The sequence below is a fragment of the Akebia trifoliata genome, chromosome 15 (genome assembly GCF_017979445.1).
Source record: "Akebia trifoliata isolate Shusen 1 chromosome 15, ASM1797944v1, whole genome shotgun sequence".
Lineage (NCBI taxonomy): Eukaryota > Viridiplantae > Streptophyta > Magnoliopsida > Ranunculales > Lardizabalaceae > Akebia > Akebia trifoliata.
This window is the reverse complement of record NC_141389.1, coordinates 21,720,887-21,792,975: the sequence shown is the minus strand read 5'-3', so window position 1 is coordinate 21,792,975 and position 72,089 is coordinate 21,720,887. Positions and strand designations below refer to the sequence as shown.

General features: G+C 33.2%; 4 protein-coding genes across 4 annotated transcripts; all 4 read left to right on the top strand.

Annotated features, from left to right (window-relative positions):
• Positions 1-10,427: 10,427 nt before the first annotated feature.
• Positions 10,428-17,840, top strand: LOC147384599 (uncharacterized). Its single transcript, XM_086426515.1, has 4 exons — positions 10,428-10,759; positions 11,234-11,337; positions 17,070-17,199; positions 17,530-17,840. Exons 1-4 carry the CDS (start codon positions 10,649-10,651, stop codon positions 17,566-17,568), a joined length of 384 nt encoding a protein of 127 aa, XP_086282641.1. The 5' UTR covers positions 10,428-10,648; the 3' UTR covers positions 17,569-17,840.
• A 5,169-nt stretch (positions 17,841-23,009) lies between these two features.
• LOC147384598 (RHOMBOID-like protein 1) lies at positions 23,010-31,566 on the top strand. The gene is made up of 6 exons (XM_086425778.1): positions 23,010-23,573; positions 28,293-28,456; positions 29,577-29,740; positions 29,857-30,116; positions 30,261-30,387; positions 31,174-31,566. The coding sequence occupies exons 1-6, from the start codon at positions 23,254-23,256 to the stop codon at positions 31,294-31,296; spliced, it is 1,158 nt and encodes a 385-aa protein (XP_086281904.1). The 5' UTR covers positions 23,010-23,253; the 3' UTR covers positions 31,297-31,566.
• Positions 31,567-39,179: 7,613 nt separating this feature from the next.
• LOC147384597 (uncharacterized) lies at positions 39,180-50,544 on the top strand. The gene is made up of 4 exons (XM_086425263.1): positions 39,180-39,336; positions 40,266-40,836; positions 46,619-46,735; positions 47,795-50,544. The coding sequence occupies exons 2-4, from the start codon at positions 40,273-40,275 to the stop codon at positions 48,431-48,433; spliced, it is 1,320 nt and encodes a 439-aa protein (XP_086281389.1). The 5' UTR covers positions 39,180-39,336; positions 40,266-40,272; the 3' UTR covers positions 48,434-50,544.
• Positions 50,545-64,321: 13,777 nt separating this feature from the next.
• On the top strand, positions 64,322-67,149 carry EXPA4 (expansin A4). The gene is made up of 3 exons (XM_086425769.1): positions 64,322-64,544; positions 65,199-65,517; positions 66,479-67,149. The coding sequence occupies exons 1-3, from the start codon at positions 64,397-64,399 to the stop codon at positions 66,786-66,788; spliced, it is 777 nt and encodes a 258-aa protein (XP_086281895.1). The 5' UTR covers positions 64,322-64,396; the 3' UTR covers positions 66,789-67,149.
• Positions 67,150-72,089: the final 4,940 nt, after the last annotated feature.

Below are 72,089 nucleotides of genomic sequence, written 5' to 3'. Positions count from 1 at the left end.
ATGAAAAAATTGCCACGGAGCGCAACTGCTTGCTGTAGAGATTTATTACTTGGAATTGGAAACTGATCATCAAATGGATTTGAAAAATACTTTTTATGTTCCTACCATATCTAGGAATTTAGTTTCTTTATATAGATTGGATAGTTTGTGTTATTTGATTTCTTTTAAATGTAGACAATTAAAGTTCTTTTTCCGTTCAATTTTAGTTAGATTTGGGATTTTTATTGATGGTTTATATAAAATAAATTTAAATTATGATTATACTCAATCTTTAATTTTCTTTCATTCAAATAATGATTTGAAACGTGACTTGATTAATGAAAATTCCTCAATCTTGTGGTATAAACGTTTGGGACACATCTTTAGAACTAAGATAAAGAAATTAGTGAAGGATAAATTTTTAGATAATTTGGACTTCACGGATTTCTCGGTATGCGTGAATTACATTAAAGGAAAGCAAACCAAACATACTAAGAAAAGAGTCATAAGAAGTAAAGAACTTCTTAAAATCATACACACTGATATTTGTGGACCTTTTCCCACTACATGTTTGAGTACAAAAATATATTTCATCACCTTTATAAACGACTTCTTTAGGTTTGATTATATTTATCTAAATCATAAAAAATCTTAGTGCATGGATATCCTGCAAATATTTATAACTGAAGTAGAAAGGCAACTATACATGAAGGTTAAAATAGTTAGGTTAAATAGAAGAGGTAAATACTATAGTAGATTTAATGAATCAGGTTAGAACCCTGGCCTTTTTGCTAAACTCTTAGAAAAGCTTGATATTTGTGCACAGTATACAATGTTTGGAAATGCTCAACAAAATGGTGTAATTGAAATGTGTAATCGTACACTTATGGACATGGTTAAGAGTATGTTAAGTCATTCAATAATTTCAAAATTCTTATGGAAAGAAGTATTAAAAATCGCAATGTACGTCTTAAACAAAGTTCCCAGTAAAGTAATTCCTAAAATTCCATTCAAGTTATGGACTGGTAGGAAATCCAGTTTAAGACAATTACATGTTTGGGATTGCCCAATGAAAGCAAGGATTTACAACCCACAAGAAAAAAAATTTGATCTCAAAATCATATCGGAATATTTCATTGGTTATCTAGAAAAATCTAAAGGATACAAGTTTTATTACCTTAACCACAATACGAAAATAGTTGAAATCAGAAACACCAAATTCCTAAAAAAATGTGAGATTAGTGGGAATGTTGAACCACGTAAATAAACTCTCGAAGAAATACAAGTGGTTATCCTACTACCTCTTAATCTTCATGAAATTGCTAATTTTGAAGAAGTTCAACAACTTGAGGAGAATGGACAATAATTAGAACAAGTAGGTTCACCACTCCATCAAGACTTAACCATTATAATTGAAGATTCACCACCAGTAATTCTAAGTAGATCTCTTTAGAATAAGAAAGCCTGCCATTTTATATAATTATATAGTGTATCTACAAGAATCTGACTTTGATATTAGGATACATAAAAATCCGACTATGTTTTCACAAGCAAAGAAAAGTCTAACGATTTTATCAAGTAGATGAATGCTATGAAAAAAGAGTTAAAACCTATGGACCAGAACTGTGTTTGGGATTTCTTCGAATTGCCTCCTAAATGTAAGAAAGTCGACTATAAATGGGTCTTCAAAACCAAGCACGATGCAAAAGGCAATGTCGAACAATTTAAAGTCGGACTTGTGATCAAAAATTTTACTCAAAAGGAAGGCATTGATTATATTGAGACTTTCTCTCCAGTTTCAAAAACAAAATGTATTATAATAATACATGTTCTCTTTTAAAATAAAAACAATCTCTAAGACTTTGTTTGCCAACTTTGTACAAATTCTCCCAACAAAAGAATTTATTTTCATAAGAAGCCTTTCATCTTGCAATGATTGAGTATAATTATTAAAGAATAGTTATAACCTACATGTTGGTCACTAAAATATTAGGGTAAATTACTATTTCGTTAGCTGAAAATGATTTTTACAATTTCGACTCACTATTCATTTTAATTACCAAAACGTGAACAAACACATTTTCATTAAAAAAATTCAGAACGAAATGATTATTTCACAGGTTTAAAGTGAAATTGTCACTTTAAACCTTCGAAATAGTCACTTTAAAAACCTCTAAATTTATTATCGTTCACGTTTTGGTAATTAAAATGAACAATGAGTTGGAATCGTAAATTCGTCAAAAATTGATCACTTTTTTGTAAATATCTCAAAATATTATTTATTTCAGGAAAAATTACTTAAAGGACCTTGGCAAAGGGACATTTTCTAAATAGTCCTTAAGTATTGGGTAGTCTTTTAACAGTCTATTTAGTAGATTTTTCTTTTCTTGAGAGTCCCTGGACCTCGTTTCCCACATATCTCATGATTGAATGCCCTATCCAGTCAAACTCATTGTTTTCATCCAAAAAATTGGATTTTTAGTATCTATATCGAGTTTCGGAGACTCTATTCCATTAGAAAGAATTTAAGAAGGAAGAAGAAGCCATTTTCAAGGGTTTTTCAAACATTTTGAAGATGTATGAAAAAAACTAGGGTTTTTCACATTTTTTATTAGTTGTTTGATGAAAATCAATCAAGAATGATTCTTCTGGGTTGAAATCATTTAAACAAGTCATTATCTCAAGTTTTTAGTCAATCTTTCCATGTATTTTAGTCGAAAACGAAATTTGAAAAAGGGTGGATTGTACCAATGTCTAATTCAACTATAAATAAAAAGTGGTGAACTTGATAGTAAATAGTGGTGAGTTCAACAGTAAAAATTGTGAACTCGACACTAAATAAAAAAGCGTCAAGTTCGGCAATAAATAAAAAGTGGTGAACTAGACAGTAAATAAAAAATAGTGAGTTCGCCAACAATGAGGGGCCATTAAGAAATAAAAAGTTTACCAAATGTGCCATCAAGCTATCGTGAAAACTTAGGGACTATTTAGAAATAAATCCTTCTATCAGGGTTTAAGTAATTTTCCCTTTATTTTAAAAGATTAAATTAGCCTTATAATTGATCTGAGAAAATACTTCGGTCTATTTTAAGGAAAATTACTTAATAGACTCTGGCACTAACTTTTCTTTCAGTTTAGTCCTTCACTTTTGCGAGTTATCAAAATAGTCCATTTAGTAAATCTCTCTTTTCAAAAGTCCCCGAACCCCACTCAAGACATTTTATTAGAACATTAGATGGATTGTATTAAGGTGCATGAGATACACTGGATCATTGTCAGTGTATCTCATCCCAAATTGAAGGTTGTGATGAAGATTGATATATTTAGAATATATCAATTCGTATTATCTATCTTAGGAATTATGGGTTAGTAATATATTTAAATTTAAATATTAGTAATGATCTATGTTAATTAGGATTTTAGATTAGGCTTACCATCTTGGTTGATGTAATTAATCCCTATAAATGTCTTATCAAGTTTCACGTAATTATCATATAAGAATTTTCAATAAAATCATATTTCTTCATGGTATTAAAGCTCATACTCCATTGAGCACATCGATCCTGGTGAGTCATTCTTCAGTGATGGCATCATCGCCATCGTTAGACCTAAATCTTTTCTTTTTTTTCCTTTACAATTTTTCTAGTTTTCTTAAAAAAAGTCACACCTCCTTACATATCACTACAAATCTCCCAAGTTCACATATTCATGTCTCACAATCTCTTTTTTTTTTATCTAAAATCTTTCCAACGAGAGTAATTTCATTTAAATAGTAAAATCCTGCGTTGTATGCTCTTGGGAGAGATATGACAAACCTAGTCTCATAAGTCACTAGCTTCGACAAACTTAAAAAATAAAGAGCAGGATGCGACAGTGATGGACTTTATAGATAGACAGTGACCACCAAAAAACACAAATGGATTTTATAGACTATCGAATAACATATAACTTGAAGAGATCAAGAGCAATTATCCAAATAAATCAATTGCATATTCCTTTTTCAAAGGTCATGCAATTACGGGAGGGTATTAGAGCATTGGATGGATTGTATTAAGGTGCATGAGATACACTTGATCATTGTTAATGTATCTCATCACAAATGGAAGGTTGTGATGAAGATTGGATATATTTAGAATATATCAATTAGTATTTTCTATCTTAGGAATGATTGATAAGCAATATATTTAAATTTAAATATTAGTAATAATTTATGTTAATTAGGATTTTAGATTAGGCTTACCATCTTGGTTGATGTAATTAATCTCTATAATAACCTATCAGGATTCATGTAATTATCATCCAATAATTCTCAATAAAATCATATTTTCACACATTTCTCTCAATTGAAATGTCGAAATTGCCCTAACCATTCAAGCTTGCCATTTTCATCCAAGAAAGTTTGATTTCAACATCTTGGTCGGGTTTTGGAGACTCCATTCCGATGAAAATGATTTGAGAAAGAAGAAAAAATCATTTTCAAGCTTTTTGAATATGTATGTAAAAAAACTAAGGTTTTTCAATTGTTTGCTTCATTTTTGCATGAAGAAAATCTATCAAGGATGGCTCTTTTGGTTTGAAATCATCTACACAAGTCGTTATGTCAAGTTTTAAATCGATCTTTCCATGTATTTTAGGAAAAACTCGAAAAAAAAAAAATCGGGTGGGTTTTACAATGTCGAGGTCATCAATTTCTTTTTTAATTATTGTCTACCTCACCAATTTTTTTATTGTCGAGGTTGACAATTTTTAAAAAAACTTATTAGTTATGTCAACGATAATTAAAAAATTGGTGACCTCACATTATAACACCCCATTCAATTTCATTTTTTTTAGCTTTGCCAACTAAAATACATGGAAAGATCAACTTAGAACTTAACATAATGACTTGTGTAGATAATTACATACCAAAAGAGCCATCCTTGATCGATTTCATCCAAAAAGGAAGCAAAACAATTGAAAAAACCCTAATTTTTTACATACATCTTCAAAATGCTTGATAAAAAAATCCTTTGAAAATGACTTCTTATTCCTCCTCAAATCCTTTTCATTGAAATGGAGTCTCCAAAACTCAACTGGGATGCCGAAAATCAAATTTTTTGGACAAAAATGGCTAGTTTGAATAGTTAGGGCAATTTCAACATTTCAATCACGAGAAATGTCTAGAATGTGTTTCTAAATATAAGTTACATACTTCCTATACACAAAACTAACGTGAATGTGTTATATAATCTTTAACACGATGTTCAAGTGTATAAGAAAATCAAATTTTACATACCTTTCTTACTCAGCATTTTCAAGTGATTAGTAGAGTACCCATTTACGTGCTTGTTGGTATTGAACATTTTCAATAATGCAAACCTTCCCTTTTTTATCAATAGGATAGGGGAATCGAGAAGACTCTTGCTGGCTTGGCAAAATCATTGTCAAATTGACATGAACTTGTAAGAAAACTCTGTTCATACATTGGTACCCCCTCAAAACAGAGAAGATTTGTTAGAGTTGGCGTCAGTTATGCTAGGAGTTCTTAGAGGAAAGGAATTGCTGAGTCATTGAAAGTGAGGACAACATATAGGCCATCGTGATAAATATTAAGGTTTTGTTGTATTCATGGTCATCTCTCATTGTTGGTTATGGGAGCATTGGTTTTTATAACTTTCTCTTCTGATGGATGACATGGTCAGAAGGATTCTTAGTGATGATTCTATTGTATTATAGTTTTCTATGAGTAGCATAGAAAAAAAATATATTTATCTTCATACTCTCGAGGTGTATTCTGAAATCCTAGGAGAAATTTTAATTATGAAGAATGTCATTGTGGAAGATGATATTTGTCGTTACATGCAAAGCTTACCTCCAAATTAGACTCCAGTTCACTATGGAGTTTAGTTAAAAAGCCAACAATCGACAGAAACTTTCATTGCTACAGAAAGTTGTTAGTATCAATTGATTTGACAACAAGAATTGATATATTTAAGATGATATTTTTGCTCCTATAATGCAAGTTTGCAGGAAAATTCGACTTCAAGATACAATGTGGTTAGAAAGCGCATTGTACAATCTATTGCCACATTACTTGTATGTAAGATGAACCAAAATGGATGCACAAATTTGCTCAAACAATGTTTCAAAATTTAAGATTTTTAAGTGTATAGTGAATCCTCTCAAAACTAAGGACTAAGATATACTTAGAACTATTTCAATAAGACATAGTATCAATCTTTATCCAAACCGTAAGTTATCTGATCAAATTGTATCTTACACGGAAAAACCTCTCATCAAATCATATGCCCTGATTGAGCTTTATAATTTGTTCATTATAGCTACAGTTTTGGCTGACAACCGACCCCTTTCTGAAGTTAATGTGGCAACTACTTGCTTTCGAGTTATTAAGCCATTTTTTTTTTCTTTTATAAGTAGTTATTAAGCAATTCCATTCTCTGTATGTTGGGTAGTCTATATTTTCTTTTCTTACCATCTATTTATGTTGTAGGATTCATATGAACATCAGGCTAGACAATCCAACCATAAAAAGGGTCATATTAACTTAAATGGTCATTACTGTCAAAATCTCTCCCAACATTGCTAAGTCTCCATTAGCAAATGAAATGATTTTTATTTTAAGATAGTCTTCATTACTTGGATTTACTTCTGAAAGGTAGAGTATTTATATAACCAATTCATACATATGATTCCTCTTGGCTTGTTGCTGTAAGAGTTGAGCCTGTGTGCTTAAACTTTCGTTTGATGCTCTAACAACTGGATGAAGTATCATGACATTGACTTTCCTAGCAGCATTATCCCCTAAAATAATGTTACAAAAAGTGTACATGATATAGCTAACATGATTTAGTACAATATCTCTATTGTAGTAAGATAGCCTATAGTCCATAGGCTCGTGAATGATACCACTAGTATAGAGCCCCATGTGTAATTGATACCACTAGTATTAACTTCACCTAATATGAAAATAAGAAACACCCATTGCTGTCTCTACCAATGAAGCCAAAGGTATGCCACTATAGATAACAAACCGTCTATGTTTATTTTAATAAAGTGATCAGAAATTAGAGTAAATAAACACCTTAGTGCACTCCAATTGATCCAAAATGGAATTGGAAACTTTACTTTGTATCTCGATTCCACCAAACACTAATTCATTAAATAGTAGATTTCCCATTTTTACAAATAATTTAGCGATATTTCTCACTTGATTAAATGAGAAACAACAAGCTTAACAAGAGTAGATTTTCCAATTTCTTTTATAAGTAATTTAGCAATATCTCTCACTTGATTAGATGTGAAACAACAATCTTAACAAGAGTAAATTTTCCAATTTCAACAAATAATTTGGCAATGTGGACATACTAGATTAAACAAATAATTTCAACTAGAGTAAATCATCTACCTACTGCTTAAATTGGATACGTCCCTAGCTAGTCTCATTTTACAAGTTTTCCAAAACATTCCCCCAGAAATGAACACATTAGAATTACTCAATTCTTCCAAATATTAGTTTTCATATAAACTTCTAATTGTTTAGTCACAATAGTGTTAAAAAACTCAATCGTGGCTAGGGATTTGTTGGTAGATCTTAGTCGATTCTATGAACATGATATGAATTATTACAATTGGAAATCAGGAAGAGGCGATTCAAATAAGGGTATTTTCTAACATAATATCAATTAAAAACCTTTAATGCCTTTAAACATAAGAAATAATTTGACATGGGCGAATCCGTACCTCCTTCTTCTTCAAATATTAATTTTAGATTAACTTCTAGATCAATGATTTTAAAATCTGATTGCGTCTGGAAATCCTAGTTATCTTTCTTCAAAATCCGAGATTCTGTGAGTAAGAGATCGAGCGAAGACTTAATGTTCAAAATTCAATCAAATCAAACGAAATCTAGTGTGAGTGAAAGAGAAAGAATCGATCGAACAAAAACCAGTATGAGTGAAAGAGGGAGAGAGTAAATCGAACGAAAACCAATGAATGAAAGAGAGAGATTTGATCGAACAAAACCGGTAAGTTAAAGAGAAAGAGATTCGATCGAAAAAAAACCAATGTGAGTCAAAGAGAGAGACTAAGAGAGTCGATTGAATAAAATCGAATGTATGAGTCGAGTCTGAGGCAATAATAATAATACAAGTCGAGCCGAATGAAAAAGAGTCTGAGTCAAGTCGAGTTTGAGGAAAAACAATTTTTTGTTTATTAGCGACTGTTGGAATCTGTCGCTTAAAACAATGGCTCAAAGCTGTCGTTTTTTTCGCAAAAGCCACATCGCTTCTTGCCTATTATGACATAGTGGGTTTTACAGTGTCAAGATCAACAATTTTTATTTTTTATTTCAATATTTTTGTTGTTGAGGTCAACATTTTTTTCTAAAATTATTGTTGACCTCACCAATAATTTTGAAAAACAATTGTCGACCTTGACAATAAAAAAAAATTGGTTAGGTTGACAATAATTTAAAAATTTGGTGACCTTGACTATAAAAATAGTGAACTCAAAAATAAAAATTGTCAACCTTGGCATTGTAAAATCTGTCTGATTTCATTTTTTTCAAGTTTTTCCACCTAAAATACATGAAAAGATCGACTTTAAACTTGACATAGCAACTTGTGTAGATGATTTCAAATCGAAAGAACCATATTTGATCAATTTTCATCCAAAAATGAAGTAAACCAATTGAAAAAGCCCCTTGAAAATCAATAATCGGGCTTGGAAAAGAGAATGAGAATCTCGTCTAACAAGAGGCAAGATTTTTGGTAATTGGTTAAGAGGTCATTCTCAATACGATTTATCTCAAACAATGGTGAAATAAAGTCAATCAAAGTTATATGGTTCAAAATAAAGACACAAATTTTTTGGATTCATATGATAAAAACTGATTAATTCTATGAACCTGAACTCTCTTACCTTTGATTTCTGATTTCCCATTGGTTCATCCGGTTCTTTTGTTTCTTAAAGAACGAGGCCAAACAACCGTTCCATTGTTAAATAGAGAAATGCGGAGTACTTCACCTTAAAGACCAAGCCCTCCAAAGAAGGTTTTGTTGACCCGCTTGATTGAGTACCTTCCTTCCTTCCTTCTCAAGTCCTCTTCATCAGAATGGAGTCTCCAAAACTTGATCTAGATTTCGAAAATTCAATTTTGTTTACAAAAAGGTGAGTTTGAATGGATATGGCAATTTTGACATTTCAATCATAAGAAATGTCCATAATGGGGTTCAGAGATTGTTTTGGAAAGAGGGATTTATGAAATGGACTATTTTGATAACCCGCAAAAGTCAAGGATTAAATTGAAAGAAGAGTTAGTATTAGGGACTATTAAATAATTTTTCTTAATATTTATCCTCAAGAAATATCCTTCTACTACTTAGAATATCATCATAAATATGGGTCACGATCCTTGTACACATATATCTACAACGTGTTTTGTCCTATGTAGGCTAAAAGTTTTGGTGAGGATGATCTCTATGATGAGGAGATCATCCTCACCAAAAATCAGCTAATTCTAAAACTTCTAATCCCGTATTTATGAGTTGAAGAATTGTGGACCGTCCATTTTTTTGTAAACCACTTTTGACAAGGTTAAAAGTTTTGGATTGAGCCCGATTTCTGGTGAGGATGATCTCTATGATGTAGAGATCATCCTCACCAAAAATCAGTTCAATCTGAAACTTTTAAGTCACATAGGACAAAACACGTTGTAGATATCTGAATAGATATACAGTACACGGATCCTAATCCCATAAATATTGTACAAACATTTAGATTTGACCATAGGTAAAATTAGTCCTAAGCCTATGGTACAACCCACGGGCAAGGCATACTAGTCTATAAAACATATTCTAAAAATCAGCTTTTGTCCAAAATCCAAACTCAGAATTAGACGTGTCAATGGGCAGGTTCGGATTGGGCTTGGTTGAGCCCTAACCTGATCCTAAAGAGGCGGGTTCTACTTAGACTGGCCCTATACTAGTATTGGACCTAAATTGACTCGGTCCAATAGAATGACTAAAATTCAATATTTTTAATGAAAAAATTATGTTTTTGAAATAATTTATTTTATACATATTTGCAATCTATATCCAATCCAAGTTGAAATTAATGTCGTATTAACTTATAAAGGTTATGTATAAGAGTTAAATTGTAATTAGATAACATATTTTAATTTTGTTTGAAAAATATTTTTTTAATTAAAAATATTATAAATATTTCTGTAAGATTAAGTGGCGGGTCAGGTCGGGTTGGGCATTATAAGGTCCTAGCCCAACCCGGATTGAACGGGTTAAAAATTATTAAGTCCGGCCCTACCTTTTCGGGTTCAATACGAAGGTTCTATCCTTTGTTTTATCGGCCGGGCCGGACCGGGCCTAGTCGAGCCGGATTAGCGGGCCGACTGGCTCAATTGATACCCCTACTCAGAATCAGAATCTAACAATCCGAACCAGATAATCTTACTGCGAAATCACTTCATATTATTTTGTATTTCTGATCTCTCTGCAACTCCTGAAAACCCCAAATGTTGGTTCTTCACCATTTTTGTTTTTAATGGAGAAAAGGAAGAACGATTGAGCTGGTTCGGTTCAACAATTTCATAAATATAAATTTTTTTATTAAAGTTGAGGGAGACTTCTCGCGAGGTATTTCTAGGGCTCCAGAAATGAAAGAAAGAAAATCAGTTAAATTCAATCTTCAGCAACAGCAGCAGAATGATCACATTTCTCCTTTTAAATTCGCTAAATTGTTAGATCCCGAGGCTTCTTGGGACAAGGTATGGACTTTCTTAATTACATTTCTCTCTAATGTCTCTGGTCGATTTGTGTTTCTTTTGTTCTATATCTCTCTTTGGCTTTCAATTTAGGTTTTTCAATTTGATCTGATAATGATGATCTCAATAGAAGTTACTGGTGGATTTTAGGGTTGAAGTCGTGAAATTCGAGTCAAAAATGTTATTTTCCCCAGCTATTTACTGTTAAATACAGTAAATTTGTTGTGATAGAGAGAACCTTCTAATATTAGTAGAAATATTAGTTTTTGAGATTAGGATTACAATTAGTAATTTAATTTAAATTTGAGTTATTTTTGTTTAGAATTTGATAATAATGAAAAAAAATTGACCATCTCGAATCGATCTAGGGGTTAGATCTGCAATCAAATCATTCTCTCATCTTATTCATTTTTAGCAATCTATTCATCAATTTATGAATCAGGGTCGGTCATTACATTTGAATGTTAATGATTGCAGGATCAATTGGGAGATGTTTTGCATTGGATAAGACAAGTGGTAGCTCTCATATGTGGGTTGCTATGGGGTGCTGTTCCTTTCGTCGGAGCTATATGGATTGTTGTGTAAGTTCAAATGTGCATGCCTTCTTTACCAGGAACATCTGTTGAATAGGCCTAATTTTGATTACCCATTCACATCATTTTCATTACAAGCATCGCCTTTTTTAATTTTATTTTATGGGTAAGCTGGACTTGAACCCACGATCTCAAAGTTGTTTTGCAATGTGTCAAACCAACTGAACTATGGGTCTAAGCCATACAAGCAACACTTTTTTGGATACACATGACATATAAAACTTCATTAGGCAAGCTTTAATTTGTATGGAATGTATTAACATCACTATGCTTTACGTTTTGATTTCTGTTTATTATCATTAGTACTATGATCCTGTTATAGGGCTCTGACCTCATCAAAGTTTTCTCTACCCGAAAGAGAGATTTTCCCACCTCCAATGACATTCACACATTTTTTCCTGAGATTAAAATCAGGATTTTAACTGTGTTATTAGGTGCTTCAAAGCAAGCTAGGGTCTGAAGGCTTATTTAGGGAACAGTTTGGTTTTTGATATTGGAATATGGACTGATAGCTTTTCAGATGTCAGGAATTATATGGTTTAAAATAATTATCATCTCATCTTTTGTTTAAGGCTATGGTTGGGAATTGGGAATCTTTTAGTACTCTCTTAGGGATCTGGTAATTGAGAAATTTTAGGAAAATTCCAAAATAAAAATAAAAAATGTAAGTGTTATCCTGTTGGGTATGAATCGCACTTATCAAATCTATTATTCTAGTTTGCCATGCATGCTTATATGGAATGCTGGCAGTATTTGGGGTAAGCTTATAGCAAGCATGACAAGACTTCTTGTTAGAAAGAGGGAATAGGGCATAAGTTAATTGATAAATTAGAAGGAAGTTTGCAAGCCTAGAGAGAACAGAGAATTGGCATGGGTTAGCTAAGGGAAATGTCCTTTACAAGAAGATGGATTTGTAGATGTGACTATGTTGGCTTAATGGACATTAAGTGTCATGCTCCGAACTCTGGATCCATAATGCTACTCATGATTTATGATTAAACTTGTGACCCAGGACTCAGGGGTGATCTAAAAAATATAATTATTAATTAATGGATAATTAATCATCATTATTATTATTATTATTTTTATAAGAGAACTTAATTAATTATTACTTCATTAGATTTACAAATCAAAAAAAGAAAAGAAAAGAAAAGAAGAACCAGTTAAACCTATTAACATAAGTCAAATTAAAACCTTAGGCCCGCTTGCCCCTTAACATCAATTAATAGAGCTAAATGATCATCTAGCAAATAAATCATATAGGTGAGAAAGAATCATCAAATCGTTTCCTCTCGATCTCGTGCATTGTCATCACTCCTTTCAACTAAAATCTGAAATTTTGGTAATAGAAAACATAAGCCACAAATTTCGGGTAGGAACTCATCTCCACCTTTTTCTAAGAATTAATATAGGATAATCGAATAGAATATGAAAAATTCACAAGAGAAAAATATATTAATGATCAATAACAATAGTAAAACCTTAATGACAATAATAATCTAAAAAATATTATAAAATACTGTCACCTTTGTCATTATACTCCAAACATAGAATTTCATAACAAATCTAACTACATCACACTTTCAAGTATGGAACTCTCACATTCTATCATAGATATCTTATTTTAGTTGAGAGAGAAAGTAAAAGATGAACCTACCTTTTTGCTACAATGAGTCTATGATTCAAGTATGTTTATTCACCCGATTCTACGAATGATTATTTCTTCTTTAATAATAGCAAGCAATCAAGGCTTGATTGAGATTACAAATATATTTTTTTAAGAAAAAGAAGAAGATGAAGATCTCCCTCTCTCACCCTCTATCCTATCTGTTTTTTAGGATGAGATTAAGCTTTAGAATAAAATAAAAGTGTACTCCCAAAAAATTCCAGGAATAATGTCACAAGCAAGGTATTAAATTTCTATTTCGATGTCTATTTCAGTTAGTCTGGAAATGAAAATATTTCGTGGAAATATTTCAATGAATGTGGAAATTAGTACATTTTTTGGAAATGGTGGAAATGATAGAAATATTAATGAAATTTTCATTAACCCTATAGGAAATGATAAAATAGGCATTAAAACACACTCATTAAGTCATCAAAATACAATAAACTATCATATGGAGTGAGAAATTGAGTAACAACATTTTGCTACACATACACACATGTATTGAGAGGCTGCCGGTGGAAATAAGAATAATAATGTTGTATTAACTACATAAAACTTAATATGCAAGACATTAAAATGAAGAAACTATTAAGTATTGCATTCATTTGTAATTATATTTCTTTATTTTTTGAATAAGTACGAATAAATTGCTAATGTATCCAACTAATTGAAACATGGTTGTTGTATGCGTGCTTATATAAACATACTAATATGCTTAGAATAGATTAATACAAGATGATATATATAACTAACTAATCATAATTCATTTATACTAATGGATGAATGTTCTATGCAGTTTTTATTAGTAAATACTATATGTAATTTACAAGTTCTTCTTAAAAGCAATTATAAGTTTTTGCAAAAAAGAAAATATTTTGGTCAAAATTTACTATTCATAAAATATTGCATTTTTATACCTAAAAAATGATGATTTCGGCCGAAATTCACTATTCATCGAAATATTTCTCGAAATGAATAGTGATTTCCACCGAAATATATACAAAAAGAAATTGTCATTTAAATTTCGTGTCGGAACTTGTGGAAATGGAAATATGTTGAAATTTAATACTATGGTCACAAAACATTATCTCATTTATTTGCACCAAATATTAATTCCCTGCCAATCTAGGTTACTCACTAATTAAGGAAAGCCTTGACTATCATAAACTTTTTCCTTACTTTAACATGAATATAAAAAATATCGATTTGAATTTTGAAAAGAATTTCCTACATGGATAATCTCTATCTAAGAAATGATTTTAAATTTTGAATGACTTTCCGAATTGATTCTCATATCATCATACTCTTAGATGATCTAAGGGTTGAAATTAAAGTTACACTTTTTTTTTCCTATATTACCATTCAATTGAAAAGGAACCAAAACACTTATTAAGGACGTCCACAATATGTAAGCTTTCTATAAATTTTATTTTTATTCTATTCAGAGATTGAATAATACCAAAATGAGACTTAATATATTCCCAAAATAACTCCACCAATTTTGGCTTGATTAGTGGGTCTTTGAATATTTCTTTTAAAACCTAAGATAAGATCAATTTTTCATACAAGCCCTTAATTTTAAATTAAATAAAAATCCTTCCTATGCGTTATTAGTATTTGTTTTTGATAGATAAAAGAAACAACAAATACAAGCGGCAAATTGAGATAACCTACCAAAGGAAAGGGAAACAAAAGACAAGAAAGCAAGAAAAAGAAATAAAGGACAAGCACAAAGCTATGGCTCCGACAGATTACAAACACAATCCCAATGGACAAGGAAATTCTCAAAGAAGATCCCTTTGAATTTCTTACTAATTACATTACAAAACCACTATCCACTAATCATTTTCATAGACTCATTTATCCTTTTTTAACAAATACTACCCACACTACATGTACTTCTATGATTTGAGTTACTAATATATCTACTAGATTTATTTATTGGGTCCATACATTTTAATTAATGGCTCAATTATATATATAAAGCCAAAAAATCTATTATAGTAGCAAATTTTTTTATTTCATAAAATTATTAAATTTTGACAAATAATTTTCTAACATAATAAATTATGAAATGTTAATTATGAAACTATCATTATTTCAAAACAACAAACAATAATGATTATAATCTATCTCCATTATAGGGATTTCAGAAGTATCATTGATTATATAATTCATAGGTTTTTGGATCAGAGGTATTACATTAAGTCGTGATGAATATAGTTGCAAAAAGATAGAGTTGGAGTAAGGATATTAAGATGGAAAGGGTTGGGTCTTTTTTCTTGCAATTGGGTTCACAATTTCTCTCTCTCTCTCTCTCTCTCTCTCTCTCTCTCTCTCTCTATATATATATATATATATATATATATATATATATATATACATGAGGTCTATAGCTACTCCCTATATTTACATTCACCACCAACCCTCTATTTAGACAAATAAATGGTTTGGATTAGTGCTGATGTGGCCTATAAAAACTACTTTTAACATGGCTCGGCTCGAGCCAAGCCAACCCTTCTTTTATTAAAAAATATTGGAAATTTAGACATAACCTTTCACACCCTGTAAATATTTGACACTTCCCTTCTTCCTAGACCAATGACATGCCACTCCTTGACTCCAGTCCTCTTCTATAGACTATTAGAAAATGACTTCAATACCATTATCTTTTTTAAATTAAAAATTATGACTTTTCTTTTTACAAGATAAAGATGAGGGCATTTAAATCATTTTACATAGGGTTGATGGGTATCTCTAAATAATCCCAAACTAATTTGATCGAAAGAAGGAATTTCTTCTTTTTCTCTTAAAATATTCTCTCTTTTTTCAATCGTTTCTTCTCTTTGTTTTTTCCCGTTTCTCTTGCATAAACAAAAGAGTAGACAGGGATTTGATTGGATTCAGAGTTCTATTAAAACAAGCATCAATGAATAATATATCTTTGGAGGTGGGAACACATAACGTTTGGTATTGTCTCTTTCAATAAATCAATTAACAGTTTCCACTTTTAATCCATCAATGGTAGTTTTATACCAAGGAAATGGAAAAAGAATTCATCAGAAAAAGGATCGCTCTCCTTTTTCATTTCGAAAAATGATTCTGGCTGTTTCCATTTACCAATTCTAAATTCCCAGATTTATACCTGTTCATAGGTCTTCATTTTCAGCTAACAAATAACAAAGAAATTGATTGATTGGCTCTCCTTCTTAGAGTTCTCTTTGCCAAACAACTCTTTTTAAGTCAGAAGTTAAAAGTAGCATTTTTTTTGGTAACTTAGAGCCCGTTTGCATACACACAAAAAATAATTATTTGACTTTTGAAAGTTATAAAGTTTGTTTGGATTCATTTTAGAAAATTACTTTTAAAAAGTAAAAATTCTTACTTTTTAAAAAGCAAAAGGAAAATACTTTCTACTTTTTAAAAATTACTTTCTTCCAAAGTTACTTTCTTCGTAGCTACTTTCTACTTTCTATCTAAACGGGCTCTTAATACCCACCAAGGTTGTTACACCAATAATGAGAGTGGATATATTCCTATCTTCCATTTCATTTCTTTTCCTCTCTTTCCAGGCTTATTGGTATACTTGCCTTCTATTAATCTGAGCGAACTTTCTCCAAAGAATCCAGTTTTTGTTCCATTAACCAAGATAAAGCAATTACATTTTATGGGAGACTTCAGAAACGTGACTAGTTGGGTGATGGGATCCAAAAGTTACCTATGGAGTACATGGTATCGAAGAAATAAAAGGACTATATGCTTTTTTCTTCTTTTGTTTCCACTGCATGGTCAAGAGGCAAATTAGGAATAAAAATTACGGGTCTGTACAACGTTACTTAGCCCATCAGTTAACTTTGAGAGTTCTTTTTCCTTGGTTGTTAGGCCAAGGTTGGGGTATTGGAATGTGGCTTGCTAATAAAAATTACATGTAAAGCACGTGTCATTGCTTTATAAATTTTAACTAAAAGCTCAGAATAGTGTTTCACATAATTGTCCCTAATATATGCTTTTATCGGTAGATTGTTGAATAACCTTTTTTTTCGGTTTTCAGATTTCTGGTGCTGTCTTCTGCTATTGTTTATGGTTATTATGCAATGATCCTAAAGATTGATGAAGAAGAATTCGGTGGTCATGGAGCTCTCCTTCAAGAGGGACTATTTGCTTCTCTAACTGTCTTTCTGGTACTTATTCAGAAAAAAATCCTTTTCTAGAGCTCCTTTATTTAATTTTTTTTTTTTTTTTTTTAGAACAAATACATATACTATCAGAGTCGTGCTGGAGTGACCTTAAGCTGGAACCTCATATTGCACTTCTTGACATGAAAATGGATAGGAACCATACATGCTTTCTCACTTGTATCTCGATGAAAAGCGCCTATGGTTCCCATGCACTTTCACTCAAGAAGTGCGATATGAGGTTCCAGCCTGAGGTCACTTCAGCATTATTCATACCACCAAGGTCAATGTTAGTTTAATAACAAGAAACTTTCTACCCTTTTGTCGATTGTGCAGCTGGCATGGATTCTAGTATACAGCTTGGCACACTTCTGATTGACTAGTTTCCGCTGACTTGGCAACAACTTTATGAGCTAGATTTCTCTCTTTTTTGCCTTTTATCGAGCAACAACTGAATGAATTTACTGGATTATGTGAGCTCCCCCATTGCCTAATCGACGGCATTGTTAATTATTTTCGTCCGGATTCATTTTCTTCTTAGTTCTGTTTATACAAGCTGTAACATTCAAAGGTCCGACTTGGGCAGAACAAGAATGCTCACAAAAAACATTCAAAAATTTGTTGGGTAGATGGTTAGTTTGGTTTAATTTGGCTAAATCTGGGAAAGTTTACAGTTTTTTGGATTTCATCCCAAAAATCCATCTTCAACCTCCCGAAAAACTTTAACTTGTTCTTTAGATTTGAAGATTGAAAAATATAGAATCTTGAGGTTGAAGATAATGGATTTTAAGGAAGAATCAATGAAAGAATGTTTAATATGATATTTGAAGAAGAGAAAGGTAGAAGAAAGAAAAATCAAGGTTGCAAGACTAGGCTGTATGGAAAGAGGGAAAGTTTGGAGCTAGGGAGACTTTCAAGAGAAAAAAAAAAAAAAAAAAATTGCAGTTGCAGCCCTTATACAAGAAGATCACGATTAAACGATTTGGCAATTAATCAACAAAGAACCATGGTGATTAGTTGATTTGCAGATTTAATAGTTAGGTCCCTTATTTGATAAATTGTTTTGAAATTTTGGAAAATTTTACCGACTTTTAAGACAATGTATGTAAATATCCTCTATTTTTACCTCCCTCGATGAGAAAGACAAGGTCCTGAACTCCCTGGATTTACCCTTTTCCCCTCAATTTAGAGAAGTTTATGATGCATTTTCAGATGTTTTGATTCAATCCTAATTAAACATATCTGATTTTCTTGAAAAATGAAGGTTGAGATCATAGTCACCAAGTCGGAGTACGGGTTTCAATGGGCAAGAAAAAAAAAAAAAAAAAGAGGAAAGAAATGGGAACAAAACGGAAAAAAAAAAAAAAAAAAAAAAAACGATAAATTTATCAAATAAAAAATTATATATATACATATAGGGTCGGGTTCCTGCAACACACATTGCGACACACATATAGACAACGTGTTTGTCTTATATGGGCAAAAATGTTTGGAATGGGCTGATTTTTTGTGAGGATGATCTCTGTGATGAGGGGATCATCCTGGCAAAAAATCATCCCATTCCAAAACTTGTAACCCCATCAAAATTGATTTACAAAAATTGGACGGTCTATAATTTTTCAACAAAAATTGGACGGTCTAGAAGTTTCATAATGAGCTGATTTTTGGCAAGGATGATCTCCTCACCACAGAGATCATCCTCACAAAAAATCAGCCCATCTAAACATTTTTGCCCATATAGATAAAACACGTTGTCTATATGTGTGTTGAAATGGTTGTCGTTTGAACCTGACCCATATATATATATATAATCTAAATTTTCAATTTCTTTTAGGAAAAAAAAATTATTGAATATCTATGCATGATAACCTGTTTCCACGCATAATTGTACACTTTATGACGAAAACAGGTCTAACCATTAACATATATTTTGAGCAAAATAAAATACTATTAAAAAAAATTAAAAATCATAAGAACAAGATACTATCATAAAATCTCACATTAAATAATATTTATGAACTAAATCACAAAACACCATTAAACCATAAAAAATTAACCATAGGCCTATTATTTTTTATTTTTGAAAAAAAAACATGTTTAAAACATAAAATCAAATAAATAATAAAGTGTAAAAACGTTTTTTTTTTTTTATTATTTTAAAGTCAGAGTTACAAAATGTGTTTTAAAACATGTTTTAAACGAGACCTATTGAAAGATTTTTGTTACTATAGTTGAGATCAGAGATTGGGCCAAGGACCCAAAAGGAATTGTGAAAAAGAGTAGAAAAGAGGGTAAAGAGGTAGGCTCAAAGTTTCCTCATGGGATCAAATCAATTCACCTTTGGTGGACCGTCATGTTTCCTTTGTTTTTGAATTATCATGATTGGTTATAGCTCAACAAATATTTGCTTTGATGGCAAAAGAGTAGTTGAGCTGGTTGTTAATGATACAGACCTTTAGGTCCAAGTTGTGGATGCTGGATCCACAAGTTATTTCGAAAAAACTCGTGTAACAAATTTTTGATATCGATATCTGTATCAAAATCAAACTCTAAAATATTTTTATAGGTTTGGTTGGATGGTTGGCGGATTGTACCCACCCTATCGTCAAAGAAATGTTTAACTTGGATTCCATGAAATCAATCATGAATTCGTACTTGCGTGAAGTACACTACCAAGTATGATTACAAACTTGTTGAAATTTGAAACTGATTCCATTTGTTGAGTGGCTAAAATGCACACCACCTAGAACTCATTGCACTCCAGTTTTATGATTGCACTTCACTCTCCTGAAGAAAAGAAAAAAAAAAGTTGCACTCCTTGGGATTTTCTTGTTTTTTTGCCTTCAATATAAGAGTGTCAACGGGCGTTTCCGATCCAATTCCTTACATACTTAGAACTTAGAACGATAATCATTTTTTTTTTTCAATTTCAATTCTAAAATAAGTGAAACTGTAATTGGAACCACCAAGTAACATGGATACCCATACATTTAAAAAAAAAATTCAAATCATTGTAAAACTTTTTTCTTCTACAAAAGTTAAAATATTATGTACAAGTATCAACTTAATTATAATTTATTCCATTAAAGATATGAGATAATGATTTTATTTTATTTTTCAAGAATTAAAATTTATCTTTTTACAAGTAATAAACTTTTGAGAGAAATAGTTCATTTTAAACTCCGATGCATAGTTACATATATTTTAAAATGTAGGAAACTTAAATCATGTATTATAAAAAGAAATGACAAAATAAATCAGTTTTGGATACGTAGGAGTACCCATTAAATAGAAACCAACGATTTCGATTCCTATAAGTTCGATTCCATTTTGGACTTACTCTAATTGATTCTAATAAAAAAGGAATCAGAAATAGGGTTTCCGATTTTGATTTTGATTAAATGGGACTCCATTGACATCCCTACTACAATTAAATAAATAAATAAATAAAAATGGAAAACAAAAAATACTAAGAATTTCTTATTCTTCATCAAACAAAAATAGAGAAAGAGTGAGAAAATCTCGTCATCCTCCATCACCTTCTTATTTTTCTTCAGATAGAGAGATGTATATATATCTTCTTCTTTATCCTTCCATCACCTTCTTCTTATTTTCCTTTTGACAAAGAGAGAGTCCTCTTTTCCATCGACTCAAGAAATATGTCTCCAAAAATAATACACCGTCCAGATAGTATAAGTACAATATCCAATGGTTGAGATTCTATGTGTATCCCAATAATAAATACCTGATGAAAATTATCTCAAAGATTATCCCAAACATTAGATATTGTATATAGATAGTGTATTTTAAAAATATCTAGAAAATAAGATAGCTACTATTGGCACCCCAACTTTTACTTATTGGTTAGGACATTCTAATTTCTTAAATTATCTTCACGCCCCAATTAAAGATTAAAATACACTCTTCAAACATTACAAAGGTTTACCGCATACTACAACACCAAGATTACAAAAATATTATAGCACTCCTTCAAATAATTTAAGTAGTTATTTACAGTGACGATTAGTCTCATATAAAACTCTAACCCTAAAAATTATAGAAATCTAGCAAAATAAAAATGAGAGAGCTTCTATTTGCACCCCAACTTTTACTTCTTCTCAATCATTCACTTATTTTCTTGGGCAAATTATCATTTTGTGTGCTGAACATGATGAAATTTCGAGTCCTATACTACTCATTTTAATTCTCAAAACATGTTTTCTAGCAAGTTCATTGATAGGTATTCTAATTTAAAGTGATGATCTCACTAATAAAAATTGATAAACTCACTGATAATTACCAAGGATCTCATCATTAAAAAATAAGGATATTTTTTAAAAAATTTACCTATGAGATCATCACTCTAAATATCAAGGATATATATTCTTTAAATTTCTTAACGAGTTCATCCCTTTTTTAATCAACAAGATTGTCACTATGAATTAGAATACAACCAACAAACTATCTTGAAAACAAGGTCTGGGAATTAAAATGAACAGTGTACCAAAATCAGAATTTTTGCAAAAGTTGCCCATGTTATGGGAAAATTCTCTATTATCTTTAACTTTAATTCGGATGAAATAAGTAAAAATTGGGGGTGCCAATAGAAGTTATAAAAAAAATACACTAATGTTGAGGTTATCAAATTCCAACCTAAAATCAATTGGTGTCAAGTGGAGTGACCTAACATATATTTAACTCACAAAAACACTAAGTTCTTAACTAATGTAGGACTTAACACCTACCCACACGTCTAGGCCAAACTGAAGCTGAACAAAGGCCTGACACGTGAACAAATGGGCCTACAGACAACATACAACCCATGTGCCCTAATACCATGTTAGATTCTAACCTAAAACCAAGTGGTGTGACCCAACAGACATTTAACCCACAAAAACCCAAAGTCCTTAATCGATGTGGGGCTTAACTGGGGTGAAATTGGATTTACTAGGGGTGCAACTTGGTTCGGATTGAGGTCAAATTGGAACCGAACTGACATAGGTCAGTTCCACTAAATAAGAATCAGAACTAAACCAAATTCCATTAGAATCAAACTAAAGTCGGTTCGATTCTATGAGTTGCCAATATTCTATAAATTGTAACATTTTTTAATGAAAAAACAAACATATAATAAAAATAAAATTTCATACAATAAATCACTAATCCATGTAATGTCATTAGTTTATCCATGAAAGATTATTAATCTATGTACTAACAGTTAAAATAATTCATAACAATTATTATTATATACATTTATTTATTTATTATATAAAGATTTGGTTCTATACAAGTTTGATTCGAGAATCAAATCAAATTGATCAATTCTCCATAACCCGGAACCAAACCGCAACTTATTCTAAATCAAACCAAACCATCCCAAAACTATCAGTTTGATTCAGTTCTCAGTTTGAATCGGACCAAATTGCACCCCTAAGATTTACTGTAATCCTCACATTTTTGACATGGAAGTGCACACATAATCATAGATGTTTTTTACTCATATCTCGAGAAAACACATCTACGGTTATGTGTGCACCCCATGGCAGAAATATGAAGTGGTGGTGGGGTTATTTTTTTTTTCATATTATTATTTTAAAGCAAGGGGCCAGCTTAGTAGATTAGTCTCTCCCATTCCAAAGGCTTAATTATGTACGTCCAAAGGACTTGTACGTGGAAGATTATGATCACTCAATCCAGCAGAAAAGATCATAAGTTTTTGGGTTACAGCCTCCGTATATATAAACCGATGCAATATGAACGGTTGAGATTGAGAGAAACGAATTAGTAATTTATTACATACAGAGAAAGACGAATGTTATTACGTGAACGAACGAAGTTAACAGATTGGTAAAGCTGTAGCGTTCGAACCAATCTCCTTTGGCTTCTTCTGCTGTTTGGTATCCAAATCTAGCGGCACCTCTATATTTAGCGAACCCTAGACGAAGCCCTAATTCACCATTTTTTTCTTCCTTAAGAAGCTCGATTTTTAGCTCAATCTTCGCTGTTATTATGGAATTTCTCAGTTAATTTTGATCGATTCATAGATATTTTGATACATTCATGATGAGGAGGGATTCTCCTTCTTTGGACGTAGAAAGTAAGGCTAATCTGAGGATTGGTGATAATGTGATCGATCCAGTGGAGACAGAGACGCAAACCAGATCGAATCCCCGTTTGTTTCAAGAATTTCGACCTTTTCGAAGATGGTTTCCTTGGTTGATTCCTTCGTTCGTGTTCGTAAATGTTGTTTTGTTCATTATCACAATGTTCATTAATAATTGCCCGAAGAATTCGGATTCTTGTGTTGCTAGAAGGATTCTTGGGAGGCTCTCGTTCCAGTCTTTCAAGGAGAATCCCCTTCTAGGGCCTTCTTCTTCCACGTGAGTTCTTCTTCTTCTATGTGAAATTCTTCTTTTTTTTCCTTGTTTTCTTAGATATATATATTTTTTTTAAACCTAGTATGGTGGTATTTTGGGCCTCAATTCTTGTGCAAATTATATGAAAAGTGCTTATGAAATAATATGGAAATTTCAATTAAAATCTTTTCTATTGTGATGGCTCCCTTTGAATACAAATCAATGGATGCTTCTACTCAATCTCCATGAAGGGATGAACGGCATGATGTTGATTGGAATTACTATTATTTTCATTTTTATAATTTCCAAATTCTAAATTTTAGTAAAATGCACTTGCATCGCACGAGGACTTAATGCAATTATACAAAGTTCTGATAATATTAATCTTTGAATAAAAATATATTTTTTTTCAATAAATAAATGCAAAAGGTAATTATAATAATATATTTGAGTATATAATTAAGTAAAATATACATTTATTATAAATAATAAATGAATATAAAAGAATGCTGCAATTTCATCAAATAGTTAAAGATGTATAGTAAAATTATAAGATATAATAATTATAAAAAAAATAATAGAAAAAAAATTCTGATGGGTAAGTCGGACATGAACCCATGACCTCAAAGTTGCTTTGCAATGTGTCAAAATCACTCACAAATAGTTGAACACTGACTTTCTTATTAAGGTATACCAAAACTATTAATTAAATTATAAATAATTTTGTAGTGATAACAAAATTTAATACTAATTATTTAATTTATAAAAATTTAATAAAATTATAGAGTTCTTGTATCCATACTTTAATCTATCTCAACATCACAAGTACTAGGACAAAGTCTTTTGTCAATTTCAATTGTATACATGTCATTACATTGTCATACATATACACTATCAAATGATAGGCTGCCCATTGAATTGGCCAACTAAATTGGTGAGATAACAAATAAAACGCCTTTGTTTGATTGACACGTCATTTTTTGATAAAAAGTTTCAGATACTCTTATTATTTGTGATCCTTTCAATTATGATAAAGCAATGAATGATTAATGCACAAACCTGTAATTGAAGCTACTCATAATTACCACCAGATTGATAATCTTGAAAGAAGATCAAACATTAAAACTAGTCATGACCTGATAGACTAAAATTAAAAGCTTCAATCAAGAGTTTCAGCTAGAGCTTGACCAAGATTTGAGAATCAAGTCAAATAGAAAATACAAGAAAAAAAATAAAAACATAATTGAGATTCAGGATTGAAAAACTCATAACTGTAGCAGAAGAGGAATAACTTCCATTAACATGCAGTGTAACATCTACAATTGAGAAACTGCTTTTTAATTCATTTTGCCAAGCTCCCCAAGTTTTTGGAAGCGGAAACACTTCTAGACTCCCAAGAGCACCTCATGAATGCTCTTATCAAACAATTTAGGTGCAATTGCAATTCTTATAGAAGAGATCTCATAAAAGCACTTGGGTTGAAAGCAGACGTGTGCCAAATGGGTGTGAAAATTTATGAAATTTAACCAACTAAAGAATAAAAGGGAAGGTGGAAGAGAGTCAAAAATGTGAAAGAAACACAACACCCACAGTAGAAGGTCAGAATCAGGAAATGAGGTGATCCAGATTCATTGCGACCATCCAAGCATTTTCCTGTTTGAATCTTTTTTTATGCGCCCCCCCCCCCCCCCCCCCCCCCCCCCCAAAAAAAAAAAAAAAAAATTATAATAATAATAAAAAATAAAGAAAAGAAAAAGGAGAGAGACTTATCCATATCAAAATTTTCTAAAGGAATTTCTTTGTACCCATTGAAGTTGGATATAAATCAAACGAAAAACAGAAGGACTTCAAACATCATAGCAACTCTAAGAAGAAAGGTGAAATGGGAGAGGAGCAAGAAGATACACAAACTAATAAAGAATCAAGGGTTTTTGGCTGCAGGAGAAGGTGAGAGTATTTACGTTATTTCTTTCAAAGAAAACTGATTTCAATGAGGGTAGGTCATTTGTTTGGAAATGAAGGCATCTCGAATACTCTTCAAACATGGAGGAGTATGTCAAAACACCCAAAATTGATTTTTTAAACATGGAGGGGTATATCCAAAACACAGACAATGGATGAAAAGGCAACAGTAGTTTTGCTTTTAAGATGGTATATATAATATTTAATCTTAAATATGTTGGGGTCTTGTGGGTAAGAAATTGATTGTTTTGTTCTTCGAAGAAATCAAAATGGTGCTCCCTAAATTGAAGGAAAGAAAAAACTCTCTTTGAATGCGTGGGAAAATTAGGATCCTTTTAAAATCTGTTGTTACAATGAGACTAGACATTGAGGGGTGCTATGAGAGTTTAGAAATCCGATGATTTGATAGAGAAAGGGATTCTGAATGGAATGATTTTGAATATCTATTACTTATTGAACATTGTTGTTATCCAATGAGAATTTTGATAGATGTAGGTAGGGCTGGCAATGATCCGAAATGTATGCGATGTCTGATCCGAAAAGACGCGAAAAATCGGATTGTATTCGGATTTGGATTGAAATCTTAGATCATATACAATTTCGGATCGGATTCAGATGTACCCCAATCCGCTCCGAAAAAATCTGATCTGAACATATTTTAATAATTTTGTTTTATTCATAAATAATTTCATATAAATACATATAGATAAAACGTTTTAGTCTTTTTGGTTTCCCTATATATTAGTAGTTGAAAAGTGGATTTTTTAAATTATAAATTTTTTGAACATTGATAATTTGAAAATAAGGCATGTGTTCGGATCGGATCGGTTTCGTATTAAGGATAACATGAAACGGATCGGATTTTGTTCACATATTCATTAATCCGATTGGATTGGGTACATGTTTAAAAAAAATTGGATCAATATTGGAGTGGTACTGATCCGGTACCAAACCGATCCGTTGCCAGCCCTAGATTTAGGTGCTTCTAATTGTGGTGTCCACTCATGAGCATTTGAGTGATTAAGTCTAAACAATCTCTAGGATTGGTGCCTGTGAAGTTTTATGGGGCACATACCATTGTTTTTGGTAGAAATATGTGGATTCTGCATAATGGAATCAAGTCTCATGGAAAACTAATAGAATTTCCACTAACGAGCGTGCTCCCCGCCCCCTCCCCTCTTCTTCTTCTTTCTAATAGGTAAGGTGTCAATACTCCTTGAGCTCTTCACAAACATGAAAGTATAAGACTAAAATATCATTGCCATCATCAAAGCGTTATCCCAATATTTGAGGTTGGTTGACCAAATTTTGTTCCTCCTGTCAATTCTAAAAAATTCAATCCACATCCTTACCTTCATTTGTAGCAATGCATTCATTTCTTCGTTTTTTCTTTCCTAGTGTTCCCACTCACCTAGCTCTACATCATCATCTCTATTATGCTAATTCTGTATTTCTGTGAATGTATTGCTTCTTGATCCCCAACATTCAGCTCTGTAACGTATAATCATCTTATAAAATTTTCATTTTAATTTATTTGAATGCTTTGTCACATAGCTTCCAGAATCCCACATCCACTTTAATCTCCTAGCTCTAATTTTATGGGCAACACATCCTCCTCAATATCTTCATCTCTATGGATATGGAACCAAAATTGCAAAAATGGTCTTCTAGGTATTTCTTTGCCATCATTGTTATTATTGCATAGTTTCTATGTGTGTCCTTACTAAAGTTGCACTCTAGATATTTCTTTTGGGTCTGACTTATTTAAAACCCTTGGACTATAAAGTATTTATCCAAGTTCTAGTTTTGCATTGACCCCCCCTTCTTCAAATAACACTACCAAGTAATTTTCTAACCCTTGTAATAATCCTTTTTCTTGAATAAACTTTTAATCTTCAGCATTCCACCACCAACTTTTTTTGTGCCTGAAATTTCTCAAGAACCTATTTTCTTATCTTAATTATTTGAACTTGTACACTTGGCAGCACCAACTTTCTCACTTCTATGGACTTCGAACAATAGTGATCACATATTTCTTTTTCTAAAGGAGACAAATATTTAGTTATAAAGGCCTATGGTACTCATAAAGGCCCATGGGATGCATCTAGGTTAGATATGATTCTTCCTCTTCTTCAGAAAAGACAAGAAACGTACTTTTCCCCCAAATGTGATGTCTTTGCCTACCATTGTTGGTATGTGTTTACTTGCTCCACTCATTGTGCTTCTATTCTATGTAACGTAGTTGGCATGTGTTTACTTGCTCCAGTCATTGTGCTTCCATTCTAATTGGCCATTTGTTTGTGTATATGCTTAGACTTTTAAAGCTTCCAAATTATCAAGTCTTTCTTAGATAATTTTGCAGTGTCTAGAGGCAATTCTTAGATTGATTTTGATGGAGAAATTATTGAAAGTATCCTGCTTCTAATGAATATGATTTATGACATACACGACATGGATGAAATAATGAACATGAGTTTTCACATCCAAAGGGAAATGCATTTGTTGAAGGCATTTAACTTTTATAACTAGTCTGTTAATTGTGAACAATATCTGTCATGTTAAGAGATGATAATTTCTAAAGTAGGTTGCTTGCCTAGCAAAAAAAAAAAAAAAAAGTAGGTTATATTTGTCTCTGAAGTTGGGTCAAAACTAATACTGAAGTTTTTTCCATTCACCTTAATAACCTAGTTACCAACTGTGAACATGTTTTTACATATCGTAGATTGTAATTTCTAAGAGGAGATTATATCAAATTAACTGTTATATGTTTTATTCATTCAGGTTAGAGAAGATGGGTGCTCTCGAAGTTAGTAAAGTGGTTCATAGGCATCAGGCATGGCGTCTTATCACTTGCATTTGGTTACATGCTGGCGTTTTCCATATACTTGCCAATATGTTGAGTCTCATATTTATTGGAATTCGGCTTGAGCAAGAATTTGGGTTTGGTATGTATCTAAACTAAATCAAATTGAAAATTGGGAAAGTATTCAACTAAGTGAAATTTGTTTTTGAGTTAAAAATTTGAAGGTTCATGGGTTAAATTCAAGTTTAAAAAGTGAAAACTCCATGAAAATTATTACTTATTAGTTTTTTGCTTTTTGTTTTTGGTTTTTTTTTTTTTTTTTTTGCTTATGAGTATGGTGAGTTGACATCCATTAAGCATTTTTGAGTTATGGAACTAGATTTAGTGACTAATGATAAATAAGATGTTCCCACCTGTTCCTCATTATTCTTGTTCTAGTAACTTGTAATAAGTTGTATTCCTCACTTAGTCATTTTACTTTTATGGTGTGTTTGATTATGTGACAACATTCTCTTGAGAAAATGATTTCCTGAGAATGTATGTCGTCGTTTGATTGGGCATGTTTTCGTTTGTAAACATGTATGCGTTTAATCAAGATAAACCTAATTGTACTTCCAGAGAAAATAAAGAATATAATTGATACTGCCAAAGATCCTGAAGTGAATGCGAGACATGTGTGATTTGAGATCATCATCCAGGTTGAGATAAACTTGCTTAATGGTACTAGGGAAAATAAAGAGAAATACTTGATACTACTAGAGACTGCAAGGTGAATGACGGGACATGTATCATGTATGACATGACCCCATCATCCAAGTTGGGATCATTTAAAAAGATGCAATGAAGAAGATTGGTATACAAGCGTTTCGTTGCATAGATTTTGTTGTGGGCAGATTCCCAATAATTCTCCCATCCTGTTGATTTTGTTCCCCACTTTCTGCTTCAACTACTCAAAGAAACCATAAAATTTGATTGGTTTGTTCCGGTATACAATCGAGGCTCGAATCAACTTAAACTTGGATTATCAACATTTTCTGGTTGAGCTTTGAGTTTATGAAACTCATGTAACAAGGACACTCCATTTTATAAGAATTTTCTGTGTTACAAGTTAGATAAATGCTGACATACTTCAAAAAAAAAATCTTGGTTTATTTAACAATTTTGTTTATATGATTTTGCTGATGCATTTTTTCTTGTCCATTAATTTTTTTTACCCTTGCAGTTTGAAATTCTTACGTCATTCTTGTTTTGTCCTTTTACAGTGAGAATAGGGTTGCTATATGTCATCTCTGGCTTTGGAGGGAGTTTGTTGTCAGCTCTTTTTATCCAATCGAGCATTTCTGTTGGTGCTTCTGGTGCTCTCTTTGGATTACTAGGAGGCATGCTTTCTGAACTCATCATAAATTGGACGATCTATGCAAATAAGGTAGTCATATAACTGCTTTAAATGGAGCTAGGGTTTGCTATGGAAATATATGCTCTCTGTTGTCAAATACTTTTGCGGCCCAATTATCTGAATTGGGTTCAAATTTGAATGTTCAGTTGGCAGCATTATTGACTCTTCTCTTCATCATCGTAATCAATTTAGCTGTGGGAGTTCTCCCACACGTGGACAACTTTGCACATATTGGAGGATTTGTTTCAGGGCTTCTTCTTGGTTTTGTGTTTCTTATTCGCCCTCAGTTTGGATGGATTAGCGAAAGGAGTGTCCCTCCGGGATATCCTACATCATCACCTAAACCTAAACACAAGATATATCAGTATGCATTGTGGGTCACCGCTTTGATCCTTTTAATAGTTTGGTAAGGTCCTGATAACTCTAGTTTCATTTGTTGCTATGTTTGTTCTGGATGGTTCATCGTGTCTGTAAATTAGACTTATTGTTTCTGGTTGGCATAACAGAACCTAGGGTTTTCTCTGATTTAAAATAATTCTGATTTTAACAGGTTTAGTGTTGGCCTTGTTATGCTCTTACGAGGGGTCAATGTAAATGATCACTGTTCCTGGTGCCATTATTTGAGCTGCGTCCCCACGTCCAAATGGAGCTGCAAGATGGAACCTGTGTACTGCATGGTAATTAAGCTGCCTCTTTTGCACTTATGTATATTCCAATTTCTGTTAAGTGGTAAGACCTTGAGGAGGTTGTTCCCTAAGTCTTAGGCTCAAACCCCTTGAAAAATGCTAACTGTTAACCACTAACCCCACAAAGCAAAAAAAAAATAAATCCAATTTCTGTTTTTTACAAGTAAACATAGCTTTTCATCAAAATAGAGGTTGAGGTGATGAACCGAGAGAAAGTACTCCCCTGGCTCATCCCAACCACCTCAATTCAGGGGCGGAGCTAGGATTTTGTCAACGTGGGGATGACTAGAAATTCTTGTGGGGGCAATAGCAGCAGATCTTTTTTGCCACTGCTGTTATCGGTCGCCATAGCATAAATTCCTAGTAGTTTTTAAAATTTCTTGTGGGTCAAGTGCCCCCACGGTAAATCTGCCCCTGAAACCTCATTGTGAATACACACCCTATCCCATCTCCCCAAAAGATCCTCAAATATCAGTCCCCGAAACTCCTTGAAGATTTTGTACCAAAAGAAAATAAACCCAATGATAGAAATGATGATTTCTTGAAGCAAAATTGCTCCCTATAATCGCTCTTTATGATACATATGGTAAACATGAATGGACTTGGATTCGCTAGTTTAACATATCTCCTATACCAAGTCTGATAGAGTGTATAGGTCCCAACCGTCTAAATGCATTCTATATCTTTATCAGACAGGCAAGGAGGATATTTACCTTCCTCGCCTGTAATTTGAGCATATATTGTGATGTAGTCATAAACCTTGACCTATTGTTGCAGTCATCCCAGAGTGAAAACCAACTTACCTTGACGTGCCAAAGCAATGGGAGATCCAAGACATATCCATTGTTAGATTCATCCAATTCTCGGATCAAGGATCTATGTTCTCAGCTATGTGGTTGACATGCACATTCATACTAGGACAGATACAAGCTAGCATAAGAGGCTTTAAGAGCATGTAGAAGACTCCACCCTGCTACTCCAGTGGTGCCGCTTCTTTATATGGGGCACAAATGTATGTTGAAGCATGTAAAGTTCATCATGTACGATATACGTTTGTTAAGAATATCGTTCCTCAACCATTCAATAAGTATTTTGTCTTCTCATCTTGAGTTGTAACTCCTATGTGACGATTCTTGTTCATTAAACTAATGAATTGATCTCAGTTCCATAGATGGTTGCATTGTGAATCACATGTTGTCTAGTTACAACAAAAGTTTATTGAAAATAATGTAGTTTATTATTAGTTTTCTATTATTTCTCTTTATTTTTATGTAAGGACATTTATGTCCATTCACACATTAGTTAATATAAATATTTTTCAAGCTCTTATTATGAGACTTGACAATTACTTTTCTACAATTCTTGGTATCAAAGCGGGTATCTCTCTCTTACACGTCACCTAATTCATATCTCCACATGCTTTGGCCTAGTCTGACCTACATGTGCGAGGGCGTGTTGAGTTTAGTCTCACATCGGACACTCATTGCCTTGTCGAGATAAGGTCACTGGCCTCTCCACGCATTGCCAATTGATTTTGAGTTGGACCCCCAAACTTATCACCATGAGTGATATGCAATTAAAGAGATAAGAAGGCAGATAGTGGAAAGTTTAGCTACAAGAGAAAATATAGCATCAAAATCCTTTCATAGAGTTTGCGTAAATCCCTTAGCAACTAGGCATGCATTGTATTAATTAACAATGTCATTCACGAGATATTTGACAATGAAAACTCACTTACAACCAATCGTTCGTTCTCTAGAGGGAAGAGAAACAAGTTCTTAGGCTTGATTCTTCTGAAAAATATCTATCTCAGTAAACATGGCTCTAGTCTAATGAAGATCTCACAAATCCTTTAATACAGATCGAGAAACTCGAATAGAATCAGTTGTGGTAAGATAAGCTTGATAAGAAAAAGAGAGTCCATGATAGGAAACAAACTAGACAATAGGATGATCGGTAACACACCCTCGTTTACCTCTGCGAAGTGTGAGAGTTATAAATAGAAAGGATATAATTAGGTGTAGAAGGGGATATACCTAAGTCCAATAAGGAGATTGACAATGTTGGAAAGGGGCATGGGCGATGAGAGTAAACTCAAAGCGTCGACAAAGATGAATAGAAGACTAGAAATGGTAGTACTATATGAGAATGATCCTGCCTTTATGGACTCCCTTATTGGATTTTGTCTTCAAGGGAAGTATTCTGGGAAAGTACGTCGCCTTCTCAAATCTCTATATGGCCTGAAGTAGTCTTCACGTGTGACGCCCCGCCAAACACTAACACAAATCCCAAGGCCGCTTCGAGGCACTAGGTGGCACCTTGAAATTTCGGCATGGTCTCCTTTGTTTATGTTAGCGTTTCACGAAACTCAAACCTGATAAACCAAATCCAAACAATCATGTATAAAACAACAAATCCACAATGAATAAGAAACGGAAGACGATAGTTTTTATGAATAACAAAAAGTAAGGTCAGAGTTGCGCAAAAAGGGATAAAGTTATACAGGATTACAAAATTTTCCTCACTCTAACATGGACCTAGCACTCGGTCCCAAAAACATAGACCTCTCATAGGACGAACAAACTCCTAGTAGAAGTAGTCATGATGCTCACCGGGTAACGGACACTGGTCGTCGATCTGACCGACCAAGTGTTCCTCGACTAATAGCTCAGCACCCGCTGCGCCAACTGTATGCTCTGCAACTAAAAAAAATGGAAGGAAAGGGTAAGTAACAATGGTTACCCAATAGGTCCACAAACAATTCGCACTAATAATCCAACCTAACGTAATCGAATAATCATACTGCACCATTTCAAAACATGCAAGTTTTACAATTAAAGCTACGATTAACTAGTACATATAATCAGGGATGAGCAACTAAACAGTTTAAAAATTACGCATAGAATCAATCATCCATACTCATTATACATTTTTCATTTATGCAAATATATTTGACAACACTGAAATAGTAGACATGCTTTTCAGTTTATAATTCGAAATATAACACAGATACATAATACAAGTGGTGGAGTAATGGAATTTGAGCGTTGAGATTCATGACTGGATCGCTCCCAGTCGGAACATGATGTTACAACATAAATTGGCTTTTAGTTCCTGATTTTGTGGCCGATCGCTGCACTTACCACACTGGTGACCATTTATCCGGCTCAGGTTGGCCGTTTGACGTGACCGTAAGCAATGGATCTATTTTCGATGTGTCAGAAGGTTCGACTACTACTAGATTGTTAGTAATTACTGACCAATCATCTTCGTCTATGCCTATCAAGCGTGCATGTGATTCCCAAAATAACACTCCACTCGTATACGACCACCTTTACAATACACGTTCATTGGTAAAGATAAGAAATGAATGGACCCGGATTCCAACTGTGACTCCACTCTCATACGCGTCCCATACCACGTATGAGCTTGGTGGTCCCTACCGTACATCCTAGGATAGTGCACCCCTCCGGATGATGTGACGCACTATCCCTTCAGGCATTTACAAATCCTTTAACATCTCACAAAATAGTTACGTATATATATATATATATATATGATTTTTTCAATTAAAACAAAAACGAAATTAACAGAACAGGGTTGAGAATGGATATCCAGTTCCTACCATGCAACTATGGCCACCCGACCTAAAAATAAATAACAGTACTCAGCGCACGCGCTAACATAATCGTAAATAAACATGCAACCCTTTCATTAAAAACCTGGATATCCTTTCACCAACCTACATACAACATACAATGTAAAATGCAGACATCACCCCTCGGGTGTGATTTTGACATTTTACTGTTCATCCCCTTTTCCCATTCACTCGACATTCTCACTTTTCGTCTCTTCAATTCAAACCATTCATTTCCAATCCTTCAGAGTCATTCTTGGTTTTTCCATCGAAAAAAACCATCAAAGTTTATTCAAAACGAGGTCTCAACGATGTACGGGACCAAAGCTGTATGTACAGGACCAAAGCTGTTAAAAATAAGGGAAGCTGGTGAAAATTTGGTTAAGTGTCAGAAACTCAATTTTTCAAAGTTCTTGAAATTGAAAACGGATTTTTGGAAATGAAAGTCTAGATCATGAGATTCGACATCATATAGTTTTTGAAATCTAATTCAAAGTAATGTGTAAGTTATTACATTTTGAAAATTTGTCGAAAACATCGAAATTTACGTTTTGTTCTTGAAACAAAAATTCGAATTTTGATCCTTTGAGATTCGGGTCTCGAAACCATTTCCATGGTTCCGAACTGGGGGGTAAAACCCTAATTTCATTAAAGAAATTAAAGTAAATGGAAAGTAAAAATTAAAGAGGACATTTACTTAAATGTTTTTTAATGAAATGAAGGGTGAGAAATCAAATATAGGCAATATGGAGGTCAAGGCAAAAGTCAAAACACAGTTCTAAAGATAACTGTTTCTGTCGGTGACTGTTGGTGGCAGAATCAGGATGTTGTCGGTGGAACCGATATAATACTCATCGATAGGTGTCGGTGGGACCAACGGCATCTACCGACAGAACAAATTTTCTCACGGTTCTTGATTTCGTCGGTGGCAGAAGCCTCATTCTGTCGGTGGCACCGACTCTTTCCGTCGATATGCTAAACCTCACTCGCAATTTTTTTGATTTTTCGATCCGTTCTTCAAACCCTTCAACCCACCCACGAATTCAACATTTAAAACATGAATAAAACACATCAAATCTCTATTTCTAGCATGAATTTCAATTCAAACAAAAATTTCTACGATTTAGAACAAACAATAAGTTTTGTTAAAATAACCTAAATGTACATTTTGAAATCTAAAGTTACCAATAGGAATTGAAAGTCCCCTACTTGTTTTGTGGACGTCAAAGTTGATGAACTCGTACAAGGATCAAGGTTGGTGGCAAGAACGTAAATGTGAGTGCGAAATGATCAAGGATTTTACCAAGCATTCGACGAAGGTGCTCTCCTTTGCTTCCGCGATGAAGGATGGACCTAACTCTTACTCGATGAAACCCTTGGTGAAAATGTGTTAAGATTTACTCGAACCACACGGCTGGGTTTTGATGGAGGATGGGGAAAATAAATGAAAATGGGTTAACAAGGAGTGTGAATTTGTAGCTATCGTCGTAGCAGACAACTTTGTCTTCTTCGTCGGAGTTCAACGGTCCTTCGTTCTTAACGGATCTTGAGGAGAAGAAAGGAGAACCCTAGGTTGAGAAAATCTGAGTTTGGGTGCTTTGGAGAAGAAAGAGAAATGAAATGAAATAAAAGAAAATCAGATTTTCTTTTATAACAAAGCTGAGGGCATACTTATAATTTTCCCCTTATTTCTAGTTTCGATCGTAACTTAACTATTCGGACTCGAAAAATGACAAACGAGTATACCATTTCGAATAATTTTTCGTTGCGGTCCTAATGGTGTGGTCGAATCTTCCTGATTCTCCCTCTAACAAAATTTTTTCTATTTTGGGTCCCACTCAACACGAAATTTGAGGATTTGTTAACTTTTTCACCCGATCTTGAATTCAAACTTGCTTACAGGCTAAACTATATATTTCGATCATTTTGAAACTAATGGCGAAGTCGGTTTTCAACAAAAATGAATATAGCATAATCCGGATACTTGACTCTAAGTTTTTTTTTTGAAAATTCTTCGAATAAATACTATCGGATCTCCTTGAGATATGAGTTAAAAACACGGGGTGTTACATCACGAGCCTAATTTTAACATTTTTCTAAGGTTATTTTATCTATAAAATTTTTTAGATGCCACTCAGATCATACTTGCTTTGTTCGTCGATGACTAGATGGTCGTTGCACCATTATTTTAGTTTATGTGAATGATATTATCCTGATTAAAGATGATGCACAGTGGATTGATAAGGTAAAGATGTTATTGGGTCATGCTTTTGAGGTTAAGGATTTGGGTTCCCTCAAGTATTTTTTGAGGATAGAAGTAACTCGCTTTCGTCGTGATATTTTGTTGTCTCAACACAAATACACATTGGATCTTCTTCATAATATTGGTATGTTTTATTGTCGTCTTGCTTCCTCTATTATAAATTAAAATTATCGTCTTCATGTAGAATCTGATGATCTACTATCTGATCATTCTTCTTATCAGAGACTCGTAGGTTATTTGATCTATCTGACTAATACTAAATCGGATTTGACTTTCGTTGTTAGTGTGGTCAGTTAGTTTATGTATGCTCCGCACATTTCTCATCTTGATGTTGTTTATTGTATTCTTCACTATTTGAACTCACGTACTGGTCTTGAACTTTTCTACTTGTCTATTGCTCAACCTCATTTATCCTACTTCACTGATGTTGATTATCTTACTTATAAGAGATCTACCTCTGATTTTCTGTACTTTCCATGATAGTAACCCGATCTCGTGAAAAAGTAAGAAATTGAGTGTGGTTTCTCAATTTTTTGCTGAAGGTGAGTATCATGTCATGACCCTTGGCACATGTGAACTTATTTGGCTTCGACCTTTGTTGATGGAGTTAGGATTCCCTATCTCTAGTTCTTCCACTTTATTTTGTGACAACAATTATGTTATTATGCTTGCTTCTAACTCAATTCTTCATAAATAAATAAAAAACTAAGCATATTAGAGATTGATGTTCATTTTCTCAGGGAGAAAGTTCAATATGGTGTTCTTTAGACAGTCTTTGTATCTTCTTTAGATTAGTTTACCGACATGCTTATGAAGTTTGTTAGTTCTTTTATCACTAACTCTCATCTTGTCAAGTTAGACTTATTTGATATATTTGTTCTAGTTTGACAAGGAGTATTGGAAATAATGTAGTTTATTATTAATTTTCTATTATTTATGTTTATTTCTATGTAAGGGCATTTATATACATTCACACATTAGTTGATATAAATATCTTCCAAACTCTCATTATGAGACTTGACAATTACTTTTCTACAATTCTTCTAAACTAATCAATGGATGTAAAATTCTTCAACAATGGAGCCGAGATAAGTTCATTAGTAATGAAATCCAAAAGAAATAGTCGTATACAATTTAATTTCAAAACTTCGAAGATTATCTTTAGGTACAAAACCCATTACATTTCCCATTTAGTATTTATATTTTTTAAGTAGGGTGCGTTTTGTGAACATGTGGGGACGACAAGTAAGTCTAAAACAAATCATTTGCATCTAAAAAATATTAATTATGCAACGTCTACATCCCATGTGGGTTGCAACAACAAGAGAAATGTTAAGAACAATTGTTATAAAATTCGTTGAATATTATAATATAAAATAATTAAAAATTTTAAGTATCATCGTTCGAGTTTGGGGTGTCAATAAGTACCCATTTAATCGAAATCAAAACCGAAAATCTCAGTTTCAAATCCTTATTTTTAATATTCTATTAGAATTGAGTATAAAAGGAACCGAATCAAATAGGAACCAATACCGATATGTTTACTTTATGGGTGTGCAAAACTAATAAAACACAATGGTAGGACTCACTTGTGGGAGATAAACGTCCCACCATCTACACTTAACCCCCATTCTCACCATTTTATTGTTTTCTTCATTATCCTTCAACTTTATTGTCTTTACTCTTATCCTCTTCGTACTCATTTCCCTTTTTCAATAATACCCCTCTAATTTTATTATCTCTTCTTTTTAGCTCTTCAACATCAAAGATTCTTAAATAATACTCTTCTCATTTTATTATTTTTCCTCTTTTACCCCTTTAACCCCCAAAGAGGACACCTGTGCTTACCACACAGGCGAATTCTAGTATTATATATGATTGAAGGTTTTCAAACCTTTTAAAGTTAATTGATATTGCATAAATTTTTCATCTTTTCATATAACTTATTTATTATAATTAAATTTTTTATCTTTCTATGTTTATTAATAGTGAAAAAAAGATGGATTTTAGTTTTTGAAAAAAAAAGTTAATTTATATATGTGTTAGAACATTTGTAATCTTGCTATTCAGATTTTAATAGATGATGTATTGTATTCTTGAAAGGATATTTTTTGCAATTATAACTTGTAATATATATTTATAATAAAAAAACACTTGCATATAAACAAAATAGAATATAATTATTACTCAAGATTTTTTTTCCTTGTCCATTTATTAAGAATAAGAATTGATGGGTATCCGCAATTCTTGATGGTTCTGATTTTAAAAACCTTAGGAATGGAACCAAAATCAAAACCGGCCCTCTAACACCCCCAGTTCAATTGAGATTTTCAACATAGACCACTATTTAATTATTATTTTTATTTTTTGATAAGTAATATAAACCATTATTTCACATTGACATGTCCAAAGATGTCTTTATAATTTAAGGAGAATTTCCAAATAATTACAAAAGTTTTTTGTATTCCGAAATGCTATTAATATTGACAAAGTTATCACGTAATGTTGAATATTTGATAATATAAAGTGGTAGTTGTGTCAACACATGTAACACTTTCGGTATTTTTGAAAACTTCGATAATTATTTGAAAATTTACCCTATAATTTATTTGATATTTTGTAAATTCAGAGTTAATGATAATTCGACTCTCAATAGGTTTCATTTTTTCAGTGATTTATATTTTTATTAAAAATAAGATTCTGTGAGTTGTGACTAAGCATCTACTTAATATCTCCCATAATATCCTGGGAAAGGGCTGTGTGGGTCCGACCAATGCCCAGTGGACTATCTGTTGGATACGGCCCAATGGGCTCTATTGTCTGGGTACAAGCCCAAATGATAATATTAATAGTTTGACTCGTCCGAGACGATACGAAATACCGGGTTTTAAAACGAAGCGCGAACCGCGACAGCCTCATTCTCTCTCTCTCTCTCTTACATTTTCTTTGGTTATTGCAGAGCTTCTCTCGCTTGGCTTCCAACATTTTCTAGGGTTTTCTCTGTACTTCGCCATCCAATCTTTCTTGAGTTTCGAACAAGGTGCGTTCTAAAGCTGTTCTGTTCATCGCTTCTTGAATTTCGAACGATGGTTGACAAAATCTGAGAATTTTATTTTCTGGTCTTGGGTTGTTAATTTTCCGAAATTTCTTAGCTTAGGGTTTCGAGGATTCGTTTCGAGAGGTTTTAATTTTTACTAACAAAATTTTAGGGATTTTTTGGTAACCGAATCTGAATTGGTAATTTCTGGTTCTCCATTGGGATCTTTAATTTCTGGATTATCTTTTGATCTTGAAGTGGCATTCTTTCTCTTTTCATGGAGTCTGGTCTGCTTTTGGCATATTTGCTACTATATTTCAAGCAATTTCTGTAGCTCTTAAGTTCGAAACATATAATTTCGAACCAAGTTTGTCGTATTACACATAGTGACAAAATTCTCCAAAAATTATCTAAATAAGGGACTACACGATTAAATCGGTAGATCAAAGAATTAATAGACGATTGATCGATTAATTGCAGATTATGGTAACATTTTTACCCTTCACCCTCTAAATTTTATTTGCTTCAACATTCAAATGTCAAGAACAAGATAGGTTTTGGGGAGGTTGAAGATGATGGGTTTTGATAAGAAACCCCAAAACACCAGTGCTATGTTCCCTGAAAATTTCCTGTTTAGTTTTTTAAAGAAACTTTCTTGAATTTATCCAAATTGACCAGCCACCAAATAATTACTGAATCCGAACTTTGTTATTGTGGTATTACCACTGACATATTTTACCAGCTCTTCTTCCATGGTGGGTCAGCTTTAAAAGATTTTTCCTTTTTTATTTTCATTGATGATAATGGGTCTAGATTGTGTACAACAATTAGGCTTGGCTTGTTTGAGGAAACTTGTTTTTATTGTATTTATCTGGTTTTAAGTTTTCTTATGGATTTTTTTTCCATTTGGTTTTTTGTTTCTGCTTGATCAGAGAGATCATGGTAAAAGTGAAAAAAAGGGTGAAAACTCCTACTTCCCACTCAAAACCCAAAAAGAACGATGCCACTAACAATGCTGAAATGGAAACAGATGCGTCTGAGCTGGTAAAGGGTGAAAATGTTTCCGTGGGCGAAGAAAAGAGGGAAGATAATACAAAGGAAGAAAAGAAAAACAAAGAAAAAGTAGAAAATACTCCAGATAAGAAGGGCAATAAGTCAAGAAAGCGTAAGAGAAGGAAGGAAATATCAGGAGTTGCTCTTGCGGTGGCTACTAAGGACTCTGATAAGCCCGAAGCCTCAAACAGAATGAAAAAGATTCCAAAGAAGGTTGATAGTATGGGGATGATATTTATGTGCAGTTCAAAGACCAAGAAAGATTGCTACAGTTATAAGGTATTTGGATTGCCTGCAAGCAAGAAGGAAACAGTTGCGAAAATTTATAAAGGGATGAGGCTGTTTTTGTTTGACATTGATCTGAAGCTGATGTATGGGATCTATAAAGCTGCAGGACCTGGGGGTCACAATATTGAACCCAAGGCTTTCAAGTCAGCGTTCCCCTCTCAGGTTATGGTCAATCCCTTTGATTTTCTTTCTTCCTTTGTTTTTGGTAAAATAGAACACACAATTCAATGTAATTCTGTAAGCAAATGAAAATTCATGCAAATATCCACAAGAAGTATCTTTAGGATTACTATGATCTTCTCCTGTGTAAGAAAACTGATCACAAATGAAAGAAATAAGATATGAAAACAAAAGTCCAGTAGTGTCAATAGTTAAGTCAAGACTTGGTGTAGAGTACACAAACAGTACTGTTTTCCGCATTTCAAGCTTTTACCTAAATAAAATCAATACTGTGTTAGATAGGTTGTCATTAACGTCTCAATCTATCTTGTCCATGTGAAAGGCCAACTTAGCTAAGTTGGTAAGTCGTGTGGAGTGTTGTTTCCACGTCCTAGTTCAAATCCCCTTGAACCCAACTTCACTTGCTAACCAATCAACCCTTCACCTATAAAAAAATCTATCTTTTCCATGTAGTAGTAGTATAATAATCATTATTCGATGGAAAATTATTTGATATTCCCTACAAACTATTTTGCCGTACCCATGTGTCAAAACACATCAACACACTATACCAACATAAATTTTAATAGATTAAATATGATGGTTTCAAGTTTCAACTATTATATGTGTATTGTTGTATATAATTTTAATGCAATCAGTGAGTAGTTGAAAGATTATCATGTTATAACAGGGTAATTTACTTTCAGCTTATATTTGGCCATTAAGCCACTATGATAGTTAGGCCTTTTCTCGATATCCTGCATTTTATATTGAAAATTAAGGACTTTTGAACTTGACAAAAGATATGTTATATACTGAACATTAACTAAAGACACCACATTTTGGACACTGATATTTGTAGACACCCCATTTTGCACCCGCCTATTCGACAATTTGTCACTTGGTTACTATGGATTCCTAATGATGAGAAAAAGAACTAAGAAACAATGTATGAAAGCTCGTAGTAAGTGGTTAGACATTAGAGGTTCCAATGCAGCAAAGCCTTTTTTGTAAGCTTTGGAATTGGTCAAGCACTTCAACAACATGCTACAAGTATTTCCATAGTTTCCCTGGATGGTATATAGAAATCATACACATGGGTATTGAAAGCGCCTTAACACTTTTTTGGGAGTTTGAAGGGAGTTGCCACCTAGTTTGAGGTCTAGGAATCAAAAAGTAGACTCCAAGTTGGACTTGAGCCAGTCCATGATGAAGAATTCCCCCACCACTTTGAGCCGAGAAGAATTTGTCTAAATATGAGGAAAACAAGCTCAATTTTTATGGCCTCACATTTGAGAATTGAGATGATATTGTGACAATTGATTTTGAGGAAGTTAACATAGCTTAAGAATGTCAAACCTTGAGGCTAGTTAGTGAGCGTAATAGAAAATACATAACGACCTAAGGTTAATGCAAACCCATTTGAAGAAAACCAGAACCTAATATTGTTGACGATATACAGCATTTAACTGTAAAGTCCTTGACAGTCTATTCATGCATACTTAAGAAGTGCTAACAATAATTCTAATTCAATCGCCAAATGTGTGAATAGGTCATACTTGTACACAAAGCGGCTTTCATAAGCATCATACTCATTTTCTTTAAGCGAATTTCATTAGGTTGAAAGGACATTATGGTGTTGTTTATGTGTTTTCCAAAGATGGGTTTAGGGTTTGACAAGGATGGATCTCTTAAAGTGCTTTATTTGAAAAAGAACAAATTATAATCAGAAATTTACAAGAGAATAAGAAGGAAGAAGGAGAATAGAGAAAAAGATGAAACAGAAAACCAAAAATGGAGAGGAGAGAAATGGGGGTTCGTTGAGAAGAGGAGAGAAAAGAATTAGACTCACTCTGTCACCCACAAACCCTATTTTTAGTAAAAAATGGTCTTGGAACAAAACTGCCCTTATACACGCAAGATATGATAAGGTGCAAGTGGGTGCACCATAATACAATGCAACATACTAAAAAAGAGAATAAACTAATATCTATAACAGAATCTAGAGACTGTTGCTTGGATATATATATATATATATTTTGATAAGCATAAAATTTATAAATCAACGAAGAAAGTACAAGAAAACAAGGTGGTCGAGAAGACCAACCAAGAAAGTGATGCAAGACGATGAGGGGGGATAAGAAAAATGGAATTTGGTTTAGGAAAAATAGGGGATTTAGGGAAATCTGATTGGGAATTGGGTAGGGATAGGGTAATTTAATTATGATTTTGAGCAAGTATGACCACAATCCCAATGAAAATGGTTAAAGGTTTATAGGGTATGAATTGAGATTTATAGGTCTCAAGAATCAAGAAAATCAAGAACAAGAAACTAAAAGAAAATCAAGAAAAATAAAAGAATAAAAAATTTTAAAAAAAAATTAGAAGAAAATAATATTATATTGGCTTTACTCCAAAATGACCTCACAACACACCATTAATGCGAATATCAAAGTTTCAATCTCAATTTTATTCATCATTTTAGAAAATTACGGCAAGAAGCAAGTATTTATAATGTTCTCTAAACCATAAATCTAATCTCAATTATCCAACTAAAATAAGGAGATTCAATAGTAGTAAATAAACTTAAAATGACTTAAATAAACAAAAGCAGAAATACCATCTATGTCCTAATCCCGTAACTTCATTTCCTTTGAATTTTCAAACTATGAAAACTCATTAAAAAATCAATATAAAGGTACCAAATTGCCCCCTAACACCTATACTAATATCACAAGCTAATAAAACATCAAAATAAACTAAAAAAACATAAAATTAAAGCTCTAAAATAGAAAACTAAATAAAAATTAAAATCTATTCTTCAATATTTGATGTCCCCATCAATTCTCCTTGGCTGGGAAGATTTCGTTATTAGCGAAATAAAATTGTAGTAATTCTCATCATCAGTTGTGTTCCATTAGACAGACAAGCACCTAACTAGTATACATCGTCTCCCAATGAAAGACAAAATCTTCAAAACAGACACTTAAAATCCAGTCAAAGCTTACACCAAAAGAATAAGAGGCCTAAAATTTTAAGCACAGTGTCCTAGGTTGTTGAAACTGCACTCCTTGAAAATTCTCTGATTCCTTTCTAACCATAAACCCCGACAAATAGAAAACGGAAGTAGCCTCCACAGGTGGGTTGTTAAAAGGGCTGAATTAGGCATAGATGTAGATCTATTTTTTTTTTTTTTCTAAAACAGGGATTATTGTGATGGATGTTTTGGTCATAGAAACTGGTTTAGAATGAAATTTAGGTACTTGAGAAGTTAATGTGATTTTATATTGCTGCTGGAGAAAAAAGGTTTTTCTTACCTGTGTCTCACTTCAGAAATCAGTGCATGCAGTGGTAGAAAAGAGAGAAGATAGTAACTCACTTTATTTATTTGATACCTTGGGTATCCTGGCCTCTTAGAGTCCCGACTAATCCCACGGGGTACGCATATCACCCCTTCCACACATGCCAGGTGTACTGGATAAATCCCAGGTGGTGGCCACCAAAGGGGGAAGGTGGGGGGAAATCGATCTTAATAATCAGTGCGTGCAGTGGGGCCCACCCATTATATAAATAAACAGCTGCTTCATGACACGTGGGACCCAGCCATGGGTTTTAACATGAAGGGTGAATCAGTGGTAGCAGCCTTTTTGGTGAGCTTGAGTAAAGTGTTCTACATTTTGTTATAATTCTAGTTGGGAATCTTGAAAACTTGTGGATTGGAAGGCATTTTTATTGTGCATCAGTTCAGCCTGTGAGTTTGTACTGCAGTTAACTATCCATTATCTGCATCATTTTTAACTGGAGGAAATCAGGTTAGCAGTTTCCAGAGATAAAATGTAATCTACAAACTTGTTTTAGGGTTTAATTCGTGTTTTCTCCCATCAATCACATGTTTTAATCAACCAGATTCATACTCCAAGATTAGCAATCACTGGGATATCATCGCTGGACTCTGTCTACTCTTTTGCGACCACCAATCTTGAATAACAGTGAATAATAGAGAAAAAACAGAGAAAAAGATTTTTGGGGTTTTGTTTTTTATGTTGAAGAGAGATTGGAAAGGGTGGAAGAGTAATTTGAAACTTCATAGAGCTCTTTGCCACCTGGAAGACAAATTTATTAATTCAACCATACCTGCTTGACCACTACATTGTTTTATCTCCATTATTGAACTTGTGATTGCACAATGCCTATGGTGATTGCACCAAATAATGCTTCAATTCAAATTTGTGTAGAAATCCACATAAGTCCATTGATTGACGGTGCTATATGTTTGGTTTGAAAGATTTTTTGCACATCTTGTTGCTTTACCGAGATTCTTCTCCAACAAATCAAATAATGGTTGTGGAATGCACCAACAGATGCCCACAAAATTCAGAGAAATACATATAAAATTAGAAGAATGCCAGAAGAATAATACAACACAAAAATTGTTGATAAGCTTCTTTCTTAGGCTTTAAAGAGAGCCAATCCATTACTTTCAGTGTCTTAAAACATTCTTTATGAATCGTGGTATCTCATCCCTCTCTCAAAGGTTTGATCCTTCCTTTGCCCTTTTCCCTTTCCCCTTTTATCTTTTTTCCAGCCCTTCCTTTCGGAGAATTGCCCCTTTATTTATAGTTTCCTTCAGAGCCTTTTCCACCCTTTTTTACCTCCTAGAGTTATTTCAGGTCCATTTTTTATTGTCATCTTAATCCTAATCAAATTATTTCTGTCATTATTAATTTGTTCATAACTTATCTTGGATTAATGGTCTTGGAAGCCACGGATCAAAGTTTTCGTTTTGGAATGTTTTGAACAAAACATTCTGGTTTGGACAAGACTCGAATGGACTGTTGACCCCGATACTTGATTGTTTCAAACATATTTCTGATTGTCTCAGAATATTTCGGCCGATACCATCTTGTTTTTTCTCTTGACTGAAACATTTCTTCAAGACAAGATTTTGAACCTTATTGGAAGTTTGGTTGGCTGACCTATTAGAGGTTACTGCTCCATCAAGTGCTAAAGTGATTTGATGTATGTATCTTGAGGTGACACCATGGCATGAGGGTTAATTTCTTATCCACGCACATACCAACCAACGTCCTAATACACATCTACTCTTGGGAAACAAAATTTGGTCTCTCTCCTAGGTATACACACATCTCAATATTCCATGAACAATCAAGATTAAGAGCACACTTTTTATCCTCACACTTGTCATAACAAGCATATTTTATTGTTGCACACCTAGTAGCAGAAATCTTTAAACCCAGCATGGTGCTGTCATTCATGCTTCCTCCGATAAAATAGTCCAATTTCTATTTTTTGACAATACTCCTACACCCCTACATAGAGTTGTTTCCTGGTGCTTTTGATAACTAAGGTTGTATATAAAGAAAAACATGCTTGCCTCAAGCAAGCCTAGGATTGTGTCTAAATTACCATGTTTACTATAACATTTCTCTCTATCTCGTTGACATTATTCCTATTTTTTTTATGTGCATTTTTTTAACCTATGCTCAATTAGTTGATCTATGGTATGGCGCAAAGAGTTGCAAGACAAGTTAATAGGTTTCAGTGACTTTTTTGGTGTTTAATTTGTGTTTCCTAGTTTCATCCAAAGAGTGTCTCATACATAATTTGTTTGACCTTATTAATTACCTTCTGGGACCTCAATGAGAATTGATTAAAACACATTTTTTTAAACTTGTGAATGATGCTTCGCTTCAAGGTGAGTTTTAAAGTAACTACTAGGTAGGGGGATTATTAGTGATGATAAGTTGAGAGTTGTCTTTGGCAGGTCCGTTTCACTATTTTGGAAGATTGCTTGCCCTTGGCAGAGGAGAAGTTCAAACCAGTAATAAAAGACAACTACTATGGGAAGAACAAGTTCCATTGCCAGCTGAAATCTGAGCAGGTCAATTCTTGTTTCCTTATGTACATGTTGTACCTTGTTCATCATCCTCGTGTCCTCATTGCAAAATTTTGAGTCTGCCAAATGGTTCTTGTTCCTCCAATCAATTCTGTCAAAAGCCATGTTTTATGTTATTGCTAGTGTTACATTTGCTCACACCTCAAGCCACGTTCTTTGTCTTGGTTTATCGCCTACTTGAGTTATACATTTTCACGAATTTGTTTATTGCTAATTGTCTTTTTTGGACATTCATCCATCTCTCAACATCCTTGTATCCTCTATTAACATTTTTTTTTTATTTGATTTGATTGGGATGCATCGGTCATGTATCTCAAGAAGCATACCTCCACTTTAACTATCCAGCTCTACTTCTATAGACAACATCCTTCTTAGTCTCTCCGACCTTATGTATAATAGAATCAATTATTGGAAATGGTCGTTTTGATGTAGTTCCTAACCATATATTGAAGTTGCACTCTACATACTCTATCTTGTTTCTAGTTCTAAAGCTCTTGGACCCCAAAAGCTGTCCTGTTCTAATTTTTTGATCGACTCTCTCTCAAGTCTCATCAACTTACATTACATTGCAAATAGCATACACGAAGAAACATGCTCTTGAATATGCGCAGTTTCTTTATCTATTACTAGAGTGAACAATGATTGTACTCAAAGCTAATTCCTGATATAAACCATTTGTGAATGGGAATTGATTGTCTCCTTATCTTTTGTTCTCATACTCGTCAGAACCTTTATACATGTCAATATATCTATTTGGAGTTTTCATTCACATCAGATTCCAAATCAAACTCTACAGAAGTCCATAAAAACCACATGGAGATTCTTCCTCTTTTTTCTGAGCTTCCCCATCGTTTGTCTACGTAGGAAGATTGCTTCTACGGTTGATCTACTTGGAACATGTTGTACCTTGTTCTAGCGGCTAAGTTCCTTATAGTTTGCATAAGGAAGTGACTAGCTCTCAAATCTGTTTCAACGAATGCTGTGGTTTGTCCATGCGATGAATCTTTGACGAACATATTGTTTCATCGCTCTATTATTCGACAGGTGAAGAACTTATGCAACCTTTTCCGGGCTACTACCACCAAGAGCAGCAAGTCAAAGCAAGTTGATCGAAGTAGCAGAAGAGAGCGCCACACATTCATAGATCGGGGTAGAGATAGGCGCCGAGGCTTGGATGAAGTGAGAGATCGGGATAGAAATAGATGGAGACACTTGGATGAAGAGAGAGATCGGGATAGAGAGAGGCGACGACAGTTGGACGAAGTGAGAGATCGGGATAGAGATAGGTGGCGACACGTGGACGAAGTGAGAGATCGGGATAGAGATGGATGGCTAGGCTTGGCTGGAGTTAGCCACCCTCAATTTGGTGGGGATCACGTATTTTCAGCTGGTCTTGGCATGCATCATAGAGAGGCATTTGTCCCTCCTGTTTTGCCACCACCACTACCTGCACCACTGCCTCCTCCGTCCTATGTCTATGAGAGGCCATTGGAATATTATAGGGTGGGGGACCCACAACTTGAGCGTCATGAGCGTGGGCACTTGGGGCTGTTACGTCATGAAGAGATCTCATTCCCTGATCCTTACGTGCAAAGGGAGCTTGCTCCCTTCCGTGAACCCTTGTATCCTGTCGGTCCAACCCCAGTTTATCACCCACCTCCTCCTCCCATGTATCGATATTAGAATTCTCTAATATCAGATATGGAGAAGCTTCGAACTTCTAATGTCTGTGAGCACTTGAAAAGTCTAAACCTTTTGCCCCTTTCTTCCATTCTAGAGCATGAACTTTCTGGGCTGGCACGAAAGGATTGAATTGTGCCGTAATCTGACCTGTTCCATAACCTTTGCTGAGTTTTCTTTGTATTTTCATTGTTGTAGCCTGATTAGATAAAAAAGCGAGCAATCGTTGGCAAATATTTGTATTAGGCTTCATAAGTCTTTCCATTGTGTTTCGGTTACTGTTGTTGTTTTTCTGCATCAGATATTGCATTGAGCAGAATTTTACATACAAGTTGCAGATCTAGGGTTTGTTTGGATGGGTTAGATAGCATAGAACCCAAGGATGGGGAAAACTATTATGAAAAAAAAGCTGTCAGGTGCTTGCATTTTCTGGGGGGTGTAGCTGTGAATGAAGCATTAAATATATTGCAACTTGTTCTAATACTTTCTTAAAGCATCCATTTCACAGCCCTTTAGGGTCCAGAGACCCTAAAACCCTGTGGTGTTGTGGTGATACTCAATTCTTCTCTTACAGCTTTCTTAGACTTATCACCTTTTCCTCTTAAAGAATTTTATTAGATTTATGGGGAGTCGTAGGATTTTTAGATTAGATCTTGGACTGAAAAAGTGTTAAACTAGTGTTTATGGAGAAATAAATTAGGATTTCTGAGGGTGACAGGGTTTCTGCTCCTAAGTTTCATGTGGGTGACAGTTTCTAAAATTTTCCAAATATATATATTGAAAATTTGTGCTCTCAGGTCATCCCTGTAAGTTAAGGTTGGTGGGTGATGCACTTGTCGTCATAGTCTAAAAGTCGGAGGACGGGCTTAAATCAGCAAGTGAAAACTTCGGAAAAAATGTTAAAAACGAGAAGAAAAAAACAATGAAAATAGAAGATAAAAAATATATTAAAAGTTATGAAAAAAGATTTATCTAATGAAAATTCATAAAATATCATCAAATCCCATATTTCTACATTTATAAATTACCAAATTCTATCATGTATCAAATCCCACATTTAAAAAAAAAGAGAAATTTTGTCCCTGGAAAAAAAAAACTTGAAAATTTTGGAAAAACAGGGAAAAAGTAACGTTCTTTTATGGTTTCAATCATTAGGGATGGATGCAAGTTGTGTTTTAAATGCGACTTTTTTAAAAAATTGCTGATTTTTGTGATTGTGCTTGTTGTCACGCATGGAGATGAAGTTTTAACTGCGACTAGAAGTAGCAAGTTGGTTAAAATCTGATAGTGTTGTTACCACAGAATAGGTTCAAAACCCATCCTCACTTGCATGGCTAAAAATAGAAGAATGTTTTATATTCGACTTTGAGTCAATCATGCGATTGACTTTGCTGATTGCCATTGTATAATGCAATCATGGGAACCAGAACCAGAATCAGACCGACCCAAACTTCCATTTAAAAATTCTTGATTTTTCTATTCCAAATAAGCTTTTTTTTTTTTTTTTTTTTTTTAATAAAGTGAGCAAGCAGAGTAGTTGATTAATAGTTAGTAGGTGAAGATGGGTTTTGAACCCAAGTTGTGGTTTTCAACTCTCATAGACTTTAACCAATTAAGCAAGCTAGTAACTTGTCTTCTCAGCATCAGTCATCTTCAACTTCTGGGGTAATTTTTTTTTACTCTCTTCTTCTACCTTAGAATTCTATTTGCTTCACCTTTTATTTTATTTTTTCCACATTTTCTTCAACCTTTAAGAAGATAGTTCTTTTTGAAGTAGAAGATGGAAGTTTGGATAGAAAAACCAAAGTTGTTTTACAAGAGATTGAGATAAGGCAGAAAATGATTAGATTGAAATGATAGTGTCCAGTAAACTAACAGTAACGGTCACAACCTGTGAAGCTGTTATATTATGACTGTCAGTTGTAAACCATGATTCCCACTGACAAGTAAAATACATGTTGTATGTTGTGGGGATTCTTGTGTCATCATAATTGCTTTAGATGCAGAAAATACTGATTGAATTTATGTATCAATTCTGTGCTACCCCACTTGCCAAGATCCTTGGAAAAACCATTTTATGTTTAATTAATCATCAAGTTTCTTTTTGAATAAAATTAGGGCTTTATATATAGATAGTGGGTTGGGTATTTGGGGGGTCAAGGTCTTGTCTCTCATCATGCATGGTGTGTGCTTGCAATTATTTCAAATAGTGGTTAAAAGGACTTTTTCTTTCTTTGCATCTGAGGCCTAAGCATTTATGCCCCTCTTTGTATAGTTATTGTCTGTTTGGAATTTTCAAAGTGGGAACTTTCCAATTTCACCCATTGGATCACTAACACACACAAGTTGCAACCACTATCACGAAATTCGATGAATTTTTCCCAAAATTTCTCCAAATAAGCCCCCCCAATGAGAGTTTTTTACTTTAGGGACGTTGAAGTTGAAGCTTTTAGAAGCCTGAAAACATAATTCCCAAAAAATATGCGAATTTTTTTTTCGCAAACTTTATGGATTTATCCAAGATTAAAACGAATTAATCCTCTGCTGAATAATTGCCGAATCTGTGGTTGCAACTCCAGCACTACCATTCCATTAATTCCGTCCGTGCACATGTCAACCAACTCCACCATCCAAACGAGCCCTTAAGTAACTTGTGGTAGTTTTTTGTTTTTTGTTTTGTTTTTAGAACTAGAGCTAGGAATCATGAAGATAAGGTTGTTTGAGTAGTTGGAAAAGTAGGAAAGAGTGGACCTAATAGTAGGGGGAGTGTAGTACATGAGAATAAAGAAGAGAAAGTTCAGAACATGATTCTATGTTTGCTTGCGCTTGGGAAACTTCATACTTTTTAAAGTATAGGAGTGCATGCACTATTCAAATCTAAAGCGTAAATAGTTTCCATATCTATTTAATAGTAAAAAAAATAAATAGAAAATTACTAGGCAGATCCCAAACCCAAATATTATTGATATATTCTACCTTTAAAGTAGAACATACCATCTTGAGAAGACTTCAAGTTGCTAAGTTGGTTAAAGTTAGTGAGTGTTTGTACCACGATCATGGCTTTTAAACTCGTTCGAGATCGAGACATATCACCCGAGTTAACTCAGTATCAGAGCTGAACGAGACTAACTCACAAAGTATTTTGAGACGATTGCGTATCATGAGATAAGCGAGTCGTCTTAGACGATATTTTTTAATATCTCGAACGATACAAATGAGACAGTGCAGAAAATGATTAACTTACAAGTTAGATTGGACATATTGGACGAGATTTTTAAAATCTAGTCTGAGTTAACCAAGACAGATGAATTAAAGCCTCAACCCCTCTATTCTTTCACCCCTCAAATTGATTTTTTTTAATTATATATATATATATATATTCATTTTTAATAAGAATTATTTCTAAATTTTTTCAGAATTTTTAAGTAATTAAAAATCATTGTCTCAATTTCGAACGAGACGAGACGTATCGTTCGAGTCAACTCGGTATTGGAGTTGAATGAGATGAGACGTTAAAAATCATGACCACGACTTGGCTTCAGGTTCAAAACTCACCTTCACCGGCTAATTACTAATTAACAATTAGTCTTGTATGTCCATAAATAAATAAATAAATAAATAAATAAAAAGAAGAAGAAGAATAAACAACTTTCTCAAAACCTTAATATTTTATTAACTTTCTTACAAATCCTCCCTTTGGCGAAATCATTCATTTATAATGAAAAAATTGCCCATTTTACTATGATCAAGTATAAATTATCTAAGGATAATTTTAAAGACTTGCAATTGGCACCCCAACTTTTACTTATTACATCCCAATTCTTAAATTATTTATCACATCCTAATTAAATATTAAAACATGCCATTTAAGCACTACAAAAGCTTGGTCCAAGTTATTACTTTAACATTATAAAGCACTATTACATATTCAACAGTTATTTACAATTAGGATTAGGCTCATATAAAATCTAAATCTTAAAAAAAAATTAAAAATTAAAAATGATAGTTTATATTGGCACCCAAACTTATACTCAATTATTGACTTAATGTATTTTTTTTTAATTCTAATTGATGTGTAATAAGTAAAAGTTCCGATGCCAATCACAGCTTTTTAATTATAATGTTCAATGATATGTTAAAATTAGGGGTGCAACTTAATTCGGTTCAAACCGATAACCGAACCAAATTGTGAAATTTGGATTGGTTTGGTTCGGTTTAGATTAGTATCGGTTCGGTTTCAGGTTTAGAAAATAAAAAATCGATGAATTCGGTTCGGTTCTCGGTTCAAGTAATATAAAAAATTGAACCAAACCGAAAATCGAATTATATTAATATAAAAATAAATATTTAATTTTTTATTTTTTTAAAAACCAATCAACCCTCATCTTTCTCATCGCTCTCTCTCGTCTCTGTGACCTACTGCTAGTGGTTGCCAGGGACTGTCAGCCTGCCACCGGTCGATCAATATCTCTCTCTCTCTCTCACTCTCTCTCTCTCACTCGTCTTTGCGACCTGCTGCCAGCCTGTCACCGGTCAATCGATCTCTCTTTCTCTCTCGTCATCTCTCTCGCTCGTTTCCACGACCTATCACCAGCGGTTGCTAGAGGCTTTAAGCCTGCCGCCGACCGATCAGTCTCTCTCTCTCTCTACGACCTACTATTAGCAGTTGCTAGTGACTGTCAGCCTGCCACCGGCTGATCGATCCCTCTCTCTCTCTCCGGTTGCGGCTGCGATTTATGACCAAACCGTAAATCTCTTGGCAACCCATGGAATGGAACGGAACGGAATCGAACCAAATCGAATAAAGATCGGTTTGGGTTGGTTCGGTTCTAAAACAATTCGGTTCGGTTTTGGTTCTCATGTGATGGAATCGATCTTGATTGGTTCGGTTCTGATTTTGCTCTAATCCGAACTAAGTTGCACCCCTAGTTAAAATATTACTTATTTAAAAAGATTTTGTGTTATCATATGGTATAATGAACTTAACAATGTGGCAGTTCCCCTTTCTTTTTCTTTATCTTCGTTTACTTTATTTTATTTTTATGTCATCACATTCTAACAACTCGAAAGATAACTCAACCGATTTTAACTAATTTTACATTTTAATAATTAAAAAATATATTCTTCAAAAATATCAAATAAAGATCTTATGTGCTTAATTATTATTTTTTGTTATATTATTATAAATTCATTTAAATAATTAATTATTTAATAATTATAACATACTATACTATTTTTTGTAATGATTTGCCCTAATTTTTAAGAAAAATTATGAAAAAAACAATATAATAGCTATAATTATTAAAAATAATAATTTCAAGTATTTGTATGTATTAGTTAAATTTAATTGAATATAATGTTATAATTATGAAAATAATAAATAATAGTTATTTCAAAAGTTATAACTATATATATATATATATATATGTAATTATCAATATGATTTGTAAGTATTAATATAAAGAAATATAACAAATAATAATAGTTATTATATTTATTTGTAAATAATAAAATATAACAAATAATACATTTAATTATTAATATTATTTTTTAATGTTATATTATTAATATAACTGATTTACAAATAATAATTATAAATATAATGATAGTTAGAAATAATATATAAAATTATCAATATTATTTATTTTTCACTATTATTTTTAAGTATTAATTACAATTTTTTTAATATAATAGTTATAATTATTAAAAATAATAATTTTTAGGGTTACAAATAAATATATTTTTAAGGATTACATTACAATAAATATGATAAAATAAAATAAATAAGTACATATTTATAAGTAGTGAAAATTAGAAAAAAAAAATTTAATATAGTAAATTTTAGTAAATTTCTAGAAATAATATATTGAATTTATCAAAAAACTAATAATAATATTTTTTGGAATAATAATAATAAGTTATCAAAAATAGTAATAATAAATTATTAAAAAATAATATATTAATTTGTAATTATCAAAATAATAATATTTGTTTTGAATTTATCAAAATAATAATATTTTTTCAAATTTATCAAGGGATATGAAAATCGGTGGTTGGACCATCTCATGGGGGTATTTTTGTCCATTAAAAAATTGATGATACAATTATTGGTTTATTATTTTTTTTGATAAATTTGAAAAAATTATTATTTTTTAATAATTAATAATTTATTTATTCTTGTTTTAGTAATTTTCCCTTTTTTATATAATATTTTGTGTGCTACCTTGCACCTTCATTGAGGAAGAAAAAGGACCAGCCATAAATTTAGGTCTTTTAATATAATGATGATGGTACAATGTTCACGATTGCATATTTTATGGGAAAAAATACTTGAAGGATCAGGCGGAGGGACCTTTTTCTAAATAGTACCTAAGTTTTGGGCGATCTCTTAATAGCCCCATTTAGAAAACTTTTCTTTTCTTAACAGTCCTGGACCTCATCTTAGGTAGGTGGCGAATTTGGTCCGGATCAAATCGATAGTTTTGGGGTGGTTTGGTTGAGTTTGAAACAAGTTGCGGTTGGGTTCCGGATTACGAAAATGGAGAACTGATCAATTTGGTTTGGTTCTTGGGTCAAACTTGTATAGAACTGAACTAAATCGAAAATTGATCTCCTATGCAATAAATAAATATGTGTATATAATAATTTTTATGAATTATTTTAGGAGTTGAGACACATATTAGTCATATTTTATGGATAAACTAATGACTTCTTATGGATATATTAGTGATTTATTGTATAAAATTTTATGTTTATTATATATTTGTTTTTATATTAAAAAATATTGTTTACAATTTATAGAATATTGACGACCCGTAGAACCGAACCGACTTTAGTTCGGTTTGATTCCAATGGAATTTGATTCGGTTCTGGTTCTTATTTAATGGAACCGACCTATGTTGGTTTGATTCCAATTTGACCTCAAACCGAACCAAGTTGCACCCCCTAATCTCAGGTGTATAATGTATTTGAAATACCCAAACTACCCTTTTATCATCTTCTTCACAAAGTTAGGTTTTCCATTGGCGATTGTGATTGTTAAACGATCTTTGATAATGAGTGACGAATGGAGAATGATATTCTCCTACTTTTGAACATTTAGACATATTTTTTGAATTTATTTCAATGTTTCATTAAGAAAAATGAAGAACAAAGTTGAGATTCAATTTTTTTATTTTTATGATTAAGCTATAATTTTTATTTGCAATTATGGATTTTGGGTGTTTTGAGGAGATTTACTCAGTATTGAATTTAAAAATAAAAAATATAAAAAAATTTCGATTCGCATTTACCATGTCAAGTTCACCACTTTTTATTGTCTAGTTCGCCATTTAATTACTATTGAGTTTGACAATCGACTTCAACGGTTTTTTCTTATGAAAATATTGTCGAACTCGACAATAATTAAATGTTGAACTACACAATAAAAAGTGGTGAACTCGATGTTCTAATGCGAACCATATATATATATTTATTTTCAACTTCGATATAGGTAAATCTCCTTGAAATACCCAAAATGCGTAAATCGTAATTGCAAATCAAAAGTTACGATGTAATGCTAAAATCTCAACTTCGTTCTTCATTTTTCTTAATGAATAATCAAAATAAATAAATAAAATGCATCTAAATGTTTAAAAGTAGGAGAATGTCATTCTCCATTCATCATTCATAATCAAAGATCGTTGGAAATGATCGTAATTACCGTCGGAAAACTTAACTATATGAAGAAGATGATAAAAATGGTAGTTTAGGTATTTTAAAGATATTATACACTTGAGATGATGTCTAGGGATTGTTAAGAAAGAAAAGTTCACTAAATAGACAATTAAGAGACCATCCAAAACTTTGAGACTATTTAGAAAAAAGTCCCTTCGCCAAGGACAGTATACCAATCCTTAAATACATAATCACCATCAAGATTATACTGACCCTCATCATGAGTCATGACCATGGTTTTAAATCTTGTCCAAGACTGAGATGCCTAAGTCATCTCAATCTCATCCGAGCCTGAGATGCCTGAGTCATCTCAGTCTTGTTGAGCAACGACAATGATACAGATTTGCACGGAGTGTCAACATTCACATCATCCCGTGAGATATATGACATATATCGGGCGATATTTTGAAAATCTCAGTTGTGTCAGTAAAACTTGACCGAGTCAATTGGGATTTTATAGATTTTGATTAAAATGATTAATTTTTTTAGATTTTAAATATTTATTATATAAATAAACACATGATTTTATGACTAAACATTTCTTAATCTATGTTATTTTATTAAAAAATTATAGTTATTTTAATTTAAATACATTTAAATCTCATGTAAATTGAGTTTAATGGATTGTCTCGTCCGAGACAACTCAGACAGAGTTTTGAAACCATGGTCATGACAATCAAATGTGTATCACTGTGGGACTTAGAACCATGGCTCAATTGGTTCGACAAATTGAAAAACAACCATTCCTCTCAATCCAAACACAGCCTTCGAAAATTGTTGTTTTATTCTTTTTTTCCAATTTTATAATAATTCATCTATTTTCGCTATTGTGTTGCTTTCTTTAGGTCAAAATATTGGAAACTTGATGGGTTTAGGTGTAAAGGATGGTAATAATCTGTCTAGCAAACCATTGTTTATGTTTTTTTTCCCTAAAATACAGCACGAATTTCAATATTAAAAAAAATTACACTAATGATAGAGTGACATTGGATTTACTGTTATTTTTTTTACATTTCTAACGGGGAGGTGTGCAAGTGACCATAGATGTTTTCTTGGGATACAACTAAACACATCTACAATTATGTGTGAACCTCTGCATCAGAAATGAAAAAATTGCAGTAAATCTAATGTCAACTCAACACGACTCAAAAGATTATAATAGTTAGAAAAATATGCTTTAATGTCATTATATTGCCATAGAGAGCAGTTTAATTTGTTTGTTTGACTATCCTTGTTTTTTTTTTCTTCTAAAAAATCTTTTGATTTTCCTCCCAAACCCCATAACTCTTGATTTATTTGGCAAAGTCATCTAAAAAAATAAAAAAATTATTTATTTGCTTTTAATTAATTCAGAAGAAAAATTATAGAAAAAAAATAAAATAAAATGATTAATCAAATCGTGGGGAGAACACGTAGGACCTTGTCACCAAGATACAAGGTTGGGCCAAGAGGTTGGAGAAGAGGGTAGTTCAGTCATTTTTTAGGATGATTTAGGCATTGCTCCCTCCATGTTTTCTTTGATATTAGAGATATGCCCTTTTGTTTTTTCAAATTGATAACATGCTCCTTGACCTAAGTCTTATCTTAGAGACTAATGTAAACTACCTAAATTATCTTATCTTGGGACATATATATATATTTCATCTCGAAATGTATTTCACGAAGATCTATCCATTGGCAACTTCGTTATTTGTTAGGAAAATGCTGGATTAATATTCGAATTGACATCGTTTCACACATTGCCATTGTGAACGTTGTACAAACCATAGATGTTTTCATCGAGATACGAGTGAAAAACATCTCTGGTTGGTTCTATGCACACCAATGTGAGAGGAACGATGTCAATTTCAATGTTACTCTAACATGACTCTATTTGTGAAAAAGTAAAGAATTCATTACTTTTATTTGTTATATATATATAGGGTCCGTTCAGCACCAAACATTTTGGCCAACATTTTAGCCAATCATTTTTATCCTACATGGGTTAGAAGTTTTGAAATGGGCTGATTTTTGGTGAGGATGATCTCTACAATGAGGAGATCATCCTCATAAAAAATCAGTCCATTCCAAAACTTCTAACCCCATCAAAAATGATTTATAAAAAATGGACGGTCCATATATATATATATGGGAAATGTTCAGTACCAAACATTTTGGCAAAACATTTTTCAAAACATGGGTTAGAAGTTTTGGAATGGGCTGATTTTTGGTGAGGATGATCTCTACGGTGAGGAGATCATCCTCACTAAAAATCAACCCATTCAAAAATTTCTAGTCCCATGTTTACAAGTTGAAAAATCATGGACCGTCCATTTTTTGTAAACCATTTTTTATGGGGTTAGAAGTTTTGAAAAATGTTTTGCCAAAATGTTTGATTCTGAACATTTCCATATATATATGATTAACATTCTTTTGACAAAATCCTAGACAACATTCTATACAAAGTATTTTGTCTTATATGAGTTAAAGTTTTAGAATGAACTGAATTTTTTTTGTAAAGATGATTTTTATGATAACAAAAAATCAGTCAATTCTAAAATTTCTAACCATACTTTATATGTTGAAGAATCATAAATCGTCAATTTTTTATCGTTAGTTTGTAATCATTTTTCATGAGATTAGAAATTTCAGAATTGACTAATATTTTTTTGTGAGGGCACTCTATTAACTATAGAGATCACCCTCACAAAAAATCAGCTCATTCCAAAACTTTTATACATATAAAATAAAACATTATCTTGAAAATTGTCTAGGATTTTATTAAAATAATCCGATCTAATATATATATATATATATAATATATAATATAATCACATCTCAACCATAGATCTCCTATTAAAAACCTTGTTGGGATTGGTACTTGGTATGAACAAAATAAAAAAATGGGTTCCACCTTACCCCCAAATGTCCTATTATACGGACATATTATTAGATCACCAGTCAATAATACCGTCTCTCTGTTTTTCCACCAAAGTACGCAACTTGGTACTTTTATCTCCTTTTCAGACTTATTATATCTTTCATCATCCCTACATCCACACCTTCCATCAACATCACAATTCTGTGGGTCTGGACCCCAACAATTGAACATGGAATCTAGTTCCGTTAATCAAGCACAATTAATGGGACGACTTATTAGATCACCAAATTGGGGACCCAACCACATGTCCATTTCATTATTATAAAGTGTATATTGTCTAACATCCTAAAGTCACTCTTAAAAATCTTTTTTTTTTTTTTTTAATTGGTACGGAGGAATGGAATCCTAGGTTACCGTCCTTGCCATTTAAACTAAGATTCTTTTTACAAATTCTATAAGACAAATCTAAATTCATTATTGGATCAAAGAATTGTCACATTTGGTTCCACTATTAGTAAGATCTTGATTTAATTTGATTTGATGGATTTACATTTATTAATATATTTAATTTTATTTAATTCAATTTCTTTTTCTTTTTTTTCCAAAATCTTATCTTGAAATGGAAATATTTTGAGGGAAATCTAATTTTACATCTCAAATTCTACCTCTCCTCTCATCTATCATGCCATATGGCATGGTCTTGTACAAGACGGAAAAAATCCCAAAAGAGAAATTCTCATCTAATGGAGTGGTTATCTTATTTTTATTAGTATTGATTGGGAGTTTAAATTTGTGATGGGATTAGGTTTCCTTAAAATTAAATTAATTTTTTTTCTTCAAAAAACTATTTATGTGGGTAATGTATGTAAATTTAAGGGAATTCGAGGGAGGTTATGAGGGAATGGACAAGAAACATGTAACTTGATGCTCTAGAATTTTTAATGGAATACGAACCCAAGGCCATATTTGCCAGGATTTGCAATGAGCCCTGAAGATGTATGTTTGTTGGATGTACTAGGAGATCGAAGGCATCTCAAATTTTATTTGATAATGTAGAGTAAGATAATTGGATTAAATTGATCATGGCATAGAGCTTGAGGTGTACAATATTGAAAATCCTCTAACAGTACGTGTAAGGGTGATTTCCATCAACCAGCACGTCAACCTCTTTTAGATTCGTTATAAAACTATATAGATCTTACATTTTTTATTTTAAAGTGACAATTTCGTTGATTATAAAAATGACGATCTCGCAGGTTTGTTATTTTTAATGAGATTATTACTATATAAAGAAACGAGATTATCACTTTAAACTTATAAGGTATAATGAAACAGTTAGTCATAATTGAAATTTCATCCTATTTGAATCACGAAATGATAATCTACCCTAATTAATAGGTTTCCATTTCTTACTCACACAATTAGCACATAACCATGTGATACCATGCCTCGACTAAGAAGTGGGTGTAAAAAAGTTGAGACCCACATGGAGATTGTGTTGGTCTATCCAACAGCACAATGAGTTGGTTGGTTGGTTGGTTAAAAAAACAGAAAAATACCCTAAAATGTAATGTAATTATATAGCAAATACCCACTAATAAACACAAGCATACCGACCATCTTTAAAAAGTATAACTCATGATTTTGAGCTAATAAGTGGAGGGCATTATCCTCCAAACACTAGAGGATTGTCGTGGCATGTATAAATCATTGAAACCATGTGGGGGTTGGATCCCAAGATCTTCAAAGTCAAAGCAATTTAATTTTAAATAAAGAAAGCGAAAATTTATGATTTGACATTTGAAACCCTAGTCTAAGTCAATTGAATGTGAAACCCTAGAATTTGGTGTTTGAATTAAAGAGGAGGGAAGGTGAGGAGGAGGAGGAGGAATCACATTCTTTTTTTTGGAGGTAACGTGGATGTATTGGTGGCACGTTCACATGCCTTGACATGGATCATGTTCTCATATGGTGTGTGAGTGTGGGTGAGGGACAGTTGAATAAGATGAGGTGTTTGATATGTTCTAGATTTGGTAGATCGGTGGCTGGTAGGCCTTATTGATTCACTACGCATGAAAGTGTAATGGAACCTACTTAACCCTTACTTTCTTGATAAATGAGAGAGAGTGAGATGATAACATCTCTCTTTGGGATAAGGCTTTGTTGTTATAGTAGGCGAGATATAATTCAACCCACATTATTTACTGGTGTTTGTTGACTTATATTAATTCTTCTTGTGGTTGGCCACCTGCATAGATTTGCATCTATTAGATTAGACGATGGTTTGATGTTTTTGACTAGAGTCGTGTTGGATGTGATCTCAAGATTGGATCTTATACTACATGACATGTAATTGGATAGAAATCATAAATGTTTTTCACTCATATCTCAAGGAAAAGCATCTATGTTTCCCATACACTTTCACGTCAAGGTGTGTGGTGTGAGGTCCAATCTTGAGGACACTTCAGCATTATTCTTTTAATTAATTTTAGAAAAAATTCTTAATATAGGATTTTCTTACTAAATATCCCTTAATATTTTGGTGGTAACTGTGCCTCACATTAATTTATTTTCTATATTTCATGACTATTGTAGGAGTTTTTGGGGATTGATTTTTGAAGCGTTAAAAATAAATAAAACAATCTTCAAATGCAAAGACATGAATTACTCTAAAAATATATATAATAATAGTGGAATATATAGATGTCCAGATCAAAAGTTACACCCTTTATTATAAATAAAATTCAATTTTCAAGGAGGTTTGCTACTTTCACTAAAGCAACAATAAGACAAAATTAAATTTGCAATTTGACATTATTAAGCATTGAAATTATTGTTAATTTATGATGGAATTGGTTCATGCTATAAAACAACATATTTTTTAAAAGATATTGACATGTTTAGAGGAAAAAAAATTATAACTTTTTGGATGATGAAAGATAAAATTTTCAAAATGATGAGTTTGTCGTTAGTTGTTAGTTGTTAGTTGTACATCATTATAGTTAATTGTGACAAATATTAGATTATTAGGTTAGGTTGTATTATATTATGACGGACACTTGCTAAAGTGTTAGACCATAATCCAATACGACCTAATCTTATATTGTGATAACAAACTGTGAGTCAACATAATTGATTTAAATGATCCCAACCTGATCCCTGGTGACGATCCAAGTGATTTTAAAAGATTAAACCAAGTTCGAGGAGACATTGAGCCAAGACCTTATGATTGATTCAAGTCATTTTAAGCTTAGACTCACAAAATGCAAATTAAACAACTTTGAGGTTTTGGGTTCAAGTCTGGTTTATCCATAAAAAAATATAATTAAATAAAAAGGATTCATATCAATCCATGTCCAAATACTAGTCAACTAATTCAACTAAGCTAAAAATCAAAGTCAAATTCAAACTAATCTATGAAAAATTTTGTTGATTGATTGCGTAATGTTCGGCTAATTAACTACAGTTTAGTTACTACATTGTAGAATATATATATTTTTTCTTTTAATTTGATTGTGATGTGTTGGTCATACAATACTATGAAAGGGGCGGCTCCACTTTAATCGTCCTACTTATCCTACGAGGAATGCCACATTCAATGTCTCATTTCTTCTGACTAATAAAATCAATGTAAACCATTTCCCATCAAATCCTATTTATTTTGAAGCCGTTAAATATGAAATCTTTATTATTATTTGATTTTGCTTTACTCTCCCACTTCCATTTTCTCATCTTCAATTACGAGATGAAAAAGGAGACAGGCTTCCAAAATAACAATTTTTGTAGGAAAATACTGAAATGACAAAAAGCATTTACTATGATTCTCACAAGTCTGACGTGCGATGTGCACATAATCATAGATGTGTTTTCTCACGATATGAGTAAAAATCATCTACGGTTATGTAAGCATGTCTGAGAATTACAATAAATCCTGTGTCACCCCAGCACGACTCATTTTCTTAAGTAAAATTTAATACTTTTTAAATTGACAAGCTAGTAATTTTTTTCATATTTTTTTGAAAGATAAGTTGGATTCAAACCCACAATTTATTTTCTTTGCAATGTGTCAAACCAACTGAATTATGGGTCTAAGTCACAAGATTTTAAATCTCGTCTCAGATCAAGATGACTCGTCTGATACATATTCATATCGTCCACCAATGAGACAGATAGACAAGCCAATGTATTAGATGAGATTTTAAAATTCAAGTTCATTTTACTCATTGTTGAAGGTCGACTCGGTCTCAATGAGTTTTAAAACCATGCTAATTAAGCCATCGACTCAGATTATCACGACTCAATAGATAAAAGATGAAATAATTAGAGGGGGCAATGGTGTTGGGCGTGTTATTACTGTGTTTGGAAGAAGAGACGATCAATCAATCATTCGAGTGGTTCCTTGGTTCCAAGTTCTACATTCAAATCTCGAGGAGTATCAACGGTGAAAGAAGTTTGAGTAACATAGAACAACAACAAGTCAGTAACTTTGGGAGATGTACCGAAAGACAGTAAAAAAGTAATAAAATCGAAAAGATAAATAAAACAGAAAAAGCAAAAGAAGGGTCAATCTAAGTAAAAAAAAAAAAAAAAAAAAAAGTAAAGTAGTTGGCTTTGGTGGAGAGAGTGTGCGTGAGGCTCGAGTCCAGATGGGTCCCACATTACTATTGTCAGAACCCCGGCGCGATAGGTGGTACAATAAATACAACACAATTGGGTCCCACCTCCGATTCTCAGTTTGTTAGCCGTTCAATTTGGCGGGTAATTTGCTCCCACAGCCTTCACTTTTCTTTTTTCGTTTTTTATTTTATTTTTTTTATATTCCCTCTCTCTCTATGGGCCGCTAGTAATGCCACTATTTGCGATGGAAACAAAGTTGTCTTTTCTGACGTAAATACCCCTGTTTTTTTCCAAATATTACAAAATTACCTTTTTGTTTATGATAAAATAATAAAGGGTTATTTGGTAAAATAACAGTGTCTCTCAGCTTACGTTTGGGAGGTGATTGTGTGCACCGGGTGTTGGGTAACTGTTACACTGTCACGGGCAATTTTTTTTTTTCTTTTTCAAATATTGTTAAGTAAATACGTGGCGATGTAAGAGCGTAGGTGTTGTGTAACTTTTTCTTTATCTAGTCCGTTGGATGGACTTCTAGATTTATAATGTCGAATCCCAAAGTCATCCTACGTGGGAAAGAAAATAAACTTAGGATTTTGCATTAAATTGAAAGCAACACTGCCACTCCAGACATTAATTGCAGTGTCATAATTTGTCCCCTCCCTCGCATCTTCCATAAGTACCCCCTCCTTCCATCATCTTTCTCACACGCTAAACCCTTCTTCTTCTTCTTCTCTCTCTGCCCTTACTGTACGAGCTTTCTTTGTGAGAGAGACATGGCAACAATGGGGGCAATGAGCATTGTTTCTCTTCTCTTATTTTTTACGCTCGTTGACGCTAGAATCCCTGGGGTCTACACAGGCGGTGCTTGGGAGGGTGCCCACGCCACTTTTTATGGTGGAAGCGACGCCTCTGGAACTATGGGTATGGAATGGAATTAACTGTAGTAGTAAAGATCCAAGCTTTTCTTCTGCATTTTCTTTCTCTGTTTCCTACCATTCAAGCCTACATAAACCCATTGTTAAGTCTACAAGTTCATGCTGAGTATATAAAATCTATTTCTAGCTCTGTTTTTCTCACATTTTCTGAAAATTGAAAGAAGACCCCTTTCTTTCCTCACTCAATACTCTTTTTTAAGCTTACAAAATTACCTCTCTGTAGTTGAAATATCAGAGAAGTAGCTAGTTCTTTGTTTCTTTAGTAAAGATCCAAGCTTTTCTTCTGCATTTTCTTTCTCTGTTTTCTGTCATGCAAGCCTGCAGAAACCCATCTTGAAGTCTGGAAGTTCATCCTTAGTATGGTATAGAAAACCCAGTTCTAGCTCTGTTTTTTTTTTTTTTTATACTTACCTGGCTTATGAAAATTACCTCTCTGTACTTGAAATATCAGAGAAGTGGCAAGTTTTTGTTTAGCATTTTCTTGCTTTGTTTTCTACCACTCAAGCCCGCATAAACCCATTTCAAAGTTTCCATGATCATGCTTCAGTACATAAACCCATTTAAAATTCTGCCTTTTTTTCTCTTAAATAATGTCAGAAATTCCACCTAATTCTCACTCACTCCGTTTTCTCCTCTACAGGTGGGGCTTGTGGTTACGGCAACCTCTACAGCCAAGGCTACGGCGTGAACACAGCCGCATTGAGCACTGCTCTGTTCAACAACGGCTTGAGCTGTGGCGCATGTTTTGAGATCAAATGCGCCGATGACCCAAGGTGGTGCCATTCCGGCAGCCCATCCATCTTAGTTACGGCCACCAACTTCTGTCCTCCAAACTACGCTCTCCCCAACGACAATGGTGGGTGGTGCAACCCTCCTCGAACCCACTTCGACCTTGCCATGCCCATGTTTCTTAAAATCGCTGAATATCGCGCTGGAATCGTTCCTGTTTCTTACAGAAGGTAAAAATTTCTAATTTTTTGTTGTTTCTCTGTAACTCTTGTGGGTCAGTTTTCAGGTAGGGTTTTTGTTTGCTTACGTCAGATCTCGATCAAATAGAATGTCAAGATAAGAGCATGAAATGAGTTTTCTCGAGATCAGTGTTGGTTTTCTTGAGATACATTTTGTCCTTGTGAATCCCTTTCGGTTAAAGTAGATGTCCCTTAGCTAAAGTTGGCGATGGGATGCGTAATTCGCGAAATTACCAAAATACCCTCTTTTTTTTTTTTTTTTTTTAGATTAAATGAAATATTGAAGGTATTATGGTAATTTCAAATGTGGAGGTTAACAACCTATTACTTGAGTTGAGATCGCAGCACCTATGTTTTGAAACTCATGTCATACTCAATTTGACCTAGGTCATCTCTCATATACTTATAAAAAATGACCTAAAGACTCTCATTTTCAATCTTGATTTTTCTACCCAAATTACTTTGCTTTTTAACTTCTCCAAAACATCCAATCTTATTATTGCCGTTTGAAGCTTGATTTAAACTGTTTTTAGGGAGAAAAATCAAGCGTTGATGTCATGGCATTTAATAGTCTAATAGAGTAGACCAAAGTCAAGAAGTATTTAACTTGTTTGAAAACACAGAGTGGGTATCTCAAATATTCATCAAAAGGAGAGGGGTCTGTCTAAATTACCCTTTCTATTATTTATTATTTATTATTCGCGCATGTATGTGGGACCATGCCACCTTAAATTCTTTGATTGATTGGTGTGAAAAGGGCTCTATATGTATATGGTTCGTTCAAGGCCTTTCCGCGTGATTACACGATATTCCATATTGCAAACATTTACTATATATACTTTAATAGTAAGAAAAGAAAAGAAAAGAAATATACGGTCAAAGAAGTCATCTTTTTTTTTTTTTGTATTTTACAAAACTAGCCTTATAATATATTATTAATTACAATCATCAGGGTTCCATGCCGAAAGCAAGGAGGGATCAGGTTCACAATCAACGGGTTTCGTTACTTCAACCTAGTTTTGGTGACAAACGTGGCAGGAGCAGGAGACATCACACGTGTGAGTGTGAAAGGATCAAAGACAGGATGGATGAGCATGAGCCGTAACTGGGGACAAAACTGGCAATCAAATGCAGTACTTGTGGGCCAGACTCTTTCCTTTAGAGTTACTGGTAGTGATCGACGCACTTCTACTTCATGGAACATTGTGCCATCTAACTGGCAATTTGGTCAAACCTTCACTGGCAAGAACTTTAGAGTCTAATTTTCAAATTTTACCGCCACAAAAAAAAAATCTCGTTTTTTTTAGGCGCCATTTTATTTACTGCCTTTATTTTTATTTTATTTTTAGTTAATTATAATTATGACGAAGGAGGTTAAAGCAAAAGAGGAGAGGTGGGGGGTAAAAGTAAAAGTAAAAAAGTTAAGTTTAGAGAGTGTGAGAGAGAGGAAACTTTTGACTTTTGGGGTTGTATTTGGTGAAAAATGAGAGAAGTAATTACTGTAACAGTCAGCTGAAGCGGCTGCAAAAATATGTAGCCCGCAGTTTGCAATATATTGTTGGTGCTTTTATGTTATAGTCTTGGGATATTAATCAAATATATATATTTGTGTTATTTGAGATATTTATTTCTTGTCCACCACATGTTAAGAATTCATTTACTACCTCTTTACTACTATTATAACGAGAGAATGTTGAATAGAAGTGGTTCCACACCAAATTTTGAATCGACATAATTTATAAAACTACAAAAATATTTTTTTATTATTTTGTCATGTAATAATTTTCAAATTACTTCAATATAAATAATTTATACATATAGGGGAAAATCATGGGACATAAATAAAAATAATGATTTTTCAAAATATGGGTAAGAAGTTTCGGATTGAATTGATTTTTTGTGAGATGATCGCCATGATGAGAAGATCTTTTACGATGGTCTTCTCATCATAGAGGTCATCCTCATAAAAAATCAGCTCAATCTTAAATTTTTAATTCATATTTTGAAAAATTATTATTATTATTACATTATTTTCAGATATGTCCCCATATATATATATATATATATATATATATCTATGGGAAATGTTCAGCAACAAACATTTTGACAAATATTTTGGTAAAACATTTTTCAAAACATGGGTTAGAAGTTTTGGAATGGGCTGATTTTTGGTGAGGATGATCTCTATGGTGAGGAGATCATCATCACCAAAAATCAGCCCATTCCAAAACTTCTAACCCCATCAAAAATGGTTTACAAAAAATGGACGGTCCACGATTTTTCAACTTGTAAACTGGGGTTAGAAGTTTTGGAATGAGCTGATTTTTTGTGAGGATGATCTCATCGTAGAGATCATCCTCACCAAAAATCAGCCCATTCCAAAATCTCTAACCCATTTTTTGAAAAATGTTTTGCCAAAATGTTTGTCAAATTGTTTGTTATTGAACGGGGCCCTATATATATATATAGGGTCCCGTTCAGCACCCTAAGTTTTACCACACACTTTAACAAACGTGTTTTGTCTTACATGGGTTAGAAGTTTTGGAATGGGTTGATTTTTGGTGAGGATGATCTCTATGGTGAGGAGATCATCCTCACCAAAAATCAGCTCATTCCAAAACTTTAACCCCATAAAAAATGGTTTATAAAAAATGGACGGTTCACGATTTTACAACGTGTAAACATGGGGCTAAAATTTCGGAATGGGCTGATTTTTGGGGAGGATGATCTTCTAATCATAGAGATCATCCTCACCAAAAATCAGCCCATTCCAAAACTTTTAACCCATGTAAGACAAAAAACGTTTGTTAAAGTGTGTGGTAAAACTTAGGGTGCTGAACATTTCCCATATATATATATATATATATATATATATATATATTATATGGGTCCCGTTCGGCACCCTAAGTTTTACCACACACTTTAACAAACGCGTTTTGTCCTACATGGGTTAGAAGTTTCGGAATGAGCTGATTTTTGGTGAGGATGATCTCTATGGTGAGGAGATCATCCTCACCAAAAATCAGCTCATTCCAAAACTTCTAACCCCATCAAAAATGATTTACAAAAAATGGACGGTCCACGATTTTTCAACTTGTAAACATAGGGTTAAACATTTCGGAATGGGCTATTTTTTGGGGAGGATGATCTTCTAATCATAGAGATCATCCTCACCAAAAATCAGCTCATTCCAAAACTTCTAACCCATGTAGGACAAAAAACGTTTGTTAAAGTGTGTGGTAAAACTTAGGGTGCTGACATTTTCCCTATATATATAGGGTCAGGTTCAAGGGCCATGTGAGAAAACATGTAAAGAAACTTTCGTTTTTCAAAATAAGGGTTAGAGGTTTTGGATTGAGCTGATTTTTTGCAAGGATGGTCCACTATGATGAGAAGATCATCCTCACAAAAAATCAGCTCAATCAGAAACCTCTAAATCCATTGAAAGTGATTTACAAATTAGTGATAAAAATTGAAAAAAAATCGACGGTCCACATTCTAAATCACTTTTAATGGGGTTAAAGTTTTAGATTGGGCTGATTTTTTTTTTTTGGATGATCTTCCCATCATAGAGATCATCCTCACAAAAAATCAGCTCAATCTAAAATTTCTAACCCATATTTTAAAATTTTATTTACCGCCGAAAATTTTCTTAGATGTTTTCTCACATGGCCCTTGAACCTGACCCATATATATATATATATAGGGAAATGTTCAGCACCCTAAGTTTTACCACACACTTTAACAAACGTTTTTTGTCCTACATGGGTTAGAAGTTTTGGAATGAGCTGATTTTTGGTGAGGATGATCTCTATGATTAGAAGATCATCCTCCCCAAAAATCAGCCCATTCCGAAATGTTTAGCCCCATGTTTACACGTTGAAAAATCGTGGACCGTCCATTTTTTGTAAATCAATTTTGATGGGGTTAGAAGTTTTGGAATGAGCTGATTTTTGGTGAGGATGATCTCCTCTTACATGGGTTAGAAGTTTCGGAATGAGCTGATTTTTGGTGAGGATGATCTCTATGGTGAGGAGATCATCCTCACCAAAAATCAGCTCATTCCAAAACTTCTAACCCCATCAAAATTGATTTACAAAAAATGGACGGTCCACGATTTTTCAACGTGTAAACATGGGGCTAAACATTTCGGAATGGGCTGATTTTTGGGGAGGATGATCTTCTAATCATAGAGATCATCCTCACCAAAATCAGCTCATTCCAAAACTTCTAACCCATGTAGGACAAAAAACGTTTGTTAAAGTGTGTGGTAAAACTTAGGGTGCTGAACATTTCCCATATATATATATATATATGGGTCAGGTTCAAAGGACAACCATTTTTACACACATATAGACAACGTGTTTTGTCTTATATGGGCAAAAATGTTTGGAATGGGCTGATTTTTTGTGAGGATGATCTCTGTGATGAGGGAATCATCCTGGCAAAAAATCATCCCATTCCAAAACTTGTAACCCCATCAAAATTGATTTACAAAAATTGGACGGTCTATAATTTTCAATAAAAATTGGACGGTCTAGAAGTTTCATAATGAGCTGATTTTTGGCAAGGATGATCTCCTCACCACAGAGATCATACTCACAAAAAATCAACCCATTCCAAACATTTTTGCCCATATAAGACAAAACACGTTGTCTATATGTGTGTTGAAATGGTTGTCGTTTGAACCTGACCTATATATATGGGTCCCGTTCGGCACCCTAAGTTTTACCACACACTTTAACAAACGCGTTTTGTCCTACATGGGTTAGAAGTTTCGGAATGGGCTAATTTTTGGTGAGGATGATCTCTATGGTGAGGAGATCATCCTCATCAAAAATCAGCTCATTCCAAAACTTCTAACCCCATCAAAAATGATTTACAAAAAATGGACGGTCCACGATTTTTCAACTTGTAAACATGGGGTTAAACATTTCGGAATGGGCTGATTTTTGGGGAGGATGATCTTCTAATCATAGAGATCATCCTCACCAAAAATCAGCCCATTCCAAAACTTCTAACCCATGTAGGACAAAAAACGTTTGTTAAAGTATGTGGTAAAACTTAGGGTGCTGAACATTTCCCTATATATATATATAATATAGGGTCAGGTTCAAGGGCCATGTGAGAAAACATGTAAGAAAACTTTTGTTTTTCAAAATAAGGGTTAGAAGTTTTGAATTGAGCTGATTTTTTGTGAGGATGATCTCTATGATGAAAAGATTTCTCACATGGCCCTTGAACCTGACCCTATATATATATATATATATATATATATGGGAAATGTTCAGCACCCTAAGTTTTACCACATACTTTAACAAACGTTTTTTGTCCTACATGGGTTAGAAGTTTTGGAATGAGCTGATTTTTGGTGAGGATGATCTCTATGATTAGAAGATCATCCTCCCAAAAATCAGCCCATTCCGAAATGTTTAACCCCATGTTTTACAAGTTGAAAAATCGTGGACCGTCCATTTTTTGTAAATCATTTTTGATGGGGTTAGAAGTTTTGGAATGAGCTGATTTGTGGTGAGGATGATCTCCTCACCATAGAGATCATCCTCACCAAAAATCAGCCCATTCCGAAACTTCTAACCCATGTAGGACAAAATGCGTTTGTTAAAGTGTGTGGTAAAACTTAGGGTGCTGAACGGGACCCACATATATATATATATATATATATATATATATATATATATATATATATATATATATATATATATATAGGTCAGGTTCAAACGACAACCATTTCAACACACATATAGACAACGTGTTTTGTCTTATATGGGCAAAAATGTTTGGAATGGGTTGATTTTTTGTGAGTATGATCCTGTGGTGAGGAAATCATCCTTGCCAAAAATCAGCTCATTATGAAACTTCTAGACCGTCCAATTTTTGTAAATCAATTTTGATGGGGTTACAAGTTTTGGAATGGGATGATTTTTTGCCAGGATGATTCCCTCATCACAGAGATCATCCTCACAAAAAAATCAGCCCATTCCTAACATTTTTGCCTATATAAGACAAACACGTTGTCTATATGTGTGTTGCAGGAACCCGACCCTATATATATATATGGGGGGCGTTCAATGGCAAACTTTTTAGCAAACTTTTTGGCAAAACATTTTTCAAACATGAGTTAGAAGTTTTGGAATGGGCTGATTTTTGGTGAGGATGATCTCTACGGTGAGGAGATCATCCTCACCAAAAATCAGCTCATTCCAAAACTTCTAACACCATCAAAAATAGTCTACAAAAAAAGACGGTCCACAATTTTTCAACTGGTAAACATGGGTTAGAAGTTTTGGAATGGGCTGATTTTTGGTGAGGATGATCTACTCAGTGTAGAGATCATCCTCACCAAAAATCAGCCCATTCCAAAACCTCTAATCCATGTTTTGAAAAATGTTTTGCCAAAAGGTTTGTTAAAAAGTTGGCCCTTGAACATATATATATGGGTGGCGTTCAAGGGCCAACTTTTTAGCAAACTTTTTGGCAAAACATTTTTCAAAACATAGGTTAGAGGTTTTGGGAATGGGCTGATTTTTGGTGAGGATGATCTC

What these genes read in the sequence shown, in the direction of transcription:
- LOC147384599 (XM_086426515.1), top strand. Translation starts at nt 10,649, where the DNA reads ATGAAAGAAAGAAAATCAGTTAAATTCAATCTTCAGCAACAGCAGCAG. An exon ending in GGAGCTATATGGATTGTTGT is followed by an intron (nt 11,338 to 17,069) that starts GTAAGTTCAAAT and finishes TTCGGTTTTCAG; the next exon opens with ATTTCTGGTGCTGTCTTCTG. An exon ending in CTTCTCTAACTGTCTTTCTG is followed by an intron (nt 17,200 to 17,529) that starts GTACTTATTCAG and finishes TCGATTGTGCAG; the next exon opens with CTGGCATGGATTCTAGTATA.
- LOC147384598 (XM_086425778.1), top strand. Translation starts at nt 23,254, where the DNA reads ATGATGAGGAGGGATTCTCCTTCTTTGGACGTAGAAAGTAAGGCTAAT. An exon ending in TGAGCAAGAATTTGGGTTTG is followed by an intron (nt 28,457 to 29,576) that starts GTATGTATCTAA and finishes GTCCTTTTACAG; the next exon opens with TGAGAATAGGGTTGCTATAT. An exon ending in GGACGATCTATGCAAATAAG is followed by an intron (nt 29,741 to 29,856) that starts GTAGTCATATAA and finishes TTGAATGTTCAG; the next exon opens with TTGGCAGCATTATTGACTCT.
- LOC147384597 (XM_086425263.1), top strand. Translation starts at nt 40,273, where the DNA reads ATGGTAAAAGTGAAAAAAAGGGTGAAAACTCCTACTTCCCACTCAAAA. An exon ending in AGTCAGCGTTCCCCTCTCAG is followed by an intron (nt 40,837 to 46,618) that starts GTTATGGTCAAT and finishes TGTCTTTGGCAG; the next exon opens with GTCCGTTTCACTATTTTGGA. An exon ending in GCCAGCTGAAATCTGAGCAG is followed by an intron (nt 46,736 to 47,794) that starts GTCAATTCTTGT and finishes ATTATTCGACAG; the next exon opens with GTGAAGAACTTATGCAACCT.
- EXPA4 (XM_086425769.1), top strand. Translation starts at nt 64,397, where the DNA reads ATGGCAACAATGGGGGCAATGAGCATTGTTTCTCTTCTCTTATTTTTT. An exon ending in CGACGCCTCTGGAACTATGG is followed by an intron (nt 64,545 to 65,198) that starts GTATGGAATGGA and finishes TCTCCTCTACAG; the next exon opens with GTGGGGCTTGTGGTTACGGC. An exon ending in GTTCCTGTTTCTTACAGAAG is followed by an intron (nt 65,518 to 66,478) that starts GTAAAAATTTCT and finishes TACAATCATCAG; the next exon opens with GGTTCCATGCCGAAAGCAAG.